Here is a 72,089-nt window from a genome sequence, read left to right on the forward strand (position 1 = left end):
CCAATTGTAAATCTTTATATTAAATTAACGAACTATCATTCAATTAAACAAATATAAAGCCCATTAATAGCCCATAGTCTAATTTCCACAAGTGTCGGTCTTTTGTCCAAACCCCAATTATGGTACAAAGCCCAATTACCCCGTCTTTAATATTTTAGCCCAACATCATGATTACTTCAATTTAAATAAGCATAATAATAACTTAGCTACGAGACATTAATTTAAAAAGGTTGAACATAACTTACAATGATTAATAATAGCGTAGCGTTACACGGACAGAATTTCGACTTACACACTTACAACATTCGCTAACATACCCTTATTATTATTAATCTTAAATTAAAATTAAAATTAATATATAAATATAATTATATATCGTAAGAGAGGATAGAATTAGGTGTAAAACATTCGTCCGAAAATGCTGAAATTTATAGATGTGACCAGGTATCTGCTGCCATGCGATCGCATGGCATTTGTGCCTTATGGCCATGCGATCGCATGGCCTGGGAATCCAGCTCACAAATGTTTGTTTGCTAGTTTGCCGACGGTTTTATATATAATATAATATATATATAATTTTAAGAATTAATTATATATTATATTATATTCATGTGCATAGTTGACTTGTAATTTTTAGTCCGTTGCGTCGAGCGTTGAGAGTTGACTCTGGTCCCAGTTCCGGATTTTCGAACGTCCTTTCGTACTATTTAATATCTTGTACTTTGCGTTTTGCGGCTCGTACTCTTGTAATTTATAGACGTTTCTCATCAATAATTTTAACCACTTTGATTGTACTTTGTACTTTTGAGCTTTTTGGTCGTTTGCATCTTCAATTCGTCGAATCTGTCTTTTGTCTTCACCTTTTATTATTTAAACGAATATCACTTGTAAATAGAACATTTGCAACTAAAAGCTTGTCTTTCTTGAGGGATAATGCTATGAAATATATGTTCATTTTTAGCATTATCAAATATTCCCACACTTGAGCATTGCTTGTCCTCAAGCAATATAGTCTTGAAATAAAAATACTAGAATCACTTCTTTATTCTTCACACTTTGTACATCAGTGATTTTTATACAGCGGTATAAACAATGATAGTAACGTTGTGGTTTACAGTCCCACATGACTATGAAAATTTAGATCCTTAAGGAAATTGGATCTTTATGAAAACATTTGATCTTTTGAAAATTTAATCTAGCTTTTACCCTAGATGAGTTTTCCAGAATAACCCTTCACCGGTGTTTTCAAAATGTTTTTGTGGGTTTTGTGGGTTTCAGATTTGAAAATTTTAGCTCAAAACTTGCGGTTTTGTGTCACCCACTTGCTAACCTTGTATTAGGAAAGCAACACTTCCAGTTTACTTGCTCCGTATATTACCTTTCGGTAAACTACCGTCTGGTTGTGTGAACAAGCAACTGTTAAGGCAATGTCCCGTGACATGCTTTTAATTATGGTCTATATCGTGTCGGATGCAATTACTATCCATTGTAGGAGCAATAGTAAAGATCACCCTATAGTTTTTCGGTCTGGCATAAGGTCCTGTCTTCGACCATGCTATGCAACCACCGTTCTTACGGTTGACACCCGATTTGGTTCAGGTGACCTAATGAATTCCAGGTGAATTTTTAGGATTTTACGTTCAATGGTAATGAACGCATTAAAAATGGGTTTTCAGAAAACAAATCGGTTTGTAATTTTGATCAAAATATTTTCTCGTTCAAGCTCGAGTTTAGATATCATCGAATTCCATGAGTTTGTAATTCTCAATCTTTAAAATCAATCTCTAGGATTGAATAATATCAGTCTTAAAAGTTGATTTTTGATCTTTAATGAGATTATCCTTTCTGGAGATCTGATTCATTAGTCTTATAAGCTAATTTGCACGGTGCCCCCCATTGTACGAGACAGATCCTCTCATCGTTAGGATAAGTCTGACCACTTGGCGACCCTGTTTGATGCTGAGGTCCGTGGATTTCCAGCTGATTTTCGAGAAAACTTTTTAAGGTTTTTCGTAGACTCTACAACTGGTCTGGACGACAACTTCCTGACCTAAATCAAGAAGCGCGTTTCTTTTTCTCTCGGAAGACTTTACTTCCTTTTAAATTACAATAAACTGGGTAAAACTGATTAATATCGTCCAAAACAAAAGTATTTTCAATTATTTGTACAAAAATATGTGACATATGTTCTAAATAACTTGGTAAAATTTTCCCACATTTGACTTTTATTTTCCTTTCTTTGCCTTTTTATTGTCCTCTATTCCATTTTAAATGAATTCTAACATTTTGGATTGTTTCTCAATTTATTTCCTTTCCGAGGTAACAATAATTTCGGTGTTAACACCTAGTTTTATCGTTCATAAATATGTATAAATATGATTTTGAATTCATTTATTTGAAAATTTTAAAATTTTTTACTAGAATTGGGTGGTCAGTATATAAGACTAGGGCTGTTCTTTATTATCAGAGAGCACTAAATTCTAATACAACTACTGCGTTACTAGTATTTTTAATGGCAATCAAGTGTTTAAATTAAATTTTTTTTAAAATCCAAAAGAATTTAACCCCTTCCTACACTTAAGATCTTGCAATACCCTCATTTGCAAGAAATCAGTAATAATTTAAATTATTGAGGGTGATTAGCGTAGAAAAATGATTAAATTTTACCAAAGTTTCCAAACATATTGGCGTTTGTTTGTTGAATGATAAATGGTGCACATCATTTGTTCATTCCGTCTTGTTGTTACATAACATTTGTTTTTTGTTTTGTCGTCAAAATTAGTTGCTTTTGCTGAACTTAATACTAGTCTTTGAAAATTCGCTGTTTTACCCTGTTGTGTACAATTGATAATATACATACATACAAATAATAACATGCATGGTAATTTGAAATGGGACTTAACATCCCACTTTCAAATCAAATATGAAATATTAGTACAACATAATAAAAATGTTAAAACTTACATAAAAGTATCACAATATTATATGTTTAAACACAATTAAATAAAAATAATAAAAAGATAAAAATCATAAAAATCACCAACGGAACTATATCAATCTGGATAGGGCTTCCAGTTCATGTCGTTGGGCGGGTTCCATGGTTGGTTATAGGTGTACTGATAGGCCTGGTTAGGGTCGTCGAGAGTAAATGGTGGTCGCATATCGGGCTGGTATGGAGGATAGTAAGCAGGTCAGGTCGGTACGTAGTTATTTGGTACCTGAGGTGATAGCTGGCTCATGATCTGATGCTGATGATAGTGCCATCTATCATGTTGTCTTTCCTGGAATGCTCGTACACATTCTCGGCTTGCCACTGCTCGAACCGACTATGTCTATCCTGGTTTGTCATTTCTACCTCATATATACGCTGGTAGACGTCAGTCATAGCTTCCCTAATGACATCCCTAATGTCATCCGCTTCCTCTATTTCCTCATCTGAACCTCTCTCTACCTGAGGATGACTACCATCATATGGTACTGCCTGATTGCATCTGCTCTTTAATACCTTAGCACCCTGATAGACCTTCAATCCTAAAGTGTCAACCTGTTCCCTACACACCATTAGTGGACCCCCTTGATCCCTATCTACACCCAAATACTCTCCAATGAGAGTAACAAAAATACCTCCTCCTATTACTCCCCCGTCCTGTATTCCTGCCACCATTTTGGACAGATAAAAACCGACACAGTAGGGGATATTAACGAAGCTTCTCGTGTTTCGAATACACTTAAGGTAAAATAAGTCGTGTAAGGTCATCTTCTCCTTGTTTTTACCTCTTTGTGTAATCGAATTAGCTAAAAATCTATGTATAATACGTAGCTCTGCTTTGTTAATATCTAAATAGGAGTGTCTTCCTCCCAGCGTAAAAACATTATAATTTGACATACGCCTCCAGATGGCGTCCGCGTCAAAATTCCTATCTACCCTTTCACCATGATAAATCAAATTCATACAATCAGGTAGTAGTAAGTCACCAAGAGTGTAAATATGTAAAGCCCTGGCCATGTCCATCATGGACATCCTATACATCCTACGGCCAAGTATAAATCTAAGAAAACTTCTATCATCTAACCTAACTACATCCGCATTAAGTAAAATAGTACTCATAAGCTCAACACACCATTCCTTATATACAGGCCTACGAATGGTGAATAAACGTTACTAATCGGGAAAAGAAGAGCTGCCATACATTTGGATCAGATGCTGTCTAACTGAGTTAACTAGTTGGACCCTTTCCAAAGGTTCCCAATCGATTACCCTCGGTACTTCTACATTTTTCGTTACCAGTTTGAATTTGTTACTTTGGTATGTCGGGTAATCTCTCCAACTTCGATCAAATCTCAAATTGGGATGCAACTGTTCTTCATGAATCGTTGGGTGTTCTATTATCGGATGAATCGGAAATTGTACGTAGGCATTAACATATTCTAGTTGAAGATCATAATATGGTACGTGTTGATCAGGTTGTTGTTGTTGTTGTTCCTGTTGTTGCTCCGGTTCATATTGCATTTCTGGTTCAGGTTCTGGAGCAGGTTGCCTAGATGATGATGATGATGCACCATCAGTATCGGTATTTTTCTGCAAAACACATTAAACACAAAATTTGTGCATCCAAATATGCATTAGTGTTAGCAAAATAACAACTTGAAACAATTACAATAACATGTTTAATCAAAATTAAACTTGTACACATTTTCACAATTTTAACAATTCTACACTTTTTCAAATAAGCATTTATGAAAATGTTTACACCGTTCATAAGCATTCAACTCAAATAACATGTTAAAATAACCATTACTAGCAATTAAACAAGTTTCAAATGGCATTTACATCAATTTAATCAAGTTCATGAATTTTAGACCTAAAAAGTCTACTTTAATTATCAAAAATCATGTTTATGATCAAAGTTTGGATCATTTAGCTACCTAAACATGTTACACTACTTAATTTAGCAATAATTCATGACAAAAATCGGCCATAACCTGTTTATATCAAAAAGTCCCAAATTGTTCAAGAACACAAACCCTAGTTTCCTAAAAATTTTGAAGTTTTTGGCTTCAAATCATATTAAATAGCATCAATCTAGGTTATACATGCATAATATACTAACAATTTAACTCTAACTACACTAGAAATTAACAAAATCAAATTAGGTAAAATATTGGTAATTATCACAAAAACTAGGAAATTTAAGAGTTTAGGGGTGTAATTTTTACCTTCTTGATAAAAAATCCAAACCTAGGCATGATTGTAGCGAAGTTTGTGAAAAATTTGGAGTAATTTGGTGAAAAATGAGAATTTTTGGTGAGGATTTGAGAGTATGCTCGTGTGTATGTGTGTGTTGGAGTGGAGACAGAGACAGACTCGCTGGAACTTATCATTCTGACCTGTTTTCGGTCCCCATGCGACCGCATGGAAATGAAGGGGAAATCCCATGCGGCCGCATGGGGTCTGTCATTTTTTTTTTATTTTTTTTTTATAAAAACCTTCAACTAAGAAAACATAAATTAATAAATTTTAAAAATTTGTTTCTTTTAGAATGAGGGCGTTTCGGATCGTTGTCCTAGTCTGTCCCTCGACAAAAGTTTAAAATTTGTTACTTTTTAAGCGTCGTTTTTTAAAAGCAAAGATTTTTGGATTTTTTTTAATGTTTTTGGCATACTTTAATTCAATAAGATTAAAAATAATGATAGTAAAATTTCTTGTCCCTCCCTTGGGTAAAGCAATTTCGGTTCAACGACCTAGTTTTCAACTCACGACGAATTTTTATCAAATTTTTAACTTAATGAAATAAAGTACATTTTGTTTTTAAATTCACACCAAACTTAAATTTAAAATGCATAAAATTAAAAATTCATATCATTAATATTTTTATACATACAAACTTATATTAAAAATATTAATTTTTCAAATATTTACAAACTTAAATATATTGATTTTAAAAAGTTTACAATATTAATTTAATATTTATATATTAATTTTAAAAACAAGGTAAAAATTAAAATTAAAAATCTTTTTGGTCTTTTATCCCAATTTAATTAATCAAATATTATCAAAAATATACGCCCCTCTTTTCGGTAAAGTAATTTCGGTTCCATAACCTAGTTTTACTCCTGACGAATTTCTGAAATATTTTGAGTTGATTGATTAAAGATATTTATACCTTAAGAATAAACGGTAAATTTCGCAGTGATGTAATAAATTTTTGTATGATATCAATAATTTCGGTTACGCATACCTAATTTTATTAAATACCAATTTAATACTTTATAGCGAACGATTTAGCGTTTATTATCAAAAGGTTAAAAGCAATAAAAATAAAAATAAAAACTGTACATACTTACATGTGAGATAGAATTCTCAGAGACCTGCTTTAGCCGACTCATAGAAGAGTCGTGTGATTTGGTTCTCCATAGTTACGTAAGCGTAACCTCGATTCTTCAATATCTTTTCTTCTAAACATATAAACGGTCCTTCTCTGCATAGAGTAACAAATTCGGTATTTGAATACGTTTGATTATTTGAACATTTACCTTCGTGTGACCATTTTCCGCATTTATAACATCTTTCAAGGTGTCGTGCTCTTCTTTTTGTTGCGGATTTTGATTTGTCTTTACCAAAATGTATCTTATGATGATCTTTCCTGAGTTCTTTTCTTACTCCGTCCATTTTGCCTCTTATGAATGATACCAATTCACTCGGAAGGGTGTCATTATTACGTTTAGTAATCATAGCATGTAGCATTAGACCATGGTTAAGATCAAAGGAATTCTTCATCTCGTAAAACCTAAAAAAAATAAAAATTCAGAATGGGGGGAGAAGACTAGTTCTTTAGGGTCTGCTAGGGAAATACCATTCGAATTCCATTCTCGGAAACTACACGAAAATAGAATATCTAACTCTAATAGAAATATATATTACCCTAAAAAGATTCGAACCTTCCCACACTTAGTTAGCTGTGGTGTCGAAATTGTGATTAACTTCATCTTTAACTTCCATTGGATTATCTATGTAATGTTTAACTCTGTGACCATTAAATTTAAATTCAACTCCATTTGAATTTATTAACTCTATTGTTTCGTACGGGAAAACTCTTTTGACTATGAATGGTCCAGACCATCTTGATTTCAATTTTCCAGGAAATAGCTTGAATCGTGAATTGAAAAGAAGAACTCTGTCTCCTTCTTTAAATTCTTTTGAACTTCTGATTCTTTTATCATGCCATTTCTTCGTTCTTTCTTTATAGATTAACGAATTTTCATATGCTTCATGTCTTAATTCTTCTAATTCATTTAGTTGACTTAACCGTAGACGTCCGGCTTCATGTAAATCAAGATTACATGTCTTCAAAGCCCAAAATTCTTTGTGTTCAATTTCTACTGGAAGATGACATGCTTTTCCGTAAACGAGTTTGAAAGGTGTGGTTCCAATTGGAGTTTTGTAGGCTGTTTTAAAAGCCCAGAGTGCATCCTCCAATTTCATGGACCATTCCTTTGGATTTGATCCTACGGTTTTCTCTAGAATACGTTTTAATGCTCGGTTGGTATTTTCAACTTGTCCACTTGTTTGTGGATGATAAGCGGCTGAGATTTTATGAGTTACTCCATATCTTTTGAGAACTTTCTCATGTTGATTATTACAAAAATGAGTACCCCGATCACTTATTAAAGCTTTCGGTGTTCCGAACCTTGCAAAAAGACATTTTAAAAAGTTGACTACAACTCGTGCATCGTTAGTTGGGAGAGCTTGTGCTTCCGCCCATTTAGATACATAATCAATGGCAACGAGAATGTAGAGATTATTATGAGATTTTGGAAATGGACCCATAAAGTCAATACCCCAAATGTCAAATACTTCACATACTTGAATGACATTTTGTGGCATTTCATCACGTTGACTTATTTTTCTGGCCCTTTGACAAGCATCACAGGATTTGCAAAGAAGGTGCGTCTTTGAAAATTGTAGGCCAATAGAATCCAGCATCGTAAACTTTTCTTGCTGTAAGTTGAGGCCCATAATGCCCTCCTGTTGGTCCTGTGTGACAATGGTTTAATATTTGACTGGCTTCATCCCCGAATACGCATCGGCGTATTATTCCATTGGGACAACTTTTAAACAAATGTGGATCTTCCCAGAAATAGTGTTTTATATCACTAAAGAATTTCTTTCGTTTTTGGTACGACAACCCTTTTTCAAGGAATCCACATACTAAGTAGTTTGCATAGTCTGCAAACCACGAAATTTCATTATAATCTATCTTCAATAGATATTCATCAGGAAAGTTATCTTGTATGGCCGATTCATTTAGAACTTCTAATTCGGGATTTTCAAAACGAGAAAGATGATCAGCGGCGAGATTTTCTGCTCCCTTTTTGTCTCGGATTTCAATATCGAACTCTTGTAAGAGTAAGATCTAACAGATTAATTATGGTTTGGCATCTTGTTTCGAAAATAGGTATCTAAGAGCAGAATGGTCGGTATAGACCACCGTTTTAGCTAGAACGAGATATGAACGAAATTTGTCAAAAGCAAAGACAATAGCAAGGAGTTCTTTTTCAGTAGTTGTGTAATTCGTTTGTGCTCCTTGTAATGTCTTACTAGCATATTAAATAGGTTGAAATCATTTTTCAATCCTTTGTCCTAAAACGGCTCCCATTGCAAAATCACTTGCATCGCACATGAGTTCAAATGGTAGATTCCAATTTGGAGTTATCATGATCGGTGTATTAGTGAGTTTTTCTTTAAGAATATTAAAAGATTTGATGCATTCATCCGAAAAGATGAATGGAGCATCCTTTTCTAGGAGTATATTCATAGGAGTGGCAATTTTAGAAAAATCTTTTATGAAACGTCATTAAAAACCGGCATGCCCTAGAAAACTCCTAACTCCTCTAACATTGGTGGGATGTAGAAGTTTAGTAATTACCCCTACTTTAGCTCTATCCACTTCAATTCCTTCCTTTGAAATTTTATGACCAAGAACAATGCCTTCTTTAACCATGAAATGACATTTCTCCCAATTAAGAACTAGATTTGATTGTTTGCATCTAATTAGCATTCGTTCAAGATTAACTAGACATGATTCAAATGTATCACTGAAGACTGAAAAGTCATCCATGAAAACTTCCATGCATTCTTCTATCATGTCATGAAAAATCGCCATCATGCACCTTTGAAAGGTTGCAGGGGCGTTGCAAAGTCCAAATGGCATGCGTTTAAAAGCAAAAGTACCATAAGGGTACGTGAATGTGGTTTTCTCTTGGTCCTCGGGTGCTATTGGAATTTGAAAATATCCGGAGAAACCATCAAGAAAACAATAGTAACTGTTATCGGCTAATCTTTCCAACATTTAATCAATAAAAGGTAAGGAAAAGTGATCTTTTCTGGTGGCGTCATTTAATTTTCTATAATCAATACAAACACGCCATCCTGTTACAGTCCTAGTAGGAATAAGCTCATTTTTTTTCATTTGTGATGACAGTCATGCCTCCTTTCTTAGGTACGCATTGAACTGGGCTTACTCATGGACTATCAGAGATTGGATAAATTAAACCTGCATCAAGCAGTTTAATAATTTCTTTCTTAACAACATCTTGCATATTAGGATTTAGTCTTCGTTGGCGTTGCACATACGTTTTATGACCTTCTTCCATAAGAATTTTATGTGTGCAGTATGAAGGACTTATTCCTTTAATATCATAAATTTTCCATGCAATAGCTGGTTTATGAGCTTTTAACACAGAAATGAGTTGAGATTTTTCATTTTCAGTAAGAGAAGACGATATTATTACAGGTAATTCAGATTCACCATGTAAATAAGCATATTCTAAATGGTTTGGAAGTGGCTTTAACTCTAATGTCGGTGGTTCTTCTATCGATGATTTGTATTGATATTTGTCTTCTTCTTTTAGCATTTGAATTTCTTCTGTTGTTGGTTCATATCCATTAGCCATGAGTGCGGCTAACATTTCAGCTTCATCAATTGGTTCAGTTCCTTCTCCTAAAGAACATTCTCCTGTTCCTTATAATTCTGGAAATTCTTCTAACAATTCTGCATGTGAATCTATAGTTTGAATATAATAACATGTATCATCTGCAGATTGCGGTTGTTGCATGGCTCTATCAACAGAAAAGGTAAGACTCTTGTCCTCTATACTTAGGGTCAGTTTCTTACCGAACACGTCTATTATTGCTTTAGCCGTGTTTAAGAATGGTCTTCCTAATATGAGAGGAACTCGAGAATCTTCTTCCATGTCCAGAATAACAAAATCTACTGGAAATACTAAAGTACCAACTTTAACTAGCATGTTCTCCATTATCCCTCTAGGATATTTTACTGATCGATCTGCTAGTTGTATACTTATTCTTGTTGGTTTCAATTCTCCAAGGTCTAGTTTAGCGTATAGTGAATACGGCATTAGATTTATACTAGCACCTAAGTCTGCTAATGCTTCTATTGAACTAAGACTACCCAGAAAACATGGAATCGTGAAACTTCCTGTATCTGAAAGTTTTTCTGGTATCTTATTCAACAGCACTGCAGAATAATTAGCATTTATTGTAACAGCCGAGAGTTCTTCCATTTTCTTTCTATTTGTGATTAGATCTTTCAGAAATTTAGCATATCTAGGCATTCCTGAGATCACATCAATGAAAGGAAGATTAACATTTATTTGTTTAAACATATCTAAAAATTTGGATTGCTCGGCTTCAAGTCTTTCTTTTCTCATTTTACTCGGGTAAGGAAGTGGTGGTTGGTATGGTTTAACATAAGGTTTAGCCTTAACTGTGTTATCTTCATTAACCTTTTCAACCAGTGTTGTAAAAAACGGAAAAAACGGGGGTGTAGACGGATTTTGGAGTGCCCCATCCCGTTTATACATAAAACCTTTGAAAAAATGGAAATCGGCCAAAAAACGGTCAAAAGACGGTCAAACACGGTCCGAGACGGGAAAAAACGGGTTTTTCTGATTTTTTTCAAGTTTTTTTTTTTTTTTTTTAATATTAAACGTTGTGCTATTACTTAGGGTTTCTTTTTTTATGTTTGAAATGTTGAAGTATTTAAACATGTGTGAAATGCTTATGTTTGGAATAATGTAATGTACAATATATATATAATATATAACATTTTTATTTAAAAGTCAACGTTAGTCAACATCCGTCTAGACCTCCGTCTCGACCGTCTCGACCCTTTTAGGACCCGACTGTCTCGACCCCGTCTCGCGTCTTTTGCAACCTTGTTTTCAACTACCGGTTATGTTTCCTTATTTTGTTCAGGTTGTTGTTCTTGTGGAGTAGGAATAGCGTCATCAGAAATTACATGAATTTCAGGTGGTTTAAGTGTAATACCACTTCTCGTGATAATAGCTTTAGCTGTTTCATTCCGGGGGTTAGCATTTGTATCACTAGGTAAACTCCCCAGTTTTCTTTCACCTATCAACCTTGCTAGGTTACTTACTTCTTGTTCCAAATTTTGAATAGAAGCTTGTTGATTTCTAAACGCTTGAGCATTTTGTTCATTGGTTTGTTTCTGAGATGTGAAAAACTGCGTTTGAGATTCAACTAGCTTTGACATCATATCTTCTAAATTTGGCTTTTTATCATCGGTTTGTGGTGGTTTGTTTTGAAAAATAGGTCTTTGCTGATTGTAAGTATTGTTAGATACTTGTTGATTGTTAGGACCTTGTTGGTTGTTGTATGGAATATTTTGGTTATAATTCTGGTTTTGATTGTAGATTGGTCTTGGTAGTTGATAATTATTCTGATAATTATTTTCAGACCTTTGGTTCATGTATGAAACATTCTCTCTTTGTTTCATTGTTTGTTCAATACTGAGACAATCTTTTATTAAATGTGGTCCTCCACACTGCTCACAACTAATTCGAATTGAGTGAATATCTTTAGTCATCTTTTCCATTCGTCTCTCGACAGCATCTATCTTTGCGGAAATGGAATCAAAGTCATGTCTAGAATCGGCTCTAGCTGCTTTAGATGATATAACGATATCTTTTTCTTAATGCCACTCATGTGAGTGGGAAGCAGTGTTATCAATAATTTTATAAGCTTCAGTTGCGGTTTTCTTCATAATGGAACCACCAGCTGCTATATCGATGTCTTTTCGTGTAGTGATGTCGCATCCTTGGTAGAATATTTGTACTATTTGATAAGTGTCTAAACCATGTTGCGGACATCCTCTTAACAACTTTCCAAATCTTGTCCACGCTTCATATAGAGTTTTATTTGGCTTTTGTGTGAACGTAACAATTTCTCCTTGAAGTCTCACGGCTTTAGATGCCGGAAAGAATTATTTAAGAAATTTTTCAACTAAAACGTCTCATGTATCAATCGCCCCTTCAGGTAACGATTCTAACCAATCTTTGGCTTCTCCCTTTAAAGTCCAGGGAAATAACATGAGATATATCTGTTCATCCTCCACTTCTCGGATTTTAAATAGAGTACAGATCCTATTAAAAGTACGAAGATGTTCGTTTGGATCTTCCTTCGGCGCACCACTAAATTGGAATTGATTAGTCACCATGTGTAGGATTTGTCCTTTAATTTCATAATCTGACGCATTAATGTCTGGTTGAGTAATTGCGTGACCTTGGCCAGTGCGTTTAGCTCTCATTCGGTCTTCCATACTTAGAGGTTCCAGATTTTCCATGATTGAATTTATTGAATCTGAATCACTAGAGGATTCTGATTTAATGGTTTGTTCCTCGACAATCTCTGGATGAGTGATTTGTGGTTCAGGAGGAATGATTAGTGGTTCAGGTTCTCTGAATTGTCCCCGAATATCCTCCGGATTCTCAATTGTGAGGTCTGGTTCAAAAAATGGATTATCGAAAATTTGAATTGGAGTACTTGGTCGACTAGATGACGATTCTAAAGAAAAATCAACAGCGACAATATTAGCTAGATGTCTTGATCTGGTTACAGGTGGTGAATGTATGAAAGGTGGTGAACGTTTTGCTCGGTGCATTCACTGAATATCCTATTAGTTATAAAAGATAAAAATTATATAAGTTATCAAATTAATAGACTTTTCTGATTTTGCCCACGTTTCGAATAGCCAATAGATGCAGCAGGTAGCCAGGACCCTTTAAATCGGAAGCCCACAACTCGCCACTAACAAATCAACTATTACTACGAACCAGAAAATTTTGGATGTCTATCAATTTAACCGCTTAAAATAATTTTTCGTCTAAATTTAAAGAAATTTTAGAGAAGAAATAGAAAATTCTATGTCCTAAAAATTAGAGCGTCGAGAAATAAGAAAGAAAAAGAGTGCGTCGAAAAATGTCGAAAAATAAAAGGTCGAATAATAATAAAAAGAACGTAGCGCGTCGAAACTTAAAAGTCTAAAAATTAAGAATTAAAAGTTGCGTCTAAAGGTATTAAAGCTTAAAGGAATTCTAAATCCAAAACGTCAATAACTTAAAAAGTACTAAAATCTTAAAACGGCGTCGCAAAATTCTAAAGCACCTATATCTTAGTCTAAAGAAAAAGCACTTAAGGGATTTTATGGCAAAGCCTAAAAATCTAGAAATAAAAATAACTATGGCAAAAACTATATCTTAAAACTAGTTACGAGCGATAAAAATACAAATTACGTACAAAATAATAAAAATATACAATTTATAAAAAGAGACAAAAAAAATGATAAAATTACTAATTTTTATAAAAATATTATTTTTATATTATTTATTTTATAAAAGTATTAATTTATATAATTAATAAAACTAATTAAAACTTAAATTACAAATTAAAACCAAAAACTAAACTAATTAATTAAATAATTAACCCTAATTAGGGTTTATAATAATAATAATAATTAATACTCCGTAATTAATGCAGAACTAGGTCAAATATGGCGTGTCAGACAAGGCCATGCGATCGCATGGATATCGCGTTATATTTTCATACGGTCGCATGGGTTAGGGTTCCAGGCCAGAATATGGGCTGCTACAGTACCAGGCCCGAAAATCTTTAATTTTTTAATTTTTCGGTTTTTATAAAATATTTATATAAACAAATAAAAACTTATATTTTAGAAACTAAAATAAAAATAAAGAAACTTTATAATTATATATATATATATATATATATATATATATATATATATATATATATATATATATATATATATATATATATATTTAACAATCTCTTAAAAATATATATATTTTGTTTTTCTTTTTATATTTTTGTATTTTTAAAACGTATTTTTACAAAAGTAAATTAAAAATCTTTTTTTATATATATATAGCGTTTCGCTTCCGGCGTTTAAGCAGTCCCCGGCAGCGGCGCCAAAAATAGTTGATGTGCGTAGAGGTGTATACGAAATAGCTTATATTTTACTAGGAAATACAATTAAAAACGATACAATTTTACACAAGTTATTTATTTATTTATAAAGTGGATATAACTAAACCTTGCTACAACACTTATAGGCAGTGTACCTAATCGTACAGTAGTGTAGTTTTTAGTAAGTCCGGTTCGTTCCACATGGAGCTAGCCAAGCTTAACGCTATATTTTTAAAACTATATTTGTATATATATATATATATATATATATATATATATAAGTAGTATTATTATTATAAAAGGGGGTTTTTACCGTTTTATGACCGGTTTGTCGATTTTAAAACTTTAGTCGCAGTTAAAACCTAATGTAAAATATTAAAAATAAAAATAACTTAATTTAAAGCGTAAAGTAAATGACAATAATTAAAGTGCGATAAATTAAAATGCGATAAATAAAATGACAATAAATAAAATTGCGATAATTAAAAAGTACGATAATTAAAAGTGCAATTAAATAAAAAGGCAGTAAATAAAAATGCGATGAAATATGAAATAAAGGAATTATGCTTATTTAAACTTCCATAATCATGATGTTCGACGTATTGATTTTAGTTTATTACCATGGGTTAATTGTCTTTTGTCCTGGATTATTCAATATGTCCATCTGGTTTTTGTCCATAACAGTCCATCAGTCATAAATATAAAGTGCAAGTGTCCTCGTCAAATTATCCTTATATCTGAAGTCAAAGATTCCAACTAATTGGGGACTTAAACTATAATTATACCAATTTTTCTTGTATGTAATTCACCCCTGTTTTAATAAGTCCATTGACTATTAATCCATTCCCGTGTCCGGTTAAATGAACGATTATTAGTACTTATAAATATCCCGCCCATCGTGTCCGATCGAGTGTATATGGTTATTTATAGGTACATTCAATTGTAAATATTTATATTAAATTAACGAACTATCATTTAATTAAATAAATATAAAGCCCATTAATAGCCCATAGTCTAATTTCCACAAGTGTCGGTCTTTTGTCCAAACCCCAATTATGGTACAAAGCCCAATTACCTCGTCTTTAATATTTTAGCCCAACATCATGATTACTTCAATTTAAATAAGCATAATAATAACTTAGCTACGAGACATTAATTTAAAAAGGTTGAACATAACTTACAATGATTAATAATAGCGTAGCGTTACACGGACAGAATTTCAACTTACACACTTACAACATTCGCTAACATACCCTTATTATTATTAATCTTAAATTAAAATTAAAATTAAAATATAAATATAATTATATATCGTGAGAGAGAGGATAGAATTAGATGTAAAACATTTGTCCGAAAATGCTGAAATTTATAGATGTGGCCAGGTATCTGCTGCCATGCGATCGCATGGCATTTGTGCCTTCTGGCCATGCGATCGCATGGCCTGGGAATCCAGCTCACAAATGTTTGTTTGCTAGTTTGCCGATGGTTTTATATATAATATAATATATATATAATTTTAAGAATTAATTATATATTATATTATATTCATGTGCATAGTTGACTTGTAATTTTTAGTCCATTGCGTCTAGCGTTGAGAGTTGACTCTGGTCCCGATTTCGGATTTTCGAACATCCTTTCGTACTATTTAATATCTTGTACTTTGCGTTTTGCGGCTCGTACTCTTGTAATTTATAGACGTTTCTGATCAATAATTTTAACCACTTTGATTGTACTTTGTACTTTTGAGCTTTTTGGTCGTTTGCGTCTTCAATTCGTCGAATCTGTCTTTTGTCTTCACCTTTTATTATTTAAACGAATATCACTTGTAAATAGAACATTTGCAACTAAAAGCTTGTCTTTCTTGAGGGATAATGCTATGAAATATATGTTCGTTTTTAGCATTATCAAATATTCCCACACTTGAGCGTTGCTTGTCCTCAAGCAATATAGTCTTGAAATAAAAATACTAGAATCACTTCTTTATTCTTCACACTTTGTACATCAGTGATTTTGATTTGGCGTATGAACAATGATAGTAACGTTGTGGTTTACAGTCCCACATGACTATGAAAATTTAGATCCTTTAGGAAATTGGATCTTTTATGAAAACAATTGATCTTTTGAAAATTCAATCTAGCTTTTACCCTAGATAAGTTTTCCAGAATAACCCTTTACCGGTGTTTGCTACAAATGTGATGTAACTAAAAGCTACTAATTTTGATGTTACCTAACAACTAAAAGTTACTAATTTTAACGACAAAACGAAAAACAAATGTGATGTAACAACAAGACGGAATGAACAAATGATGTGCACCATTTATCATTCAACAAACAAACGCCAATATGTTTGAAAACTTTGGTAAAATTTAATCATTTTTCTACGCTATTCACCCTCAATAATTTAAATAGCTACTGATTTCTTGCAAATGAGGACATTGCAAGATCTTAAGTGTGGGAAGGGGTTAAATTCTTTCGAATTATTAATTCTTTCAGATTTTTAAAATTTTAAATTTAAACACTTGGTTACCATTAAAAATACTAGTAACGCAGTAGTTGTAAATCTAGTGCTCTCTGATATTAAAGAACAGCCTTAGTCTTATATACTGACTACCCAATTCTAGTAAAATTTTTCAAAATTTTCAATTAAATGAACTCAAAATCATGTTTATACAAATTTATGAACGATAAAACTAAGTGTTAACACCGAAATTATTGTTACCTCGGAAAGGACATAAATTGAGAAACAACCCAAAATGTTAGAATTCATTTAAAATGGAATAGAGAAAAATAAAAAGGCAAAGAAAAGGAAAATAAAAGCCAAGTGTGGGAAACATTTATCAAGTTATTTAGAACATATGTCACATATTTTTGTATAAATAATTGAAGATACTTTTGTTTTGGAAAAAATTAACTGATTTACCCGGAAAATTGTAATATAAAAGGAAGTAAAGTCTTCCGAGAGAAAAATACACGCGCTTATTGATTTAGGTCAGGAATTTGTCGTCCAGACCAGTTGTAGAGTCTACGAAAAACCTTGAAAAGTTTTCTCGAAAATCAGCTGGAAATCCACGGACCTCAGCATCAAACAGGGTCGCCAAGTGGTCAGACTTATCCTAACCATAAGAGGATCTGTCTCGTACAATGGGGGCACCATGCAAATTAGCTTATAAGACTAATGAATCAGATCTCCAAAAAGGATAATCTTCTTAAAGATCAAAAATCAGCTTTTAAGCCTGATATTACTCAATCCTTAATATTGACCTTAAAGATTGAGAATTCAGACTCATGGAATTCAATGATATCTAAACTCGAGCTTGAACGAGAAAATATTTTGATCAAAATTACAAACCGATTTGTTTTCTGAAAACCATATTTTCAATGCGTTCATTACCATTGAACTTAAAATCCTAGGAATTCACCTGGAATTCATTAGATCACCTGAACCAAATCAGGTGTCAAAAGAACGGTGGTTGCATAGCATGGTCAAAGACAGGACCTTGTGCCAGACAGAAAAACTATAGGGTGATCTTTACTATTGCTCCTACCAAGGATAGTAATTGCATCCGACACGTTATAGACCATAATCAAAAGCATGTCACGGGACATTGCCTCAACAGTTGCTTGTTCAACGCTTTCCTTTACAACCGGACGGTAGTTTACCGAAAGGTAATATACGGAGCAAGTAAACTGGACGTGTTGCTTTCCCAATACAAGGTTAGAAAGTGGGTTGTGATGACCCAGGAATTTCCGACTAAATTTAAACTTAATCTTTATATGATTTCGACACGATAAGCAAAGTCTGTAATGTTGAGTCTCGAAAACTTTGGAACAAATACATGAATGCATTTGCCCTTATGACATATGTCCGACGATTCACGAACAATTGTGTGTAATTAAACATGTAAAATAATAATAATAATTTAGTAATATTAAAATGATTATATATATATATATATATATATATATATATATATATATATATATATATATATATATATATATATATATATATATATATATATATATATATATATATGAAACTATATATGTATGATTCTTATCAATAATTATTATTATATGGTAATATATATAAAAAAAAGTATGAATATTAAATATTTAATATATAATATCATATAAAATTTATAATTAAATGTAAATTACAAGTTAAAAATATATTTGTTATAATTGCTTTTATATTAAATATCAATATCTGTAGTATTAATATATAAATGGAAATATGTAAATTGTTATATCTTAAATATAAGTTGTATTATTATTAGACATTACTATTACGTTATCATTAACAAGTATTATTATTATATATATAGATATAAAGAATTAAAACATGTAACTTGATATTATTAATATTATTATTAAGTATCATCATTAAAAATTGTTATTGGTTGAATATTATTATCATTATTATTAGTAAGTTGTAGTATTATTATTATTACTAGTAATACTACCATTAGGTATTATGAATATTATTAATACTACATATACAAGTTAATACATGTAATTTAGGATATTAATGTTGTTATTATTTTTTTTAAAGAATTATTATTATTATAGTTATTATTATCTTTGTTGTTAAAATTGTGTTTATTAATTATTAATAAAACTATTATTAGTATTAATATTATTAGTAATATATTTATTTATTTTCTTTAACTAGTTATATATGGTATATAAAATCCAATATATAAAAACAAAGTCTATTGTACCCCAATGTCAAAAGTTTGATTTCCTGTCTGTTTGAGAATATTTCTGTCAATTTCAGATGCCATTACAACATAGAAGTGTCCAACAATCTGTTATACATACTTGTCTTATATTTTTTTATTTTATTTTTTCCCTTCTAAATGGATATCTGTGGGAGATTGATGTCGACACACATTTTCTATATACATGAGTCAGTTTCCTCGAATTAGTGAAGGGTTATTCTAGTATCCATTATCAGTATCAATCACAAATACTAGTAATCAATTTGAGTCGTGAGATTTAAACAGAAAACAATGAAAATAACGTCGACCCTGTTCTTCATATCTTTATACCCAAAACTCGAATTCGAAAGAAACTTCAAAAAGTAATAGTGCCATTGTGTTAGGTTTCTTCTACTCAATCTTCCTGAAAAAATTTCAAATCCCAATTCTTTAAAACGAGTTCGAATTATCGAGTCAAAGTTTATTTTCAAAAAAGTCAAAGTTTATGTTCATCGCGAAATTCGTAACCGTTTCGATGTTTTCAGTTAAATTGAAGATTCCAATAGATTATAGAAGTGATTTGAAACTAATTTCATGTTATAACAATTGTCCAAATGTTTACAAAATTTGAGATTAAAATTTTTTTTTAAAAAAAAAAAAACCTAGCGACGAACAGGTACTGTCTTGATAATTTTTTTTTTCGTTTCGTTTTTAATTAACTCAAGGGTTATTATAGATTGCTTCTATATTGTTTGAAAAGTCCTAAATCTATTTAAGTAATTTGTTGAAAAATGGAACCTGGGCTCTGGTTGTTACGATCTTGAAGGAGAAGAAAGGTTAAACAGAAAACTAGATAAATAAATAAAGGATTCTTATAAAGTCAGATAAATGAGTTAGATTAGATGGTTTGGTGTTGTGTTGGTGAACTAGAGGTCTCGGGTTCGAGTCCCTCATGGAGCGTTATATTTTTTTAAGCCCTTCTCACACAAGGTAGTTTTCATTTTTTTTTAAATTATTGTTAGTATTATCATTCTCATTATTATTAGTATTGTTATTATTATTATTATTAATATTGTTATTGTTTTTATTATTATTATTATTATTATTATTATTATTATTATTATTATTATCATTATTATTATTGTTATGTAGGTATTAAGTATTAGTATTATTATTATTATTGTTAGTATTAATATTTATTATGACTATTATGATTATTATTATTACCTTTATTAAAAATTATTGATATTATTATTAGTATTATAATTATTACCAAAGTTATAAGTAATATGACTATTATTATTATTATTATTATTATCATTTTGTGATTACAAGTATTAGTAGTAATATTAAAATAAGAATTATTATTAATATTTATATTATTAACAATATCATTATTATTATGAGTATCATTTAATGAATAACTACTAGAATTATTATCTTTAGTAACAAAATGGTTATTTTTATAGTTATTATTAATATCAGTATTTTTACCGTTATCATTAATATTAGAGGTAATCATTATTATTAACATTATAAGTATCATTATTATAATTTTATTAAAAACTAAGTAGTATCATTATCATTAACATTATAAAGATTATTAAACTTATCATATTATATAAAATTTGCATTATTATTATTATTATTATTAGTATTATTATTATTAAATCTAATAGTACTATTACCCATGTCTTAATATTTTCATTAAATTAACTACGTAGTAACAAATAATATGCATATAACAATATATTTAATACACAAAAGTAAACTATATTAATATCTTAGTTATTAAAATAAATAAAATGAATATAATGAAATATATAGGTTATTAATATTAAAACTTATATTACTAATAATATGCATAGTTGTTCAATTACAATTATATGTATTAATGAATATACAAATGATATAGGTTCGTGAATCCAAGGCCAACCCTGCATTGTTCAATATAGTCATATGTATTTTTACTACAAAATACATTAGGTGAGTTTCATTATTCCCTTTTTAAATGCTTTTGCAATATATATTTTTGGGACTGAGAATACATGCGCTGCTTTTATAAATGCTTTACGAAATAGACACAAGTGATCGAAACTACATTCTATGGTTGGATTATTAAATCGAATATGCCCCTTATTAGTCTGGTAATCTAAGAATTAGGGAACAGACATCCTAATTGACGCGAACTCTAAAGATAGATCTATCGGGCCCAACAAGCCCCATCCAAAGTACCGGATGCTTTAGTACTTCGAAATTTATATCATGTCCGATGGAGGATCCCGGAATGATGGAGATATTCTTATATGTATATTGTGAATGTCGGTTACCAGGTGTTCAATCCATATGAATGATATTTTTGTCTCTATGCATGGGACGTATGTTTATGAGAAATGGAAATATGAAATCTTGTGGTCTATTAAAATTATGAAATGATTATTTATGTTAAACTAATAAACTCACCAACCTTTTGGTTGACACTTGAAAGCATGTTTATTCTCAGGTACGAAAGAAATCTTCCGCTGTGCATTTGCTCATTTTATAGATATTACTTGGATTCATTCATGGCATATTTCAAAAGACGTTGCATTCGAGTCGTTGAGTTCATCAAGATTATTATTAAGTCAATTATAGTTGGATATATTATGAAATGGTATGCATGCTGTCAACTTTCGATGTAATGAAAGATTGTCTTTTCAAAAACGAATGCAATGTTTGTAAAATGTATCATATAGAGGTCAAGTACCTCGCGATGTAATCATCTGTTGTGAATCGTTTATAATCGATATGGACTTCGTCCGGATGGATTAGGAAGGGTCTCTACATGGGTGACACAAAACCATAAGTTTTGAGCTAAAATTTTCAAATCTGAAACCCACAAAACCCACAAAAACAATTTTGCAAACACCGGTAAAGGGTTATTCCAGAAAACTTATCTAGGGTAAAAGCTAGATTGAATTTTCAAAAGATCAATTGTTTTCATAAAAGATCCAATTTCCTAAAGGATCTAAATTTTCATAGTCATGTGGGACTGTAAACCACAACGTTACTATCATTGTTCATACCGCCAAATCGAAATCACTGATGTACAAAGTGTGAAGAATAAAGAAGTGATTCTAGTATTTTTATTTCAAGACTATATTGCTTGAGGACAAGCAACGCTCAAGTGTGAGAATATTTGATAATGCTAAAAATGAACATATATTTCATAGCATATCCCTCAAGAAAGACAAGCTTTTAGTTGCAAATGTTCTATTTACAAGTGATATTCGTTTAAATAATAAAAGGTGAAGACAAAAGACAGATTCGACGAATTGAAGACGCAAACGACCAAAAAGCTCAAAAGTACAAAGTACAATCCAAGTGGTTAAAATTATTGATGAGAAACGTCTAGAAATTACAAGAGTACAAGCCACGAAATGCAAAGTACAAGATATTAAATTGTACGCAAGGACGTTCGAAAATCCGAAACCGGGACCAGAGTCAACTCTCAACGCTCTACGCAACGGACTAAAAATTACAAGTCAACTATACACATGAATATAATATAATATATAATTAATTCTTAAAATTATATATATTATATTATTTATTAAAACCGTCGGGAAACTAGCAAACAAACATTTGTGAGCTGGATTCCCAGGCCATGCGATCGCATGGCCAGAAGGCACAAATGCCATGCGATCGCATGACCCCAAAAGTTGGGTCAGGTCCTATAAATTTCGCGTGTTTTGGCCGAATTTCTTACATCTTTTTCTATCCTCTCTATCTCTCTGATATATATATATATAATATTTTAATTTTAATTTTAATTTAAGATTAATAATAATAAGGGTATGTTAGCGAATGTTGTAAGTGTGTAAGTTGAAATTCTGTCCGTGTAAAGCTACGCTATTATTAATCATTGTAAGTTATGTTCAACCTTTTTAAATTAATGTCTCGTAGCTAAGTTATTATTATGCTTATTTAAATCGAAGTAATCATGATGTTGGGCTAAAATATTAAAGACGGGGTAATTGGACTTTGTACCATAATTGGGGTTTGAACAAAAGAACGACACTTGTGAAAATTAGATTATGGGCTATTAATGGGCTTTATATTTGTTTAATTGAATGATAGTTCGTTAATTTAATATAAAGATTTACAATTGGATGTAATTATAAATAACCACATACACTCGATCGGACACGATGGGCGGGATATTTATAAGTACTAATAATCGTTCATTTGACCGGATACGGGAATGGATTAATAGTTAATGGACTCATTAAAACAGGGGTGGATTACATGCAAGGACACTTGGTGTAATTGATAATAAAGTATTAAAACCTTATTACAGTTTAAGTCCCCAATTAGTTGGAATATTTGACTTCGGATATAAGGATAATTTGACGAGGACACTCGCACTTTATATTTATGACTGATGGACTGTTATGGACAAAAACCAGATGGACATATTGAATAATCCAGGACAAAGGACAATTAACCCATGGTAATAAACTAAAATCAACACGTCAAACATCATGATTACGGAAGTTTAAATAAGCATAATTCCTTTATTTCATATTTCATCGCACTTTTATTTACTGTCATTTTATTTAATTGCACTTTTAATTATCGTACTTTTTAATTATCGCAATTTTATTTATTGTCATTTTATTTATCGCATTTTAATTTATCGCACTTTAATTATTGTCATTTACTTTACTCTTTAAATTAAGTTATATTTATTTTTAATATTTTACATTAGGTTTTAACTGCGACTAAAGTTTTAAAATCGACAAACCGGTCATTAAACGGTAAAAACCCCCTTTTATAATAATAATAATACTACTTATATTTATATATATATTTATACAAATATAGTTTTTAAAAATATTGCGTTAAACTTGGCTAGTTCCCTGTGGACGAACCGGACTTACTAAAAACTACACTACTGTACGATTATGTACACTGCCTACAAGTGTTGTAGCAAGGTTTAGGTATTTCCACTCTATAAATAAATAAATAACTTGTGTAAAATTGTATAGTATTTCATAGTATTTCATAATAAATATATAACTATTTCGTATACACCTCTGCACACATCAGATGCCATAGCCATGATTCTTCAACTTGAACTTTCATGGCTGTGTCTTAGATATACTGCCAACGAAGCGGAAAGTTGCGGCTCTCCATTGGCACTTCGGCTATTAATTTATAGTTATTTTTCTTGTCACGAATAACGCATGATTTGTCTTCGAAGAGTAAAGAGTATCTGTGCTCCATCATTTGTCCAACACTTAGCAAGTTACTTGCAAGGCTTGGTACTAAAAGAACGTCATTAACAGATCGAGTGACGTTATTAGTTTGTACAGTTATCGTACCTTTTCCTTTAGTTTCAACAAGCGCTCCATTCCCTAGTTTGACGCGGGACTTTACGGAGGTGTTGATACTATCAAATAACTTTTCATCTCCTATCATGTGGTTGCTGCACCCACTGTCAATCAACCAAGTATCGTCCCTCTATTTATTTGCGACATGGCAGGCATAGAATAGCTGATTTTTATTCTCCGGTATATCTTCACTTTCTTCCGTGAAGTTCGCTAGATGATTTTGTTTTAAACGGCAATCTTTTTCGAGATGTCCAAATCTTCTGCAATTATTGCACCGTGGCTTGCCTTTATGAAAGCAATCTTTCTCCAAGTGATTTGTCTTTTTGCAAATACCACATGGAGGATAGCTTTTTCTTGATTGATCGAACCCGGTTCTGGGTTTTTCTCCTCCTCTCGATGTTTCTTCAAAAATTCCTTTCCCCTCATTTTTAGATTTTTGAGACCTTAATTTGAGTTTAGACTGAAAGGCACTTTCAAGTGAGTTTTCACTACGCCGACTCAGTATAGCCTCATATGCTTCAAGAGAGCCAATTAATTCCGTTACTGACAGAGTCTCGATGTCTTTTGACTCTTCAATAGCGGTAATGACATGATCGTATTTTTCTGTCATACTGATGAGTATTTTTTTCTACGATCCTTTTATCAGTTATATTATCTCCATAGGCTCTCATTTGATTTACAATTTCTTTTATTCTAGAATAGTAGTCTTTAACGGTCTCGGTGTCTTTCATATTTAAATTTTCAAAATCTCGTCTTAGAGTTAGTAGTTTAACAGATCTCACCTTGACATTTCCTTGAAATTCTTCTTGAAGGATCTTTCACGCCTCTTTGGCTGTCGTAGCTCCCATGATTCGTGGAAAGATAGACGGTGTCAAGGCTTGTTGAATATAGCCTAGCGCAGCAGCATTTCTTACAACATTTTTGTTGTATTTTTCTTGTTCTTCCGCGGGCAGAGTTTCGACTTCTTTTGGAGTTGTAAACCCGACTTCGACAATATCCCACAAGCTTTGTGCTTGGAAATATGTCTTCATTCGGATACTCCAAAAATCATAGTTGTCGCCATCAAAGATGGGGACGGAAATATTGTATGCACCAACGCTAGTCATGGTGTACTTGAATGAACGCCCAAACACGGCTCTTGATACCACTTGATAGAATTGTTATGTTTTTAGATTAATTGATTAGTTTTAATTTAGATGTTATATAATAGTGATGGATGTTGATTTAAATGTTATGATGGGATTTTTATAGAAGAAATGGTGAAGACTAGTTTTTAGAAAGAAATTCTTTATTGCTATTGAATTGTGTTTGTGTTTGTGTTTGTGTACATCAACTTTGCAAACATCTTAGCCTATTTATAGGCCTCCTAAGTTGGCTAGAATCATCTAGCAATTGCTAATCTAGATTATTCTAATTAAATATCTACTAGTTAATATCTAATACTACTACATAATTCTAGATTAATCTTTTTATTCCTAAATACATGTAGATGAGTCTAGAAATACATTACTATATTTCAACAGGGACTAATACTCGTATTATTTTCATCCACCACTTTTAACGAGTAATTAAAACTGGTTCATACATTCACCACCAATCGTCTCGATTTCACTAATCATTTGCAACCAGGTCGAATTCATGACATAACCTCCTAACTGCGTCTTCATCAACTAATCCAAAGTATCTTCTTTTTTGTTTAATTGCAACCGGCGCAGGTGGAGCTGACTCGATTTCACTCCCTTTCTTATCATTTGCAACCAGGTCGAACTCATCACATAACTTCCTGACCACTTCACTTTCATCGTCTTCATCAACTAATCCAAAATATCTTCTTTTTCGTCTAATCGCAAACGGTGCAGGTGGTAGCGACTCGATTTCACTTGCAATTAGGTCGAATTCATCACATAACTTCCTAACAACGTCTACATCAGCTAATCCGACGCATTGTCTTTTTCTTTTAATCGCAATCGGCGCATCATTTCCTTGAATATGACCTTGAAGACGATGACCATGAAAGGATAAATCGTCCATTGACCAGTGAGTTTCTTCTGCCCACGACATTAACGGATCAAAAACTGGAGCAGGAGAATTGTATTTGATGTCGGTGTGGATTAGGTCGTATGAATTTTCGGGACTTAATGATAAAACCATTCCCGTTATCGTTGAGCGGATGTTGAAGGGAAAGAAAATACTTAAATAGGAAGTATTAACAATTGGAGAATTATATAGACACATCCCTGTCGCATATATGGAAATAATAGTATGAATATCCTTACTATTTATAAATTACTTTTGCTACAAGATTACTTTTACCATAAAAGCATATCCGTGGAGGATTTGGTTCATGTGATTCATAGTTTCATTCGGCTTAAATTGTCCACGTTTAGAATCAAGAATTCCAAAGGTGTCAATAGAGTAGCAGATGTATGGAATTTAGTTGTTATCGGTGATAGGTTTTATATTAAACCTTGAGTTCAGGCTGTGATAGCCTTTTGTTGTTTTAGGCTTGGTTGTATTTGATTTTCTGTTGGGCTTAGGCGATCTCCGACCCTTGTATGTTTTCTCAAAATTAATATATGTTCACTTTGCCGGAAAAAAAAAAAAAGATTGCTTTCTACGCACATTTAAATTTAAATTTTGATATCATATTGTAATTTAATTTAATGGGGGGTTTTAGTAGTACGTTTTTGAACGTTAATTAAGGTTTTGGGTATATTTCGTTTTATGGGGAAAAGAAGACCTTCTCTCAATTTGCAACTTTAATCCCCTAACTAATTTATTATATTCACTTATAACCTTATAAATTTTAAAATGTGTCTAATAATAGTCAATTTCGGATATGTAAATATACACACTGTATAATTTATTTGGAATGGTGAAAATACGTTATTCATTTTTGCGAAATAACACAAAATTTTCCATGAATTTTAATAATCGATCAAAAAAAGTTTACGTGGGGAAAGATAAATTTTTATCGATGATGTAGTGATTATAGAGAGTAAAATTTGTAAAAGTTTGTAGCAAATAATTTTTACTGAGTTGAAAACGTATAAAAAGTTAGCTATTCAAACTAAATAATCCAGGACGATCAATCTTTTTTGTTGTTAGCCCGGAGTCATTACGGGTAAACTATAGTGGCAAAAAAAAACTTGTATCTTTTTACTTCTAGAATCCAAATTTCGAATCTACAAGTATTTTCAGAGGCGGAACCACTTGTCACAAGTGAGTGCACGTGATCCAGTTCTATTTATCAAACATTTAAAACTACTTACAAAGTGTCTATATATACTTGGTTTTTATTGTCCATTTTCTTTACATATTAATCGTAAAGATATGCTGAAATTTAGGCAATGTAGAGTTCAGCTTTGCCATCAATGAAAAGGCTCATGAACTCTTCTCCATCGATCGTCTCTTTCTCGATAAGTAATTGAGCAACCTTATGCAAAATATCAATTTGAGACGTAATTATTGTTGTCGCCCTCTCGTATGCCCTTTCAACAAGCTCCCTCACTTCAGCATCCACAATATCCGCGGTAGCCATGGAATAATCTTTCTGGGACGACATCTGCAAATTACTTCAATATTTAGAAGACGGAATATTACCTAAATATAAGGATAGCCTATGAAGTATATATATGCATGATTTTTTTTCTTTTCTTTTTTTGATTACCGATTGCCCTAAGAACGGATTTCCACCACCACCACCACCAATTGCTACCTGACCAATCTTTTTGCTGAACCCAAACCTCTCAACCATTTGCCGTGCCACACGAGAGACTTGCATGAAGTCGTTTGATGCTCCTGTTGTAACATTGTCTTTTCCAAAAATAACTTCTTCAGCAACCCTGTTTAGAACAAATTCATGCATTTTTTTCATGTTATAATTATGGAATGAATCAATGAGATAAGATTTCAACTAACAAAAACTAAAATTGCTAGGCGTGTTCACTGGTTCCGTTTTCGGTTTATTCGGTTCATTTTGTTCAATTTGTTCGGTTTCCTTTAGTAAAGATTGAGGAATAAGTGTTGTACCTTCCACCGAGAGCAACTGCCATTTGGTTTTCAAGGTAGCTTCGGCTGTATAAACCAGACTCGAGCCGTTCTTCACTAGGGGCGAAAAAGGTAAGACCACCTGCTTGACCACGAGGAATAATAGATATCTTTGCTACAGGGTCGTATTCGGGCATGAGGGCGCCGACTAGTGCATGCCCAGCCTCTGCAAATTCAAAACAATGTTTTTAATTCTTAGACAAAAATCTAAAATACCCTTATGGTCAAGCATTAATAACATCAAGAATTCAATAGTCACACCATACAACGAGGACAGCCAAGTATTACTCCGTATTAGCTAACAAAATCTCCAAAAACTGAAATGTTGCATCCGGCAATGCACAATGTTAAAAAAGACGCGAGACGAAGACGAGTCGGTCAGGACCTTGAAAGGTCGAATCGGTCGATACGGTGTCAAGACATACATTGACTAACGTCGACTTTTAAATTATATAGGTTTTTTACAATCTTTTTATGATTATAGTGTTTTTATTGATTTAGCTTTAAGGGATACTAGGTAGGTCGGTGTTTTTCCCAACTACTTTTTATAGATTTTCATTTACACTAAAACAAGGCCGGACAAAAAGTCAACTTTTGACCGACGGTGACTGACTTTTCTTGACTTTGACCTAACTTTTAGCGTAAACCGACTAATAAGACGGTTTTAGGTGAAACAGGACAGGCTAGTCACCCAAACGCCGCAACAGCCGCCACAACTGTCATTTGCAACCATGGCGATGCACAACTAGACGGTTTTAGCTTAACAAAAATTTAATAGCAAACATAACAAATTCTCACGAGACCAAAGAGGTTCAAAAAGAAAAGCACCAATTAGCATATATCAGTCATCGAATATTGTTTGAATATTCTTTCATGGAAATGGAAAAGTAGAAAGATGATGAGTAAGTAGTTACCATGATATGCAACAAGTTTCTTTTTTTCTTCAGAGACAACAGCATTTTTCTTCTCGGGCCCAGCAATGATTCTTTCGAGAGCATCTGCTATTTCATCTTTGCTTATTTCCTTTAGCTCACGCCTGGCTGCAAGAATTGCGGCTTCATTCATCAGGTTCTGTAAATCAGCTCCGGTGAAACCCGGGGTTCTCCTAGCAATCTTATCAAAGTCAACATCTTTTGCAAGTGCCTTCCCCCTCGAATGCACCTGTCACCACATACAAAAAACTTACACATAGTTTGATACAAAATATTTGACATATCAAGAAGGAACAAGTTTGAGGAGATGTTTGGATGTGTGTTTTTGATGTGATTTTCACTGTTTATGACAACCCGCATACTTATTCAGACCCTAAATAATCAGAAACTCTTAATTCTAGCTAAACAATCAAAAGTAACTATTGTTGTATTTAAACGCGCATCCATACATACAATCACTAAAGAACCCCTCATCTGCTTTCCACTTGTCCCTTAGTCCTAAAGCATATGCATAAAGGTGGCAAATTTAACTTATTCACTAGAGAAAGAGTCGAGTTTGGTTATGTTTAATCTCTAACTGGTCATATGAGCCAGACCAAAATATAAAGCATATGCATACAGCTTATGTAGTTATGTTACTAAAGCAATCGAGTCGTAAATCTTCCTCAGTATACCTTTTAGTGCATCGAATCTCCTAAATATCGCTAGAAGCCAAATAACAAAAGCTTACATGTTAAAAGAAAAATTAACAATATAGGGCCAAAAGTATTTAGAGTAAAGGGGACACAACCCGCACTAAAAGTGACCCATTTTGACACGTTACCCAACTCGCCTCACCGGCGAACCTATTTTACCACCTCCACATCTACATAATCAGTTTCATTTATGCTAACGAAATTCAGCTAACTATAATCAACACAAATATGATTTGTTGCCCAAGGCTAATCAATTCAAGTAATTGCATTTATACATCAGTATTCAGTAGTTAGTGATAAACTGGAATGCAGGATGATCAAACATTCAAACCTGAAGAATCTTGACTCTGCCAGCAACATCAGGCCTATCAACAGTCACCTGCCTATCAAATCTCCCTGGTCTCAACAAAGCCGAATCAAGAACGTCAGGTCTATTAGTAGCAGCCAAAACAATAACACCCGAATTACCCGAAAAACCATCCATTTCAGTCAACAACTGATTAATCGTTTGTTCCCTTTCATCATTCCCACCTCCTAAACCTGCCCCTCTTTGCCTTCCTACTGCATCTATTTCATCAATAAACACAATGCAAGGTGCCTTTGATTTCGCCTTTTCAAACAAATCCCTAACCCTAGATGCACCAACACCCACAAATAACTCAACGAATTCAGAAGCCGCACATGAGAAAAACGGCACACCAGCTTCCCCTGCAACCGCTCTAGCCAAAAGGGTCTTTCCGGTTCCTGGTGGTCCCACCAACAAACACCCTTTTGGAATTTTAGCTCCTAAAGCTGTATACTTATCAGGGTTTTTCAAAAAATCCACAACTTCCTGTAATTCCAACTTAGCCTGATCGGCTCCTGCCACGTCAGCAAACGAAACTCCGGTTTCAGGAACTTCCTGAAACTTGGATTTCGACCTGCCGAAATCCATTGGTCCGCCGAGCCCACCTGGCCCACCAGGGCCACCTTGGGATCGGCGGAACAGAAAAAACAAACCACCAAATGCCAACAATGGAAACAACAAATTCCCAATAAAACCAAACAACCCATTACTTGATTCCCCTTCTGAAACCGATATATCGACACCATTCATCGCCAATATATCAATAAGATCGGGGTCATTTGGGACAACCACTGAAGCTCTACGGCCATCAATGGCGGTAAGCTGCAAAACACCACCATCTTTATTAAACCTAACCCTTTCAACTTTCCCCTTTTTAACAGCATTCAAGAATTCACTATATCTCCATTGACTACCTTCAGGTAGGTCAGGGTTAGCTTTGGGTTTTGGGGCGGTAAGAACATTAGATTGTGAAAAAGGTGATGAATTTGTTGGTTGGTTTTGTTTAATTAGCTCAACTTGAAGTGGGGTTTCTGGTGGAGGTGATAAATTAGTGTCAGCTAGGGCTTGTTGTGCTGTAATTGAAGAAAACAAGATAGCAGCTAAAGTAGCCTTTGATTGAAGATTTAATGCTTTTGTTGAATTGGGGTTTTGGTTAAGAATTGATTGGGGAATAACAAATTTAATTCTTGATGATGATTTATGGGTTTTGGGTGTTGGGGTTGAAAGCAAGACATTGGATCCAAAGAAATTGGACGCCATTGATGAAGTTATTTGGGTTGTGATGTTTTAAAATATTGATCAATTAATTACTAATTAAGTGTTTATATAAAGGTGGGAAAAGATTGAATAAAACTTGAATTTTATGTGAAGGGTGTAAGGGTTTCATGCAGGAATGAAAGCCATAGGTTTATGAGTGATGGAATGGGGTTTTGATCAACGTGTTCATTTTATCACCCTGTTATCTAAACTTGTTTTATTATGCTTTTCAAGTGAGATTTTGTTTCTTCAACCTCTAACAAAATACATCTTCGACTTGGTTGACTTTAGTGAAATTTGACTATTCTAGTTAATTTTCGATTCAGCGAATAATCACTGGAGCGGTATTGGAGTTTCAACTCTCGAAGATATTTTTCTATCATCTCTACAAGTTTCGAAGATGAGACAAATTCTTCGAGGCAAATGTTTAAAATTGTATTGTAGGAGTGCTCTTATCGGTACGTCCTTGGTTCCGCTCTTCGACCCGTGCTTCAACGGCGACGATATTAGCAACCCGCCGTTGCTACCGCCCTTGGACCCCATACTCAAGATTTTCGTTGCATGACATTTTCTTTCACGGATCATATTACTATTTCATATTACTATTTTTTGAACGTTAATGTGCTGAACAATAATAAATTTGAATCCATACTTTGATTCTATATATACAAGTATATGAATTGAAACATACTACACTCTTCAAAAATATATAAACACACACACTGCAATCAAACATAAACACACACTGCAATCGTTCGAGTTTAACTGTTTCGATGACGCATTTAACTTGTTCGATGGATATATGGTACGCGGGACAACTAAGCGAAAACTGGAAGATGTACTTGGACGGACAGTGTAAATCGTTCGAGTCACTTGATATCACCTACTGAGACACGGGGCGTTTGTTCGACTACATACGCGAAAATGTTGACTTCGAGACCTCGGATTTTGCTTACTGTGATAAAGAAACTGATGAGTTCGAGTTTATTACAACCGAAAAAGAATTGTATGAAATTGTCGGGAGAGCCAAACTCAAATGCCAACGAACCGAGTTGTATTGTATTGGTATTTGGACCCGACAATTCTGCGTTCGACCCCATCCTCACTACCCGCACAACAGTAGCGATTCGGGACACGTGAGTGACGACATGATCGGGTCGAATTGAATTTTTTTTGTTACTTTTAGGAATTTGTAATGTTTTTATTTTTAGGAATCGGTAATGTTTTTATTTTTAGGTATCGGTAATGTTTTTTTATTCTTAGGAATTTGTAATGTTTTTTTTTTTTGTATTATTAGGAATTTGTAATTTATTTTTTTTATTTTTAGGAATTTGTAATGTTTTTTTTATTAATAAAATATTTATTTTTAGGATTTTAAATGTTATATATAAGTTAATAATATATAAGTTAAATATAAAAAAATAGAGGTGGGACCAAATGATGGGTACGTCATGGATGTTAGCAGTTTAGTGGTTGGTTAGTGACGGGAAAAAGGTGCTGCTGTGACGCTGATGTGGCAGTAAGTGATACCATGACAGTATGTCATGGTTAAGAGTGCTCTAAATGTATGATAAGTATCTATTTGTCAATTGATTTTCAGATTATCTACCATTCTAAATGAACTCGTTTACTAAGAAACTAGTGAAATGACCCGTGGAAACACGGAGTTGTTTAAACGAAATTGTTTAATGATATGTTTTAGGTATTAAGTGAATGTTAATGTTGAAGTCATTTAGTTTATTGTCCCGTGGAACCACGGATTCCGACTAAGAAACTTGTCGTTGATTTTAAAAACATAAAGTTCGCTCAAGTTGAATATTTATATTTATATTTTTAATAATAATAATTAATAATAATAATAATAAATGCCTTTTAATTTTTTTTTTGGAAAAATAAAATTACAATTTAGGAGAGATTAATATTTCCTTTTATAAAAGATTTTGTATTATTTTTCTAATTATATTAATATATAATTATGAGATCATCATTATAAAAAGTAAAGGTAATTTAGCTTAATATTTTAGAGGTTTAATAGACTATATAGATAGATAGATATAGATATAGATGACTCAAACTGGTTCCTGATCCCGAATATATTTGTGATATTGTTAAGAAACGTATGTATCCATGTTAGCACGTGTTCTATGTGAGTAAACAATGAAACAAATACTCGACTTGCACGGAAGTTTAAAAAAATAAATATATAAAAAATAAAACTCTACCACATAGTTGGCGCCTCTCAGGGGCGGAGCCAGGATTTCAAGTTAGGGGATGCTTACTCGATAATTAAATATTAACAATATAAATTTCTATCTTCATAGCATATTAGCAAGAATGATTCAATTATTTCATCCATAATATCAATCGTATAAACCTTCAATTCAAATTTAAATCTAGATGATTAAACACATTACACATAGCTCATAATGTTATCATCTCTGAATTGCGAACTAATGATTGTAACTAAAATTCCTTTAAAGTTTATGTATTGTCTTATTTTAGTTCAGCCGTAAAGAAATAAAGAATCCACCATAATATTATCATTATCCCCTTATGATTGTACTTTACTAAGAACATCTTCTATTACATTATATTCTTTTTATTATAATTGATCATCATTTTTTTTAATCAAAAATTCAATAATTATTTTTTGAGACCTGTAGTTTTTCCACCCATGATTCAATCTTAGATCGTAAACTCAAATCAGTTGATGCTATTATTTATTCGAATATAAAATAGTAACTTAACAAAATACGACAATAAATGACTATATTCATGATAGAATAAATGAGTAATAAAATTTAAGATATTCATAAATAAACAAAAAGATTATATAATTTAATTATAAGTTATTTTTTATGTAAGTTATTATATATTATATAGAAAAAATATAAGACAAAACACACTGAGAGATTAGAACGGATCAACATATCATAATGATTTTCTTATTTCCTAAATAGTAAAAGAGAGTACGTGATGTTCTACAGGTTTAGTAAAGTTAATTTTGTATGGGTAATTAATTATCTTTTGGGCTTGAAGTAAAATTCATTGAGCAATTAGTCAGAATATATCACAAACATAAAAGAAGAGTCTACATAAAATTAATTGAGCTTATGTAAACTCAACAATGTTGGGCTAGTTGGGGGTGGCTTAGCACCCACAAGCTACCCCATTGGCTCCGCCATTGGCGACTCTAGGATTGAACTTGGGTTCTCAAAAAACTTTTCAAAAAGCTAATTATATTTTATGAATTTTAATAGTGGTTGATAACCTTTAAAAATCCATAAATTTTTTAAAATATATAAAGTTCAATAGTTAAATTTAATGGTGTAATATATACAATTTGAAAAATATATTGTACTAAATTATTTTTAAAATAGTGGGGTTTTAGACCCCATAACTATAAGACTAGAATCGCCTATGCTCTCACACATCTTAAAAGACCTCGACATTCAGTTCACCGGAGGTTTTGAGGGCGCCCCAAAGGTCAAACCTTCTCATTTTTAGTAATTTTAATCAATAAACGTAAATGAACGGTATGACAACAAAAGCCAATACTTGTAATTGCTCTTTACAAGTTTCTTCATTCTGTATTGCATGCTACCACTATTTTCATTTGTGACCTCCATGTTGCTAGCAAAAATAAAGTTTTCCTTCAATATTTTTTAATTATATTTAAGTAAAAGAACCAAAGAAAACCGCCTCTTAAACCAAGAATCAAAAACGCCTAACCAAGATTGATACCATTTAATAAAAGCTAATTGCTAAAATGATGAATAAAATGCAGAGTTAAAGTGTATGTAATAAATTATCAATCAAGGTACAAATGAAAGTTACGAATAACTCTTTAAAAAACAACCTACCACTAAATCGATACTACCATTAGCCAATACCCCACTACTTTATTAATCTTTCCGTTCTAAAATAAATGATCAACTTACTATTTAAATATGTCCAAAAATAATTGTCCGCATGCAAAAAAGTAATTAATAAATATAATTAAACTTTCAATTTTACCCCATTAATTAATCATAACCATTCATTTTATAATTAAATTCGGTCAATTTTTTCTTGAATATATAGACAAAATTGACATTCATCCGATCTATTTTAATCCTAACAAAAATTTCTAAAGGACATTAAAAGGGACATATTGATTAATACCCTAAACCACTAATAAAGACAAGGAATTAAAACAAAACCACTAACTATTGCCCATGACTCACTAATAATCCTAAGAATACGAAAATAAAATGGTTGTTAAATTGATTAGGTGGTGACAACTTCACAACTACAAAGTGGATCTCGCAACCTAGGAAATCAGCTCTTTACTTTCAAACTCAATTTTTGTAAACATCTAACAGTTCCAAAATAAAAAATGAACGAAATTGAGAAATACCATTTCAAGACAAACAAAACAGTAATCAATTTTAACTTTAGTATATTTAGATGATAATAATTCCTTGACCCTCTCAACCGCGAGATTATTTCCCACCTGCGAAGGTAACCTCCCAACCGCGAGATTATTTCCCACCTGCGAGATCATAGTATGGAACATTTGAGTTTTGCATTGATGTTTAACACAATGTACAGTTCGCAAAAATGTTCGGTAGATTTAGGATGCGTATCATTACATGCCAAAACAGAATAACTAAAACTAATTAATCATCTTTCATAATTCATAAGAACACTATAATTGAAAAATTAAGTTGTACTTATGGATTACAACAGCATCAAACAGCCTAGTTGTGTTTATAATGTTACTTGGATACGATTGTGCCTATAATAGGCGAATTAACTCTCACCTGCACTCTCTCCCATAGCAGATGATGTATTCATTACATTTTTTATTTAATCTTTTAAGGTTATTTATAACTGATCTAAACAGGTCAACCGGCTGAAAATGACTATATATAAAACTTCAAATCATGTTGTATTGTTGTATGATAAGTTTAAAAATGGTTGTAATGAGCATATAGAATTATAGATACAGTTTTATTAGCATATTAGTAGTAGATTATATTAGTATATTGTAAATTCAAAGAATAAAGACACCGGTGCATTCCTCCTATATATCTGTCTCGAATAATTCCTCACATGCAAATGCTCATGGACACATGCCCTCGTGCAACAAATTTATCATTGCCATATCTCACTCACAATTCATGTATTTCAAGGAGACAAACTAATTAGTGAATCTATTCTAGCTGTTGTCAATTTGTCATCAACGTACATATCAATAACTACACTTTCCAATCCCTTTCCTTTCATATCTACGATCAGATCTTGCATAATAATAAAATTATGAGGTCCTTATATTTTCAACTCCTATATACGTGCTTATGAAAATTAAGGATCCATATCCATATACACTCAAATTAATGTCCTCAAAATCCAACATGTCAACCTTAAACTTCTACTCTTTGAGAAACTTGCACGATTCAGTAAATGACTTGCTCGGTTTGCCTAACCTCAAATGAACCATCTCAAATCACAAACAAGACCAAACCGCCATTCAAAGGGTCTCTGAATCGTCATTAAAGATGTTAGATTCGTGTGGAAGAACCAAAGACATACTAATTCTTGTTAAAACTCACATCCAAGAACTACAATCCACGTTTCACCGAATCACACTAGGTGTTCAAACATCTTCATCCGAAAAGAAATTGTCAGCATATCATCTCCATAGAAAAGATTTGAGGAAACAAATGCTAAAACGACTAAAATCCCTCAAGATAACTAAAAACAGCACAACTGCAAACAACGACAGTGATGATGATAACCTAACGGTTGTATCTCATGTGTTGGATGATGTTAGGGAAACGATAACTTCGCTTGTGGAGTCACTTATGTTACTCATGTCTATGCCTAGTCCAAATCCTAAGGCTAGAAGATCGATAAATTTTAATGGGATAGTTGCAGCGAAAGCGAAGTTTATGAGGGTGAATAGTTTGAGCCGGTGGGATAAGTGTGACGTGCAAGCGGTTCGACAAGCGATAGAGAGATTAGAAGCTGTGGAGAGTGCTGTTGAAGATTTGGAAGTTGAATTGGAATGTATTTTCAGAAGATTAATAAGAACTAGAGTTTTGTTATTGAACAAACTCTCAAATTAAGATCTATATCATTGTCACATATTATATATTCATTAATTCATTTCTATTGATAAAATAGATCTGAGGACTGAGCATGTGTCTAATTGTTCTGAACTTTGGTATGACGACTTAGAGATCAGGAGTTCTTAAACTTGCTAGTTACTACTACGTATTAAAATAGTTTTCAGCGAGGTATTATGCACCCATAATTCCATATCTCTAATGTTACTACGACTGAGAAAATAAACCGAAACTCTTCATAATCCCATCTTAAACGAATATTTAGTGGTCGTCACGGATGGGTTGAAAACAACCACAGAGTAATCATGCTAAACTGCGTACATTATAATGTAGGGTCGGAATACTGGCCCTCCCGATTAGCCCGAATGAAAAACCTTGTACCTTTTTATTCTACCCTTTATACTCTTTAATTCTACTCAAAGTAACGGGCCAATTTTATATTTCCCCCTTTGAATTCGGAAATTACATATATCTCCAAATATGCTTTAAAATTTTTGTATATTATGTATTGGAAAGTTGAATCTTCTATAAGTTTTATTAAAATTCTAAAATGATGATGCAATAATTATCTTTTTTTTTTCTTCTATAGAAAAAATCAAAAAAGAATATAAAAAAATTGTGAGGGGATATAGGTAATGCCATAAATAAAATTATTTTCAATTAAATTAAATCTACTTATATATTAAATTAATTTTTTTTCAACAAAAAAAAGAATAATAATAAAAACAACTACATAGCAAATTTTTAAGTCTGTACATTTAAAATAGGACTTTGAGACTCACAAAATTACATAGCACGCTTGCTTCTAGGTTTTTTCACTGCTTCTTCCATTACATTTAACCTATTTTCATCTACCTTCATTACTCATCTTCTCCAATTAATCATTTCACCTTCCTGCTCAAATTCTTCAATTCTACATTACAAAGGTAAAAACAATTTAATGTTTGAATCAGTCAAAGACAGGATTGTGAAGTATAGGGGAAGAGAATTTTCAGAAACCCTCTACAATCTTGATCATGCATATTTTTACCATAGAGTTTAACATGTCTGCTCAATGCGTTACTGGGGTTTAAGGATCTTAGAACAAGGCTCTCCGGTCCGGCTACCGTGAATAACCCTGGTCGACATGATGATGTCGGCGGGGTGGCCAAGTGATTAAGTCCACCTTTGATAGCGATCGCTGATCAGAAGGCCCCAAATAAGGTTGTAGGTGCTAGTTTAATGAAGAACTAACCTGTTAACCTTGAAAAGACGAAGAATGATGCTTAATTGCGTAAGGCGTGTGGCTGATGATAGTTACGTAATGTGATGATGCTTAGAATGATAGATAGGGTTTGTATATATAGACAAACCCTAATTCTAGAACCATCCGAGATATTGGCAATCCTTTCCATAAAAAACTCCCCCGAATCACGGATGTAATTATGGAAAAGATATTTACTTGTTAGCCAAGTAATCGCTGTACCGAGAACAAAGGCATCAGATACGAATCCGCATACCGCATAACGCACACAAACACACTCATACGCACACTAGTAAGCGCCCGCATACATATGAGGTGCGCATGCGGGTTGCGGTATCATTATGTCCCCCCAGTTTGATGTTATATGACGCAAGACATATGACATCAAACTATTAAGCAGAAAAAACAAGAAAACCGCTAGCATTCAATGTTCCGCGTGCGTTTCGAGGTCATTTAATGCATGTCACTGTCGAAGAAGACCATTCGGCTGACAAGACATAAAGTGGCAGTTGGCAGGCGCGTGTCAGCCACGCGCTCATAGGTAACCATACCCAACTGACATCCACGTGCGCACTTAAAATGCCACCCGTTGATCGCGTAACACGTGTACAGCCAGGATGAGACCTTTTCACCCCAAGACTTCCAATCCACACTATAAATAGACGCCCTTCACCTTCATTTCTACTCTCCTGCCATTTGCTTCTCCAATACGCTGCCTTTTTCAATTCCGATCAAATCTCGAATACTCCGGCCCACTCCCGAAGGTTAGTAATTCTCCAAACACTCTATAGAAAATGACTAAGGCTAGCGAGACGTATGTAGATAGTGTAGAGTCCATTATAGAGCAGAGGCACATTGATTCATTAGTGAAACAATACCCGCCGCTAGCACAGTAAAATCCGGTGCCACCCTTGTCTAACCAACGTGCTCATTCACCACCAGAAAAGAAGGTAGCCATATACGAGCATGCGTTTAAGCATGGTAATTTTAGGGTGCCCCCGTCGGATTTCTTTCTAGGCGTTTTAGATCACTTCGGCGTAGGATTAGGGCAACTACACCCTTATGCGATAGGAAAGATTGTGCTGTTTGAAATGTGGTGCGCTGCACTCAACAAGGTTCCCTTAGTGAAGGTCTTCTGCCATTTATACCATCTAGCCAACCACCACAAATCGTGGTTTACCTTCTTCGCCCGTCAAAATTTCACAAAAACCCCCAAATCGAATGCGGGTCAATGGAAAGAAACTTTCTTTTTCATTGACCAAACTGTTGTTGCGGCCAGTTTTCCTCAAACTCTTATCTGGTGCGAAAATATGGCAAAGGATGTGAACAAAACCCCCACCCTTGACGATGAGGAAAGAAAGCTGTTGGCGGAGTGCACCAACGCACAACTGGTGCACCGTTCGTATGGAAATGTGATGCTGCGGTTAGGAAACATATCCGCGCATTGGCCATGGAAGAACCTGCGTCCGGCCATAGTCGCACTGAATGGCAAGGGTAGAAATAGTACAAATGCATATAAATATAAAACCACTAGCGCATTCGTACAGGTTCTAATATTGCGTACATGTTTGCAGAGATGAAGATGAAGAAAGTGCTCACCGCGGAGGACATTGCGGCCATTTCATTCCTCAAGAAAAATGTCAATGAGCCGCTTGAGCAAGAAAAGACTGGTGAGAATGAGGAGCCAACACCTGCCACCTCGGGCAACAAACGGAAAGCTGCCGACACTACCCAAGCCAAGCAGAAAAAGAAGAAGCTTACTCCCAAACAGGCGGAGGACATGCGGAACAACAACTTTGTCTCCGTCGACCCTGCATCCGCAGATCTCCCTCCTCCTATCACCGGTAAGCATCTCCTTCCTTGCGCAACATCTTATGATTTACCTCATGTGCTAACTAGTTACTGATTTGCAGAGCATATTGAGGAGACGCATCACACCCCACCGCAAGTCAATCCGGAGCTCGAAGCTACCGCTGAGTCAAAAGACAAGACGATACACCTGGACTCTGAGTCTACACCAACCCCGCCACACGGTAGCTTCCGTTTGGCAAACTTGGCACAGCTCACCCAGTCATCAGCGGAAAACGCCGCAGAGCAATCCGCCTTCCTTCAACAAATCTTCCCGGCTGAGTTCCGCAACCAACTAGCCGCACTGCCCTTTAATCAAGCGCACAACGCTTTCATCCAAAACGGCCTCGTCTTTTTTGGCATGTTTGCGGATCAAGCCCGCCGGTCCACTAACTTATATCAAGTGGCCGTGCGTAAAGAAACAGAGCTAGGACTGCTGCAAGCGGGCATCAACCAGGTCAAAAAAGACAGGGATGCCGCAGAGGAGGCGCGCAAAACGGCGGAGGTGACTGCGGCAGAAACCAAAACTGCCCTGATTGAGGAGAGGAAGAAAAACCGCGAGCTGGTTGGTGCGGTTGACCAAGCTAAGGGGAGACTGAGCGTCTGCGGATAGAGCTGGAAAGGGTGAATAGGGATGTAACGACCCGTCAAAATCGCTATTGACGCGACACGTTAATCATTGATTCCACAGTGAGGTTTTGACCTCTATATGATACGTTTTGATAAAATATTGCATTCATTAAAATAAGTGACTTTCTAAACATAGAAAGTTATAAACATGTGGGCGAGTGCTTAGGTATAAGCAAAACCCCAAAATACATAAGTCTTTAATTTACAGGTTGACATCACAGTCCAATTATTTATTACACAACGCAGTTTTATTTTGAATGCAATAAACTTTGTACAAAGCATGAGAGACTCCATGCAGGCAACAAGCACATCACAGCGAAAGCAGTCTAAGGACCTGAGAATAAAACATGCTAAAAAGTCAACACGAATGTTGGTGAGTTATAGGTTTAATTGCTCGAGTCATAAACATATATAAAGATAGACCACAAGATTTCATCAAAAGTTTATCAATAGATTCTACGTAACAGAGCACCCTGGTAACTAAACTTAACGCTATAGTGATAATTACCCCATTCGTTTTAATACACGCAAACCAACGTGTCTTAAACTCAAATAACATACGTCCGTTAAAAGGCTAGCGCTCTAGCTCGGACGGGGATGTCAAGCCCTATGGATCCATATACAATTATTCGCGCCCACCAGTCCATATCCTATGTACTGGCAGCTACTAGTTACCAAAGCTAAGGGATTTTCGGTTTAACTCAGTGTAGAATTTAGCATGTACTTGTGTCTTATTGTGTTTAAAATATATTGCATGTATTCTCAGCCCAAAAATATTTAAAGTATTTAAAAAGGGATCTATAAACTCACATTTCAATATTGAGACTCAATATTGTAGGCAAATTGCGTAGACGTAATGATGGTAGACGACTGTATGGTTGGCCTTGGATTCAAGAACAATACCCCGAACAATACCCAATACTTCCTTAGCTTAAAGCGGTTTGAAACCCGAATTAAAAACACCCTTGTATATACCTTATTATTATTAAACTTAAACTTAAATTTAAAATTATAATTATAATATAAATATAAATATTGATTAAAGAAAAAAAGTGTAAATAATACGTCGAGTAAACTGGCCTTTTATAGGCATGTTTCCTGATTTTGGTCTCCATGCGATCGCATGGGTTTTCAGTGCTTTTGCCATGCGATCGCATGGCGTTTTGTTTGCTAGTTCGTCGACATAATATTTACTGTAGCAAATAGTGTTTTTGGTCCCCATACGATCGCATGGGTTTTCAGTGCTTTTGCCATGCGATCGCATGGCTAGGCTGGACAGCTCATTTCTGCTTGTTTTCTAGTTCGTCGACATCAAATAGTGTACTGTAGCAAATAGTGTACTGTAGCAAACAGTGTGTTACTGTAGCAAATAGTGTTTACTGTAGCAATAGTGTTTCACTGTAGCAAATAGTGTTACTGTAGCAATTCACTGTAGCACTATAGCAAATAGTGTTTTACTGTAGCAAATAGTGTTTTACTGTAGCAAAGTCATTTTTACTTTAGCAAATAGTGTTTTACTGTAGGAAAGTCGTTTTTACTTGTACATATATATTTATATACATACATATAATTGTTCATGAATCGTCGAGAGTAATCAAAGGTAATTGTATATATGAAACAGTTCTAAAATTTTGAGACTCAATCTAACAGACTTTGTTTAACGTGTTAAAATAATAAATCGTATAGAGAATTGGTTTAAATAAGTCAAAAATTTTGGGTCATCACAGTACCTCCCCGTTAAAGAAAATTTTGTCCCGAAATTTTGAATAGTACATGTTTCATGAGCGATATCAGTGAACAAATGTGGATACTTTTGCTTCATTTGATCTTCTCGTTCCCAAGTAAACTCGGGTCCTCGTCTTGCTCGGGTCCTCGTCTTGCGTTCCAACGAACCCTAACTATCGGTATTTTACTTTGTTTTAATTGTTTGACCTCAAGGTCCATGATTTCAACAGGTTCTTCGACAAAATGGAGTTTATCATTAATTCGTATTTCGTCAAGAGAAATTACGACATCCTCTTCAGCTAAACATTTCTTCAAATTTGACACGTGAAATGTGTCGTGAGCACTACTAAGTTCTTGCGGTAGCTTTAATCGATAAGCAACTGCTCCAATTCTTTCGGTGATTTCAAAGGGTCCTACGTACCTAGGACTTAGCTTTCCTCGTTTACCGAATCGTACAACACCTTTCCAGGGTGACACTTTCAACATGACTTTGTCGCCCACTTGAAATTCTAGCGGTTTTCTTCTTACATCAGCATAACTCTTTTGGCGACTCATGGCCGTTTTCAATCGCTGTTGTATTTGAATGATCTTTTCGGTGGTTTCGTGAATAATTTCTGTCCAGTAAGTTGTCTTTCTCCTACTTCACTCCAACAGATAGGAGATCTGCACTTTCTACCGTAAAGTGCTTCAAATGGCGCTGCGTTGATGCTCGTATGATAGCTGTTATTATATGAAAATTCTGCCAACGGTAAGTGTCGATCCCAACTGGTTCCAAAGTCAATCACGCATGCCCGTAACATGTCTTCCAATGTTTGTATTATTCTTTCACTTTGACCATCTGTCTGTGGGTGATAAGCGGTGCTCATATCTAATCGAGTTCCCAATGCTTTTTGTAATGACTGCCAGAAACGTGATGTGAATCGGGTGTCGCGATCAGATATGATGGAGATAGGTACACCATGCCTGGAAACTACTTCCTTCAAATATAGGCGTGCTAATTTCTCCATACTATCTGTCTCCTTTATTGGTAGAAAGTGAGCTGATTTAGTTAGACGATCAACTATCACCCAAATAGTATCATGACTACTTGTGGTCCTTGGCAATTTCGTAATGAAATCCATGGTTATTCTTTCCCATTTCCACTGCGGAATTTCCGGTTGTTGCAGTAATCCTGACGGCTTTTGGTGCTCAGCTTTGACCTTTGCACATGTCAAACATTTGCTTACATAAGTAGCAATTTCTGTCTTCATATTAGGCCACAAATAAAACTTCTTGAGATCGTGGTACATTTTCCCGTTTTCTGGGTGAATTGAGTACCTCGTTTTGTGTGCTTCATCCAGTACTAGTTGCCTTAGGTTACCATGTTTTGGTACCCATATCCTACCATCAAAATACAGGGTTCCATCGGCTTTTACTTCAAGTTGTTTTTCTAACCCTTTGCTCATTTCACCTTTTTCGTTTTCTTCTTTTAAAGCTTCTAACTGTGCTGCTTGAATTTGCTTTGTGAGATCAGTACGAATTGTAATATTCAAAGCTCGGACCCTAAGAGGTTTTACTCTTTCTTTTCGACTTAGGGCATCAGCTACAACATTAGCCTTTCCTGGGTGGTAACGGATTTCACAATCGTAATCGTTTAACAACTCTACCCAACGACGTTGCCTCATATTGAGTTGTTTTTGATCAAAAATATGCTGAAGACTCTTATGGTCAGTGTATACTGTATACTTGGTGCCATATAGATAGTGTCTCCATATTTTGAGTGCAAAAACTACTGCTCCAAGTTCTAAATCATGCGTCGTATAGTTCTTTTCATGAATTTTTAGTTGTCGTGAGGCATATGCGATAACTTTTGTGCGTTGCATTAATACACATCCTAACCTTGGCGCGAAGCGTCACAATAGATCACGAAATCATCATTTCCTCCTGGTAATGACAAAATGGGTGTAGACGATAACTTCTTCTTTAATAACTGGAATGAGGATTCCTGTTCCGTGGACCAATCATACTTCTTTCCCTTTTAAGTCAATGCAGTTAAGGGTTTGGCGATTCTAGAGAAATCTTGAATGAATCTTCGGTAGTAACCAGCAAGACCTAAGAATTGGCGGATTTGTGTTGGAGTCTTCGGTGTTTCCCATTTACTAATGGCTTCGATCTTGGCAGGGTCAACTTTAATTCCATGTTTACTGACAACATGGCCCAAAAACTGTACTTCTTGTAACCAAAAATCACACTTTGAAAATTTTGCGTACAGTTCTTCTTTCTTGAGTATCTCCAGTACCAGTCTTAAGTGTTGTTCATGTTCTTCCTTGTTCTTCGAGTAAATCAATATGTCGTCGATAAAAACAATGACAAATTTGTCTAAATACGGTCTACAGATGCGATTCATTAGATCCATGAATACTGCTGGAGCATTAGTCAATCCAAAAGGCATGACTAAAAATTCATAGTGACCGTAACGGGTTCTGAACGCGGTTTTAGGAATATCTTCTTCCTTCACTCTCAGCTGATGATATCCGGAGCGTAGATCAATCTTAGAATAAACACTTGATCCTTGCAATTGATCAAACAAATCATCAATCCTCGGTAATGGCTACCGATTCTTGATCGTTAATTTGTTTAATTCTCGGTAATCTATGCACATTCTCATAGATCCATCCTTCTTCTTGACGAACAGAATAGGAGCACCCCAAGGTGAAAAACTAGGACGAATAAATCCACGGTCCGATAATTCTTGCAACTGGTCTTGTAATTCTTGCATTTCTGAAGGTGCAAGTCTATATGGAGATCGGGCTACAGGTGCAGCTCCTGGTATGAGATCAATCTGGAATTCTACACATCTGTGTGGAGGTAGCCCCGGTAATTCTTCTGGAAATACTCCGGGATATTCTCTTACAACCGGCATGTCATTAATGCTTCTTTCTTCAGTATCGATCTTCCTTATGTGTGCCAGAATAGCATAACAACCTTTTCTTATAAGTTTCTGGGCCTTCATACAGCTGATAAAGTTCAGCTTTGAGTTGCTCTTCTCCCCATAAATCATTAATGATGTTTCATCCTTACGAGGGATGCGGATTGCTTTCTCAGCGCAAACAACTTCCGCTCTTGTTTTGGACATCCAGTCCATGCCAACGATTACGTCAAAACTTCCTAATTCTACGGGTATCAAATCGATTTTGAAGGTTTCACCAGCGAGATTTATTTCGCAACCATGGCAAATTTTATCGGCTTTTATCAGTTTACCATTAGCTAATTCAATAGTATATTTATCGTCTAGAGGTAATGATGCACATTTTAGTTTAGAACTAAAGTCTTTACACATATAACTTCTATCAGCACCCGTATCAAACATAATAGAAGCTAGTTGATTATTAATGGTAAACGTACCTGTGACAAGATTAGGATCCTCACGTGCTTCACTGGTACTAACATTAAATGCCCTCCCACGTGCGGGTTCTTTGTTTTTCTCCTTATCAGGGCATTGATTTATAAAGTGACCAGGCTTCCCGCATCGAAAACATTTCTTGACATCGGTCGGCTTTGTCTTTACTTCAGAAATGGTGGCATAACAATCTTTCGCCACATGTCCTTTCTTGTTGCACTTATCACAGACCACTTGGCAATAACCTGCATGATGTGTGTAACATCTTTTGCAGAACAGATGGGGTCCCTTATATTTTGGACTTGCAGTTGCCCCATCTTGTTTACCTTTAAAAGTTTCTTGTTTCTTCAGTTGAGTACTTTTGCCCTTATAGTCTTCCCATTTCCTCTTTCCTTCAGTTGTCTTGACTTCGGTAATTGGTGCCTTAATCGAACTCTCTGTGATCTGGTCCATGAGTTGGTGTGCCATTGTCATGGCTTCCTGCATCGTATTCGGTTTGGACGATGTAACATTTCCTTTGATATTGATCGATAAACCGTCAATATACATTTCTATCTTTCGTTTCTCGTTTGGCACCAATTCAGGACACAATAAGGCTAGTTCTATGAAATGCTTTTCATAGTTATTGAGATTCGCGCCGATAATCTTCAGATTACGTAACTCAGATTCCATTTTTCTGATCTCGTTTCGAGGACAGTACTCCTCGATTAGCATCTTTTTCAGTTCTTCCCAAGAGATATCATATGCCGTATCTATTCCTTCTGCTTTAGCATAATTGTTTCACCAAGTAAGTGCACCGTCTTGCAACGTGCACGAAGCATACTTTGACTTGTCTCCGTTTGCACAATTACTGATTTTGAAAATGGACTCCATCTTTTCAAACCATCGGGTTAGACCGACTGGTCCCTCGGTTCCACTAAACGTCTGTGGTTTGCATCCTTGAAAAGTTTTGTATGAGCATCCGTTTCGTGAGTTTGTGTTTACGGCTGCTGCTTTGGCTGCTGCTTCGGCTGTTGCTTTTGCTGCCTCAGCTGTAGCAATTCTTTCATTCACACGTTTCTCGACTAGTTCCTCAAACTCAGCATCCGACATTTGAGACATGTTTCTTCAATAAATACAACAGAGATAATTTAATCATATAGAATATTATAGGTAAAATGAGTTGTCAATAGTTAATCGTAGCATATTAATAATATGAACCAATTATTATAAAAAGCCTTTTCTTCTTATTAGCATTTTATAATTATTTCTAGGGTATTACCTACCCGTTAAGTTCATACATAATAGCTAGTACAAGGAATTAACTACTAAAATCCTAATAATATTCCACTATGAAAAATTATAGCGAGTTACTACGTTATTATGTAATAATAATAATAAGAAGTAGTAATAATACAAATAATCATTCCATGCATTTATTATTAATAAACCAAAATAATATAATACCATACAATACCGATATTTTACATATGCATATTTTACATAACAAGATAGAGTAGCACACATAAACAATAAAATAGCGCATGGAAGATTTATGATTGCGAGGTCGTTTATTCAGAACTATCAGAAACTTATTCCCATTTGGTTCTCTCTGCCAATTTTTTGTGTGCACATGGTCCGATAGACATTCTGGCAGTGTATTTAAGTTTTGGTTGGGGTTTTGAGGTACTCGTTGCCTCAGTGGGTTTAATATAATAAGGGTGGTTACGGATCGAATGATCCTGTTCCTTTTTAATAATTAAGGACTTTTTATTTTTGTGGTTGTTTTTATTATCTATAGCAAGTTGGAATTTCTCCTTAGTGACTTCTTTTATTTCATTAGTGAAATCCTCCTCGTCACTGATCTCGTCTGATGACGAACTATCTGAGTCATGTGTAGGAGAATATGATAACGAACTGTCTGCATCATGTGTACGAGAATATGTACCGGTGGTCATGAACCGAAATCTGCCAGGCAATATATTCACAACCCGCCCGTCGGCGGTGTATCTGGCCCAATGTCTATGTTCATTTAGAAATGGACGATCTTCGTTTACTCCAGGGATCATGGGTCCATGCCAACGATACCGTGGCTCCGGAAAACTAGAACTGGGTGGAGCTGGAACCTCCTCTGGGTTTACCTGGAGTTGAGATTCTCCGGCTAACACAATTTCTTCTTTAATAGGTATTGGAACGCCCTTTTCAGTTGTGGATATAGTAGATTCAGTGTCCGATTCCGAGTCGTACAAAATGATAGGATTAGAAGAAGTCATCTATCACATAATTGAAACAACAATTACGTTAGCATATAAATATATCACATATAATGTTTTTGACCAAATGATAAGCAAAAATAAGTAAAAACAGATATGGTCATAGTCCAGACTCACTAATGCATCCTAACAATTACCAGTTAAACACACTAATGTAATTTCTGGTTCCCTATGACCTCAAGCTCGGATACCAACTGTAACAACCCGTCAAAATCGCTATTGACGCGGCACGTTAATCATTAATTCCACAGTGAGGTTTTGACCTCTATATGATACGTTTTGATAAAATATTGCATTCATTAAAATAAGTGACTTTCTAAACATAGAAAGTTATAAACATGTGGGCGAGTGCTTAGGTATAAGCAAAACCCCAAAATACATAAGTCTTTAATTTACAGGTTGACATCACAGTCCAATTATCTATTACACAACGCAGTTTTATTTTGAATGCAATAAACTTTGTACAAAGCATGAGAGACTCCATGCAGGCAACAAGCACATCACAGCGAAAGCAGTCTAAGGACCTGAGAATAAAACATGCTAAAAAGTCAACACGAATGTTGGTGAGTTATAGGTTTAATTGCTCGAGTCATAAACATATATAAAGATAGACCACAAGATTTCATCAAAAGTTTATCAATAGATTCTACGTAACAGAGCACCCTGGTAACTAAACTTAACGCTATAGTGATAATTACCCCATTCGTTTTAATACACGCAAACCAACGTGTCTTAAACTCAAATAACATACGTCCGTTAAAAGGCTAGCGCTCTAGCTCGGACGGGGATGTCAAGCCATATGGATCCATATACAATTATTCGAGCCCACCAGTCCATATCCTATGTACTGGCAGCTACTAGTTACCAAAGCTAAGGGATTTTCGGTTTAACTCAGTGTAGAATTTAGCATGTACTTGTGTCTTATTGTGTTTAAAATAAATTGCATGTATTCTCAGCCCAAAAATATTTAAAGTATTTAAAAAGGGATCTATAAACTCACAGTTCAATATTGAGACTCAATATTGTAGGCAAATTGCGTAGACGTAATGATGGTAGACGACTGTATGGTTGGCCTTGGATTCAAGAACAATACCCCGAACAATACCCAATACTTCCTTAGCTTAAAGCGGTTTGAAACCCGAATTAAAAACACCCTTGTATATACCTTATTATTATTAAACTTAAATTTAAAATTATAATTATAATATAAATATAAATATTGATTAAAGAAAAAAAGTGTAAATAATACGTCGAGTAAACTGTCCTTTTATAGGCATGTTTCCTGATTTTGGTCCCCATGCGATCGCATGGGTTTTCAGTGCTTTTGTCATGCGATCGCATGGCGTTTTGTTTGCTAGTTCGTCGATATAATATTTACTGTAGCAAATAGTGTTTTTGGTCCCCATGCGATCGCATGGGTTTTCAGTGCTTTTGCCATGCAATCGCATGGCTAGGCTGGACAGCTCATTTCTGCTTGTTTTCTAGTTCGTCGATATCAAATAGTGTACTATAGCAAATAGTGTTTACTGTAGCAATTCACTGTAGTACTGTAGCATAATACGGTTCAATGTAGCAAATAGTGTTTTACTGTAGCAAAGTCATTTTTACTGTAGCAAATAGTGTTTTGCTGTAGGAAAGTCATTTTTACTTGTACATATATATATATATATATATATATATATATATATATATATATATATATATATATATATACATACATATAATTGTTCATGATTCGTCGAGAGTAATCAAAAGTAATTGTATATATGAAACAGTTCTAAAATTTTGAGACTCAATCTAACAGACTTTGTTTAACGTGTTAAAATAATAAATCGTATAGAGAATTGGTTTAAATAAGTCAAAAATTTTCGGGTCATCACAGTACCTCCCCGTTAAAGAAAATTTCGTCCCGAAATTTTGAGTAGTACCTGTTTCATGAGCGATATCAGTGAACAAATGTGGATACTTTTGCTTTATTTGATCTTCTCGTTCTCAAGTAAACTCGGGTCCTCGTCTTGAATTCCAACGAACCCTAACTATCGGTATTTTACTTTCTTTTAATTGTTTGACTTCACGGTCCATGATTTCAACAGGTTCTTCGACAAAATGGAGTTTATCATTAATTTGTATTTCGTCAAGAGGAATTACGACATCCTCTTCAGCTAAACATTTCTTCAAATTTGACACGTGAAATGTGTCGTGAACACTACTAAGTTCTTGCGGTAGCTTTAATCGATAAGCAACTGCTCCAATTCTTTCGGTGATTTCAAAGGGTCCTACGTACCTAGGACTTAGCTTTCCTCGTTTACCGAATCGTACAACACCTTTCCAGGGTGACACTTTCAACATGACTTTGTCGCCCACTTGAAATTCTAGCGGTTTTCTTCTTACATCAGCATAACTCTTTTGGCGACTCATGGCTGTTTTCAATCGCTGTTGTATTTGAATGATCTTTTCGGTGGTTTCGTGAATAATTTCTGGTCCAGTAAGTTGTCTTTCTCCTACTTCACTCCTGTGATGACCCGAAGATTTCCGACCAAATTTAAACTTAATCTTTATATTTTTCCGGCACGATAAGCAAAGTCTGTAATATTGAGTCTCAAGAATTTTGAACGATTGTTATACATTCAATTACCCTTCGACTATTCCCAACGATTCACGAACAATTAATTATAAATGGATATGCATATATTTAAATATAAATATATATATATATATATATATATATATATATATATATATATAATATGAAATATTATATATTGTAATTGATAGAATTAATTATGTAAAATAATAATAATAATATATAATAAATATTATTTAAAAAAATATTTATATATATGAATAAAGTATATTGAATATATATATATGAATTCGAATTTATTTAGTAAACGATAATAACACTCATTTATCATTCGATCGTCATTAAATAAGTTTAATATGAAATTTTGAGATTTGTTTTCGGTGTACTTTTATTCCCTACTAATTAACAACAGAGCACGATTTAACAGTCGTACTAAAACCATTAGTATAAGATTTCATGAATGAGATTGCGTTACTATTTTTAAAGTTTCATTTCATTCTCCACGTTTCTATGATTTACATTCATGGTATTATTATAATCATATGGTATATAATCTTGATGTTAATTGATTTAACATCCGTGAATGAAGGCAATTGGGTTTACTGCACATATTTTGGATTACATCCTTTCATTTACTAATATATAAATACACATAAGGCATGATGCATGTGAATATGCTTAAACACGTTGCAAGAATCCAATTTCTCTGATGGCTTCACTGTTGGATATTGTTTGTACAGTGTTTTCTATTATGATACAATATTATTAGATTTATATTATAGTAAATTGATAGGATAGAGGTATTGATATACATTTCACATATGCACACACATATGCTCGATCATTATGAGCAACCACCACCTTAGCTAATTATTGTTACTAATTCGCTTATGTTGAAATCATAAACCAAATCGACACCTTCATATCTTTTCTCTTCTTGATCATCAACCACCATAATCTCTACCATCTCAAACCCAAAAACAATCCCTGCAACTTCCTTGCTGCTGTCCATCGAAACCATTACAACACCACCCTTTACTTCCACCATCTCTATATCTCTCTCTAAAATTTCTTTTCATAAACCTTGAAAACTACCAACAAACCTACATCAATTCCATGTTAATGAATACGGCTGCTACAATATTATTGGTCATCGGTTTCTAGTCCAATATTACATAACCAACACAACTTAGTGCAGGTTAGCCATCTGTTTTCTGTTTCTTATTGTAACCAGCAAAATCACCACGAACCCCTTTATTAACGGATTACTGCTTGAATGTTTTTTTTACTACAATTCCCTTTTCTATTTCTGGTTTCTATTTGAACGAGACCAAAACCAAACCAGACTATAAACTACTGCTATCGTTATCATTATGTTCAACCTGCAACATCAACTGAAACCATCTGCTAATTATACTTCTATTTTCTTGATTTCTAATTCCAACGATCACCAAACAAAAACCACTCCCACTGCTACTGACGTATGATTCTGTTGCTATTTCTTGTTTTTCTGTTTCTTTTTCCTTTTCCTTCATAACAGTCAAAACAGCCACCATGTAACACCATGTGTGTGGTGGTTTTATCTTTCGAAAACTATTGTTATCACTTATTATATCGTGACCCTCTCCACCTTTTAATCATCATCCCAAACACTCTTCAAATATCCCTGCTATTTACGATTTAATAACCGAGAACCCACCTTAAAACAAAACCCACGAACTAACTTTGATTTCCTGTTTGCTGCTTCAAACGAAAACATAACCCAATTATTAAACTAGGAAACAAATTTGGTGAATGAAAATAATGATAATGGTGATGTGCTGTGAGGATAATGATAACATATACATATATTATAAATAGACAATCAAGTTTAGTGGCAGACAAGGGGAATAGGTTTAGGAGACTGTAGGGTCGATGACATACAAGTCATTAGGTCAGATTATATATATATATATATATATATATATATATATATATATATATATATATATATATATATATATATATATATATATAATAAATAAATAAAGAAAACCGAATTCTTTATGAAAACTGGTCGCTTATACTGTGACTAATATTGGAACGTGATTTGTTGGCTATGTTCTAAAGTATTTTTGGGCCGTGGACCCCTATGGGCTGCTATGTTTTCTTGGGCCGAAATATTTATGCAAATGGTAGTGTCATAAGAGTTTAGCAAGCAAGGATCCGCTATATTGAAAAGAAGAGGTTGGGTGGGGACGTTGGTGTTGAATTTGAAGACGTTTCGTGTTCTTGATCGTATAAAATATGAATGCTTTAATAATGCTTATGATTAGGTTAGGGTTAGAATATGATAAAAATATTGATAATGGTACATAAAGGTGGTGATAATGGTTTATACGATTAAGATTAAGATTAGATTAAGTTATTGATTAGGTTGTTGGGCTTGTGTAATTATTTTTGGGCCGAAGGAAGGTTAGTCCGAGAATCAACATATATTTGATGTTGGGACGAAATGGTTGTTGGGCCGTAATTGATGATGGGCCGTATAAAAAAAATAATGATCGTGAATGATGTTTGAAGTTCCAAAATTTTGAAGTTGCTGTATTTGAAAAAGACAATAAAGAGTAAAAGGATAAAGGAGATTAATTATCTAGTTAATACAGAAAAGTAGCGAGTAGAAATGATTTAATGGTATGTTTCGGGTTAGCGGGACGTCGCAGGTTCAGACCCGGACTTGGGCATTATTTTTTAAGGACTACTCCTTTGAGGTACTACTACTACTACTACTACTACTACTACTGCTGCTGCTGCTGCTGCTTACCACCTCTACTACCACCTCTACTACCTCCACCTCCACCACCACCACCACCACCTCCACCACCACCACCACCACCACCACCACCACCACCACTACTACTACTACTACTACTACTACTACTACTACTACTACTACTACTACTAAATTGGTATTATTATTAACATTATTATCATAATTATTATAATCTTTACAAACTAAGAGACATTTATATAAAAATATATTTTTACATCTATACTAATATTAGGTACTATTTTGTTATAATAAAATGTTATTATAATTATGTTACAAATAATATATAAATATATTTTTAAGTTAAATCATATATATAAATATTAATTCTAGTACATTTTAAGCATTTATATATAATGAAATATATTATATCCAAATTAAAATACTTTAATAGAAATCTGTTATATATAAATATTAATTACTAATTTATTTACCAAAATAACATATAAATTATGAATATAAGAAGTATATTAATAATATTAATATAAACTTGTTATTTGTATTAGGTGTTAATATATATACAAATGATATAGGTTCGTGAATCCAAGGCCAACCCTACAATTGTTCAATGTCGTTATATGTATTTTTACTACAAAATACATTAGGTGAGTTTCATTTGCTCCCTTTTTACTTATTACATTTTTGGGCTGAGAATACATGCAAATGCTTTATTAACTGATTTACAATATTTATATGTGTGAGTTTCATTTGATTCCCTTTTACTCTTTATATTTTTGGGACTGAGAATACATGCGCTGTTTTTACAACTGCTTTATTAAATGCTTTTGAAATATATTTTGAACTGCGAATACATGAAATGTTTTTATAAATGTTTGACGAGATAGACACAAGCAAAACATTCCTCGAATGAATTATTATGCAGACAGAAGTTCTGCGGATTATTGTTGAATTATGTGGACATGATAATTGCCACCATTGAATTATGTGGACATGATAATTGCCACCATTGAATTATGTGGACATGATAATTGCCACCAAGTGAAGTGAATGTTATATATCGAGAGAATGATTTTATACACAGATTATGTGTATGATATTTTGTACACGAGATATGTGTACGGTTACAAAGATTTGTTAAAATGGTTTCGTACACGAGAAAGGTGTACTGTATTTAAAAGATATCGCATGTACATTACAGGTGGGTATAGGATTCGGGCCCATTTGTACCATGCAGGATTTAAATCTTGTGGTCTATCAAAATGATGAATTTTATTGTTTTACGATAAACCTATGAACTCACCAACCTTTTGGTTGACAATTTAAAGCATGTTTATTCTCAGGTATGAAAGAAACCTTCCGCTGTGCATTTGCTCATTTTAAAGATATTACATGGAGTCGCTCATGGCATATAGAAGTCATTTCATCGTGATGGTACCAGATGTTATCGTATTCGTTCAGAAGAATTTGGACGGGGTATGACAACTCCAACAGATAGGAGATCTGCACTTTCTACCGTAAAGTTCTTCAAATGGCGCTGCGTTGATGCTCGTATGATAGCTGTTATTGTATGAAAATTATGCCAACGGTAAGTGTTTATCCCAACTGGTTCCAAAGTCAATCACGCATGCCCGTAACATGTCTTCCAATGTTTGTATTGTTCTTTCACTTTGACCATCTGTCTGTGGGTGATAAGCGGTGCTCATATCTAATCGAGTTCCCAATGCTTTTTGTAATGACTGCCAGAAACGTGATGTGAATCGGATGTCGCGATCAGATATGATGGAGATAGGTACACCATGCCTGGAAACTACTTCCTTCAAATATAGGCGTGCTAATTTCTCCATACTGTCTGTCTCCTTTATTGGTAGAAAGTGAGCTGATTTAGTTAGACGATCAACTATCACCCAAATAGTATCATGACTACTTGTGGTCCTTGGCAATTTCGTAATAAAATCCATGGTTATTCTTTCCCATTTCCACTGCGGAATTTCCGGTTGTTGCAGTAATCCTGACGGCTTTTGGTGCTCAGCTTTGACCTTTGCACACGTCAAACATTTGCTTACATAAGTAGCAATTTCTGTCTTCATATTAGGCCACCAATAAAACTTCTTGAGATCGTGGTACATTTTCCCGTTTCCTGGGTGAACTGAGTACCTCGTTTTGTGTGCTTCATCCAGTACTAGTTACCTTAGGTTACCATATTTTGGTACCCATATCCTACCAGCAAAATACAGGGTTCCATCGGCTTTTACTTCAAGTTGTTTTTCTAACCCTTTGTGTAACAACCCAACATTGATTTACCAAAAACACGACACAAAAAAAAATTTCTGTGACTGCCCATCTGGACGGCGTCCAGAAATCGGGACGACGTCCAGCCTTTACAACTGGGACGGCGTCCAAGGATTTGGGACGACGTCCCAATGAACTAAAAAGTACTGATCAGTTTTTGTTTACACGCGAGCGAAAAACCCGCTCCCCGACACTTTTCAACGAAACCATTTTCACAATATGACATATTAAGTAAAACTAAGATATTGCCACCATAAAAACAAGTTTTACAACCCCGGGCTCACAATGACCCATTTTACAAATAAAGTAGCAGTTTCGACCCATTTATCTCTTTAGACGGATTAGAACTCTACAACCCAACCCGATACCAAGGGCATAATCCCGGGGACTACCAAAACCCCCATCCGCGTCCAATTATCCGAAAGCTACCCCATCAAGCCCAACCGCTCCTGCACGTCTAGTCTAACAACTAGCTAGCATCAATAACACAATACCTGTAAAAAGGTAAACAACGAGAGGGGTAAGCCGAGGCTTAGTGAATGCAATAATTATACACATACATATATAATATACCTACTTGCAAACACTTACTCACATACCGCATACATGCTAGCAACGCAATTAGCTTATCATCACAATTACAAGCTATAACCTCCAATAATCAAGCTAGCATAACAAAAGCATATATAATATGAACAAATATAATATGCTTACGCTACAACACAAATAACCATGGTTAACCAATAGTACAAGGGAACAGCGCTCGCGAAAACGCCATCGGTGTTCATAATGTAGTGACCCGAACTTTTCCATGTTTATATATATTAATTGAGATTGATATTTACATGATTAAATGTTTCCAACATGTTAAGCAATCAAACTTGTTAAGACTTGATTAATTGAAATGTGTCTCATATAGACAATTGACCACCCAAGTTGACCGGTGATTCACGAACGTTAAAACTTGTAAAAACTATATGATGACATATATATGGTTATATATATAGTTAACATGTTTTTATTATAAGTATGTATCTCATTAGGTATTTTAACAATGAGTTATATACATAAAAATGAGACTATTAATTTAAGAAACTCGAAAACGATATATATAACGATTATCGTTATAACAACGTCTTACTAGGTACATATGAATCATATTAAGATATTGATACACTTGGTTAATTATGTTAAATTATAAGTAAATATATTATTAAGTGTATTAACAATGAAATACATATGTAAAAATAAGACTACTAACTTAATGATTTCGAAACGAGACATATATGTAACGATTATTGTTGTAACGACATTTAACTGTATATACATCATACTGAGATATATTATATATCATAATATCATGATAATATAACAATTTAACATCTCATTTGTTATAATAAACAATGGGTTAACAACATTCAACAAGATCATTAACCTAAAGGTTTCAAAACAACATTTACATGTAACGACTAACGATGACTTAACGACTCAGTTAAAATGTATATACATGTAGTGTTTTAATATGTATTCATACACTTTTGAAAGACTTCAAGACACTTATCAAAATACTTCTACTTAACAAAAATGCTTACAATTACATCCTCGTTCAGTTTCATCAACAATTCTACTCGTATGCACCCGTATTCGTACTCGTACAATACACAGCTTTTAGATGTATGTACTATTGGTATATACACTCCAATGATCAGCTCTTAGCAGCCCATGTGAGTCACCTAACACATGTGGGAACCATCATTTGGCAACTAGCATGAAATATCTCATAAAATTACAAAAATATGAGTAATCATTCATGACTTATTTACATGAAAACAAAATTACATATCCTTTATATCTAATCCATACACCAACGACCAAAAACACCTACAAACACTTTCATTCTTCAATTTTCTTCATCTAATTGATCTCTCTCAAGTTCTATCTTCAAGTTCTAAGTGTTCTTCATAAATTCCAAAAGTTCTAGTTTCATAAAATCAAGAATACTTTCAAGTTTGCTAGCTCACTTCCAATCTTGTAAGGTGATCATCCAACCTCAACAAATCTTTATTTCTTACAGTAGGTTATCATTCTAATATAAGGTAATAATCATATTCAAACTTTGGTTCAATTTCTATAACTATAACAATCTTATTTCAAGTGATGATCTTACTTGAACTTGTTTTCGTGTCATGATTCTGCTTCAAGAACTTCGAGCCATCCAAGGATCCATTGAAGCTAGATCCATTTTTCTCTTTTCCAGTAGGTTTATCCAAGGAAATTAAGGTAGTAATAATGTTCATAACATCATTCGATTCATACATATAAAGCTATCTTATTCGAAGGTTTAAACTTGTAATCACTAGAACATAGTTTAGTTAATTCTAAACTTGTTCGCAAATAAAAGTTAATCCTTCTAACTTGACTTTTAAAATCAACTAAACACATGTTATATATCTATATGATATGCTAACTTAATGATTTAAAACCTGGAAACACGAAAAACACCGTAAAACCGGATTTACGCCGTCGTAGTAACACCGCGGGCTGTTTTGGGTTAGTTAATTAAAAACTATGATAAACTTTGATTTAAAAGTTGTTATTCTGAGAAAATGATTTTTATTATGAACATGAAACTATATCCAAAAATTATGGTTAAACTCAAAGTGGAAGTATGTTTTCTAAAATGGTCATCTAGACGTCGTTCTTTCGACTGAAATGACTACCTTTACAAAAACGACTTGTAACTTATTTTTCTGACTATAAACCTATACTTTTTCTGTTTAGATTCATAAAATAGAGTTCAATATGAAACCATAGCAATTTGATTCACTCAAAACGGATTTAAAATGAAGAAGTTATGGGTAAAACAAGATTGGATAATTTTTCTCATTTTTGCTACGTGAAAATTGGTAACAAATCTATTCCAACCATAACTTAATCAACTTGTATTGTATATTATGTAATCTTGAGATACCATAGACACGTATACAACGTTTCGACCTATCATGTCGACACATCTATATATATTTCGGAACAACCATAGACACTCTATATGTGAATGTTGGAGTTAGCTATACAGGGTTGAGGTTGATTCCAAAATATATATAGTTTGAGTTGTGATCAATACTGAGATACGTATACACTGGGTCGTGGATTGATTCAAGATAATATTTATCGATTTATTTCTGTACATCTAACTGTGGACAACTAGTTGTAGGTTACTAACGAGGACAGCTGACTTAATAAACTTAAAACATCAAAATATATTAAAAGTGTTGTAAATATATTTTAAACATACTTTGATATATATGTATATATTGTTATAGGTTCGTGAATCAACCAGTGGCCAAGTCTTACTTCCCGACGAAGTAAAAATCTGTGAAAGTGAGTTATAGTCCCACTTTTAAAATCTAATATTTTTGGGATGAGAATACATGCAGGTTTTATAAATGATTTACAAAATAGACACAAGTACGTGAAACTACATTCTATGGTTGAATTATCGAAATCGAATATGCCCCTTTTTATTAAGTCTGGTAATCTAAGAATTAGGGAACAGACACCCTAATTGACGCGAATCCTAAAGATAGATCTGTTGGGCCTAACAAACCCCATCCAAAGTACCGGATGCTTTAGTACTTCGAAATTTATATCATATCCGAAGGGTGTCCCGGAATGATGGGGATATTCTTATATATGCATCTTGTTATTGTCGGTTACCAGGTGTTCACCATATGAATGATTTTTATCTCTATGTATGGGATGTGTATTGAAATATGAAATCTTGTGGTCTATTGTTACGATTTGATATATATAGGTTAAACCTATAACTCACCAACATTTTTGTTGACGTTTAAAGCATGTTTATTCTCAGGTGAATACTAAGAGCTTCCGCTGTTGCATACTAAAATAAGGACAAGATTTGGAGTCCATGTTTGTATGATATTGTGTAAAAACTGCATTCAAGAAACTGATTTCGATGTAACATATTTGTATTGTAAACCATTATGTAATGGTCGTGTGTAAACAGGATATTTTAGATTATCATTATTTGATAATCTACGTAAAGCTTTTTAAACCTTTATTTATGAAATAAAGGTTATGGTTTGTTTTAAAAATGAATGCAGTCTTTGAAAAACGTCTCATATAGAGGTCAAAACCTCGCAACGAAATCAATTAATATGGAACGTTTTTAATCAATAAGAACGGGACATTTCAGTTGGTATCCGAGCGTTGGTCTTAGAGAACCAGAAAATTTGCATTAGTGTGTCTTATCGAGTTTGTTAGGATGCATTAGTGATTCTGGACTTCGACCGTGTTTTCTTTAAAAATGATTGCTTAACATTTTTGTTGGAAACTATATATTTTTAACATATGAATATTATGTGATATATTAATCTCTTAAAGTGTTTGATATTATGTGATAGATGTCTACCTCTAGAACAAGTCCCATTGACTCACCTAATAATAATGAAGAGTCAAATGTAAATTGGAATGATTCGTGGACTGATTCACAAGTTCCCGAAGAGGAACCGGAAGAAGAGTCGGAACCGGAAGAAGAATCGGAACCGGAAGAAGAATCGGAACCGGAAGAAGAATCGGAACCGGTGGGGGAAATAATAAAACGGTTAAGTAAAAGAGAATCCTCAACCAACCGACCAAGGTTAATTATGGTCAATGGTGTTTCCACCAAGGAAGCAAAATATTGGGAGGATTACCAATTCTCCGATGAATCGGATTCCGACGAGAATTCCGATGATGTTATAGAAATTACCCCAACTGAATTTAAAAAGGCAAAAGAAAATAATAAGGGAAAGGGCATAAAAATAGAGAAATCTAATTCCAACCCCGATGAACTTTATATGTATCGTCAACCCCCGAAGTCCTTAAGTTGTAACAATGACCCGGGAACCTCTAAACCACCAGGTTTTTCTAAACCAATGTGGACAACGACGGCTCGTATTAGGGGAACATCATATATCCCTAGAAACTTGGCAAAACGAACCAAAACCGAAGAAGAAGAAACGAGCGAGTCGGAATAAGATAGTTGTATTCGTGTGGTGTAATATATGTAATATAGTGTTCTTATGCTTTATGATATATGTAAAAATTGCTTGTATTAATAAGTATTTTTTTTTATGAATCTAACTCTTGTCTATTTTACAGTTTAAAAACACAAAATGGATAGACAACCCAATATTTTAAGAGACCTACCCGGAGACATGATTGATGAAATCTTGTCTAGAGTCGGCCAGAATTCCTCGGCACAACTATTTAAGGCGAGATCAGTTTGTAAGACATTCGAAGAACGTTCCAAGAATGTCTTGGTTTATAAGAGACTTTCGTTCGGAAGATGGGGGATATCACATTGGGAAATCCATAAGTTACGATGTGTTTACTTTGACGCATCTATTGCGGGGAACCCAAATGCTATTTTACGCAACGGGTTAAGAAATTATTTTGACTCAGTATATCCGAATATAGGACTTCGTGATTTAGAAAAAGCGGCTAACATGCAACATAAAGAAGCATGTTATGCTTACGGGTTAGTAATGTTCGCTTCTCACCAAAGTGAGAACAAGAACATCGGGCTACAACTATTAAACAAAACGTTCCCACAAGTAACGGAGTCGGTAATTGGGATAAGAAATGAGGTTTTTAGGTTATTACGAGACTGTTGGTCATTACGTAACCCTCGTCCCTTTGACGACGTTACAACATGCTGTCTTATCAACGGCCATAACGGTTATGTTCCACAAGACCAAGGATGGGAAGTAGTCCTAGTAAAACCAGAATGCATGACTTGTTTCTGGACGTATGAATTACGTGTCTTTATTGCCTTTGCTGAACGACTTGTGTACTAGCTAGAATTATCTTCACAACTATCTTGTATCAAAGTTATTGTGAGCTATATTTCATGCTTTATGTAAAATAAGCGGTATTGTAAGTTTGTAAAATATTGTATAAAAGTTTGAACGTGAAATATTATTACAATCAGTTTTTCATATAGAATTGTAGTAGTTGAATTGTATATTAGCTACTAAGTATGAACTTAACGGGTAGGTACTACCCGAATTTAAACTTATAAAATGCTAATATGAAGAAAAAGCTTTTATAAATGAGTTCATATTATGCTACGAAATACTATTAACTACTCTTAATATTCTGTATGATTAACTTGTTCCATTTGACTATTTTGAAGGAAATGGCACCGACTACTCGACACACCGTGAATATGAATGAAGAGGAATTCCGTACTTTTCTAGCTTCAAACATAGCCGCGGTGCAGGCTGCGCTACATACCAACAATAACCTTGGATCTGGCAGTACAGGAAATCGTGTAGGATGCACCTACAAAGAATTCACTGCCTGCAAACCTTTGGAATTTGATGGAACCGAAGGACCGATCGGATTGAAACGGTGGACCGAGAAGGTCGAATCGGTGTTTGCCATAAGTAAGTGTACTGAAGAGGACAAAGTGAAGTACGCTACGCATACCTTCACAGGTTCTGCATTAACATGGTGGAATACCTATCTAGAGCAAGTGGGACAAGACGATGCGTACGCACTACCGTGGTCAGCATTCAAGCACTTGATGAACGAGAAGTACCGTCCCAGAACCGAGGTCAATAAGCTCAAGACAGAACTTAGAGGGTTACGAACCCAAGGATTTGATATTACCACGTACGAAAGACGATTCACAGAATTGTGCCTATTGTGTCCGGGAGCATTCGAAGATGAGGAAGAGAAGATCGACGCGTTTGTGAAAGGATTACCGGAAAGAATCCAAGAAGATATAAGTTCACACGAGCCCGCCTCCATACAACAGGCATGTAGAATGGCTCACAAACTAGTGAACCAGATTGAAGAAAGAATTAAAGAACAGACTGCTGAAGAGACCAATGTGAAGCAAGTCAAAAGAAAGTGGGAGGAAAACGGTGATAAGAATCACCAATACAACAACAACAGCAATTACAACAATAATCGCAACAATTATCCCAACAATCGCAATATCAATCGCAACTATAAAAAACGGCCCAACAACAACAACAACAACAACAGCAACAGCAACTACAACAATCATCCCAACAACAATAATAACCGCAACAACAACAACAACCAGAAGCAGCTATGCCAAAGGTGTGAAAAGTATCACTCGGGGTTCTGCACCAAATTTTGCAACAAGTGTAAAAGAAATGGTCATAGCGCGGCGAAGTGTGAGGTCTACGGACCAGGGGTTAATAGAACGAAAGGAACAAATGGTGTCGGAACGAGTAATGGTGGAGCAAGTAGTGTCGGAGCAAGTTATGCCAATGTAGTTTGTTATAAATGTGGAAAACCGGGCCACATTATTAGAAATTGCCCGAACCAGGAGAACACGAATGGACAAGGCCGCGGAAGAGTTTTCAATATTAATGCGGCAGAGGCACAGGAAGACCCGGAGCTTGTTACGGGTACGTTTCTTATTGACAATAAATCTGCTTACGTTTTATTTGATTCGGGTGCGGATAGAAGCTATATGAGTAGAGATTTTTGTGCTAAATTAAGTTGTCCATTGACGCCTTTGGATAGTAAATTTTTACTCGAATTAGCAAATGGTAAATTAATTTCAGCAGATAATATATGTCGGAATCGAGAAATTAAACTGGTTAGCGAAACATTTAAGATTGATTTGATACCAGTAGAGTTAGGGAGTTTTGATGTGATAATCGGTATGGACTGGTTGAAAGAAGTGAAAGCAGAGATCGTTTGTTACAAAAATGCAATTCGCATTATACGAGAAAAAAGAAAACCCTTAATGGTGTACGGAGAAAAGGGCAACACGAAGCTACATCTTATTAGTAATTTGAAGGCACAAAAACTAATAAGAAAAGGTTGCTATGCTGTTCTAGCACACGTCGAGAAAGTACAAACTGAAGAAAAGAGCATCAATGATGTTCCCATTGCAAAAGAATTTCCCGATGTATTTCCGAAAGAATTACCGGGATTACCCCCACATCGATCCGTTGAATTTCAAATAGATCTTGTACCAGGAGCTGCACCAATAGCTCGTGCTCCTTACAGACTCGCACCCAGCAAGATGAAAGAACTGCAAAGCCAATTACAAGAACTTTTAGAGCGTGGTTTCATTCGACCAAGCACATCACCGTGGGGAGCTCCTGTTTTGTTTGTCAAGAAGAAAGATGGTACATTCAGGTTGTGTATCGACTACCGAGAGTTGAACAAACTTACCATCAAGAACCGCTACCCACTACCGAGAATCGACGACTTATTTGATCAACTACAAGGCTCGTCTGTTTATTCAAAGATTGACTTACGTTCCGGGTATCATCAAATGCGGGTGAAAGAAGATGATATTCCAAAGACTGCTTTCAGAACACGTTACGGTCATTACGAGTTTATGGTCATGCCGTTTGGTTTAACTAATGCACCAGCTATGTTCATGGACCTTATGAACCGAGTGTGTGGACCATACCTTGACAAGTTTGTCATTGTTTTCATTGATGACATACTTATTTACTCAAAGAATGACCAAGAACACGGTGAACATTTGAGAAAGGTGTTAGAAGTATTGAGGAAGGAAGAATTGTACGCTAAGTTTTCAAAGTGTGCATTTTGGTTGGAAGAAGTTCAATTCCTCGGTCACATAGTGAACAAAGAAGGTATTAAGGTGGATCCGGCAAAGATAGAAACTGTTGAAAAGTGGGAAACCCCGAAAACTCCGAAACACATACGCCAGTTTTTAGGACTAGCTGGTTACTACAGAAGGTTCATCCAAGACTTTTCCAGAATAGCAAAACCCTTGACTGCATTAACGCATAAAGGGAAGAAATTTGAATGGAATGATGAACAAGAGAAAGCGTTTCAGTTATTAAAGAAAAAGCTAACTACGGCACCTATATTGTCATTGCCTGAAGGGAATGATGATTTTGTGATTTATTGTGACGCATCAAAGCAAGGTCTCGGTTGTGTATTAATGCAACGAACGAAGGTGATTGCTTATGCGTCTAGACAATTGAAGATTCACGAACAAAATTATACGACGCATGATTTGGAATTAGGCGCGGTTGTTTTTGCATTAAAGACTTGGAGGCACTACTTATATGGGGTCAAAAGTATTATATATACCGACCACAAAAGTCTTCAACACATATTTAATCAGAAACAACTGAATATGAGGCAGCGTAGGTGGATTGAATTATTGAATGATTACGACTTTGAGATTCGTTACCACCCGGGGAAGGCAAATGTGGTAGCCGATGCCTTGAGCAGGAAGGACAGAGAACCCATTCGAGTAAAATCTATGAATATAATGATTCATAATAACCTTACTACTCAAATAAAGGAGGCGCAACAAGGAGTTTTAAAAGTGGGAAATTTAAAGGATGAAATACCCAAAGGATCGGAGAAGCATCTTAATATTCGGGAAGACGGAACCCGGTATAGGGCTGAAAGGATTTGGGTACCAAAATTTGGAGATATGAGAGAAATGGTACTTAGAGAAGCTCATAAAACTAGATACTCAATACATCCTGGAACGGGGAAGATGTACAAGGATCTCAAGAAACATTTTTGGTGGCCGGGTATGAAAGCCGATGTTGCTAAATACGTGGGAGAATGTTTGACGTGTTCTAAGGTCAAAGCTGAGCATCAGAAACCATCAGGTCTACTTCAACAACCCGAAATCCCGGAATGGAAATGGGAAAACATTACCATGGATTTCATCACTAAATTGCCAAGGACTGCAAGTGGTTTTGATACTATTTGGGTAATAGTTGATCGTCTCACCAAATCAGCACACTTCCTGCCAATAAGAGAAGAAGACAAGATGGAGAAGTTAGCACGACTGTATTTGAAGGAAGTCGTCTCCAGACATGGAATACCAATCTCTATTATCTCTGATAGGGATGGCAGATTTATTTCAAGATTCTGGCAGACATTACAGGAAGCATTAGGAACTCGTCTAGACATGAGTACTTCCTATCATCCACAAACTGATGGGCAGAGTGAAAGGACAATACAAACGCTTGAAGACATGCTACGAGCATGTGTTGTTGATTTCGGAAACAGTTGGGATCGACATCTACCGTTAGCAGAATTTTCCTACAACAACAGCTACCATTCAAGCATTGAGATGGCGCCGTTTGAAGCACTTTATGGTAGAAAGTGCAGGTCTCTGATTTGTTGGAGTGAAGTGGGGGATAGACAGATTACGGGTCCGGAGATTATACAAGAAACTACCGAGAAGATCATCCAAATTCAACAACGGTTGAAAACCGCCCAAAGTCGACAAAAGAGCTACGCTGACATTAAAAGAAAAGATATAGAATTTGAAATTGGAGAGATGGTCATGCTTAAAGTTGCACCTTGGAAAGGCGTTGTTCGATTTGGTAAACGAGGGAAATTAAATCCAAGGTATATTGGACCATTCAAGATTATTGATCGTGTCGGACCAGTAGCTTACCGACTTGAGTTACCTCAACAACTCGCGGCTGTACATAACACTTTCCACGTCTCAAATTTGAAGAATGGTTTTCCTAAAGAAGATCTCACTATTCCGTTAGATGAAATCCAAATCAACGAAAAACTCCAATTCATCGAAGAACCCGTCGAAATAATGGATCGTGAGGTTAAAAGACTTAAGCAAAACAAGATACCAATTGTTAAGGTTCGATGGAATGCTCGTAGAGGACCCGAGTTCACCTGGGAGCGTGAAGATCAGATGAAGAAGAAATACCCGCATCTATTTCCAGAAGATTCGTCAACACCTTCAACAGCTTAAAATTTCGGGACGAAATTTATTTAACGGGTAGGTACTGTAGTGACCCGAACTTTTCCATGTTTATATATATTAATTGAGATTGATATTTACATGATTAAATGTTTCCAACATGTTAAGCAATCAAACTTGTTAAGACTTGATTAATTGAAATGTGTCTCATATAGACAATTGACCACCCAAGTTGACCGGTGATTCACGAACGTTAAAACTTGTAAAAACTATATGATGACATATATATGGTTATATATATAGTTAACATGTTTTTATTATAAGTATGTATCTCATTAGGTATTTTAACAATGAGTTATATACATAAAAATGAGACTATTAATTTAAGAAACTCGAAAACGATATATATAACGATTATCGTTATAACAACGTCTTACTAGGTACATATGAATCATATTAAGATATTGATACACTTGGTTAATTATGTTAAATGATAAGTAAATATATTATTAAGTGTATTAACAATGAAATACATATGTAAAAATAAGACTACTAACTTAATGATTTCGAAACGAGACATATATGTAACGATTATCGTTGTAACGACATTTAACTGTATATACATCATACTGAGATATATTATATATCATAATATCATGATAATATAACAATTTAACATCTCATTTGTTATAATAAACAATGGGTTAACAACATTCAACAAGATCATTAACCTAAAGGTTTCAAAACAACATTTACATGTAACGACTAACGATGACTTAACGACTCAGTTAAAATGTATATACATGTAGTGTTTTAATATGTATTCATACACTTTTGAAAGACTTCAAGACACTTATCAAAATACTTCTACTTAACAAAAATGCTTACAATTACATCCTCGTTCAGTTTCATCAACAATTCTACTCGTATGCACCCGTATTCGTACTCGTACAATACACAGCTTTTAGATGTATGTACTATTGGTATATACACTCCAATGATCAGCTCTTAGCAGCCCATGTGAGTCACCTAACACATGTGGGAACCATCATTTGGCAACTAGCATGAAATATCTCATAAAATTACAAAAATATGAGTAATCATTCATGACTTATTTACATGAAAACAAAATTACATATCCTTTATATCTAATCCATACACCAATGACCAAAAACACCTACAAACACTTTCATTCTTCAATTTTCTTCATCTAATTGATCTCTCTCAAGTTCTATCTTCAAGTTCTAAGTGTTCTTCATAAATTCCAAAAGTTCTAGTTTCATAAAATCAAGAATACTTTCAAGTTTGCTAGCTCACTTCCAATCTTGTAAGGTGATCATCCAACCTCAACAAATCTTTGTTTCTTACAGTAGGTTATCATTCTAATACAAGGTAATAATCATATTCAAACTTTGGTTCAATTTCTATAACTATAACAATCTTATTTCAAGTGATGATCTTACTTGAACTTGTTTTCGTGTCATGATTCTGCTTCAAGAACTTCGAGCCATCCAAGGATCCATTGAAGCTAGATCCATTTTTCCCTTTTCTAGTAGGTTTATCCAAGGAAATTAAGGTAGTAATGATGTTCATAACATCATTCGATTCATACATATAAAGCTATCTTATTCGAAGGTTTAAACTTGTAATCACTAGAACATAGTTTAGTTAATTCTAAACTTGTTCGCAAATAAAAGTTAATCCTTCTAACTTGACTTTTAAAATCAACTAAACACATGTTCTATATCTATATGATATGCTAACTTAATGATTTAAAACCTGGAAACACGAAAAACACCGTAATACCGGATTTACGCCGTCGTAGTAACACCGCAGGCTGTTTTGGGTTAGTTAATTAAAAACTATGATAAACTTTGATTTAAAAGTTGTTATTCTGAGAAAATTATTTTTATTATGAACATGAAACTATATCCAAAAATTATGGTTAAACTCAAAGTGGAAGTATGTTTTCTAAAATGGTCATCTAGACGTCGTTCTTTCGACTGAAATGACTACCTTTACAAAAACGACTTGTAACTTATTTTTCCGACTATAAACCTATACTTTTTCTGTATAGATTCATAAAATAGAGTTCAATATGAAACCATAGCAATTTGATTCACTCAAAACGGATTTAAAATGAAGAAGTTATGGGTAAAACAAGATTGGATAATTTTTCTCATTTTAGCTACGTGAAAATTGGTAACAAATCTATTCCAACCATAACTTAATCAACTTGTATTGTATATTATGTAATCTTGAGATACCATAGACACGTATACAACGTTTCGACCTATCATGTCGACACATCTATATATATTTCGGAACAACCATAGACACTCTATATGTGAATGTTGGAGTTAGCTATACAGGGTTGAGGTTGATTCCAAAATATATATAGTTTGAGTTGTGATCAATACTGAGATACATATACACTGGGTCGTGGATTGATTCAAGATAATATTTATCGATTTATTTCTGTACATCTAACTGTGGACAACTAGTTGTAGGTTACTAACGAGGACAGCTGACTTAATAAACTTAAAACATCAAAATATATTAAAAGTGTTGTAAATATATTTTAAACATACTTTGATATATATGTATATATTGTTATAGGTTCGTGAATCAACCAGTGGTCAAGTCTTACTTCCCGACGAAGTAAAAATCTGTGAAAGTGAGTTATAGTCCCACTTTTAAAATCTAATATTTTTGGGATGAGAATACATGCAGGTTTTATAAATGATTTACAAAATAGACACAAGTACGTGAAACTACATTCTATGGTTGAATTATCGAAATCGAATATGCCCCTTTTTATTAAGTCTGGTAATCTAAGAATTAGGGAACAGACACCCTAATTGACGCGAATCCTAAAGATAGATCTATTAGGCCTAACAAACCCCATCCAAAGTACCGGATGCTTTAGTACTTCGAAATTTATATCAAATCCGAAGGGTGTCCCGGAATGATGGGGATATTCTTATATATGCATCTTGTTATTGTCGGTTACCAGGTGTTCACCATATGAATGATTTTTATCTCTATGTATGGGATGTGTATTGAAATATGAAATCTTGTGGTCTATTGTTACGATTTGATATATATAGGTTAAACCTATAACTCACCAACATTTTTGTTGACGTTTAAAGCATGTTTATTCTCAGGTGAATACTAAGAGCTTCCGCTGTTGCATACTAAAATAAGGACAAGATTTGGAGTCCATGTTTGTATGATATTGTGTAAAAACTGCATTCAAGAAACTGATTTCGATGTAACATATTTGTATTGTAAACCATTATGTAATGGTCGTGTGTAAACAGGATATTTTAGATTATCATTATTTGATAATCTACGTAAAGCTTTTTAAACCTTTATTTATGAAATAAAGGTTATGGTTTGTTTTAAAAATGAATGCAGTCTTTGAAAAACGTCTCATATAGAGGTCAAAACCTCGCAACGAAATCAATTAATATGGAACGTTTTTAATCAATAAGAACGGGACATTTCACATAACATCCGTTAGGGCACTTAACACCTCGCACCACTAACCCCTAGGGTGGCACCTTAACACCTCGGCACATCACCCCGAGTGGCATCTTAACACCTCGATGCAACACTCATTATTTTACGGAGTGGTGTCTTAACACCTCGACACTACACTCCTAGGTGGCATCTTAACACCTCGATGCTACACCCGAGTGGCATCTTAACACCTCGATGCTACACTCTTCACGTGAAACATGGTGTCTTAGCACCTCGACACTACACATTTCACGCTACAACAAATAGATACATTATATACCTACACATATAATTATTCCACTCACCTCGAATTGCCCGCACAAGTCATAAACGTAAATCGCCTCCAAAAGCAACCGAGCAAACCTTTTACCTATAATACGCATATAGATATACAAACAATCAACATACATTCTCTACGAGAGAATTCGACTTCAACACCCTTAACCAAGGGTTTACACCTATCACCACAAACCGCCCATTTAGACACATAAAGTGGACTTCACCAATTACCACTACGGGTGGTAATTCCGACCCATCCAACAAGTACAATTTAACCAAAATTATATTTGACACCATTTAAACCAATCTAGGTCTTAACCAAAATTGCTTATCATCCAATTAATCCAAAATTAAAGTCATTACCAAATTTGACCCATCTAAGTCAACCCATTTTGACATAAGTCCCAAAAACATCTTTAATCACTAACGGCTAGTGACTAACTTTCCAAAATACCCATTCGACCCATTTTGACCTAGATTAGGGTTTACACCCAAAAATCAAGTCAATATAAGTGTTCTAAGGTTTAACTAACACATGCAAGGTCCAAACTAACAATTCCATCAATTGAAACCCTAAGTCACCAATTCGGGTTTACATACATGAATCTTCCCCAAAAACCCTCAAACAATAATCTTAACAAAGAAATTCGGATTTGGAGCTTACCAACACTACCACCACGTAGCCGTGAACGAGGTGAACAACTTTAACTCTTGAGACCCGACCCGAATCACACTTCTTCTTCTCCAAATCCCCAACTCTCTCTCGCTAGAACCTCTCTCTCTCACTAGGGTTTGATGAGAGTGTTTGAGGAGGTGAAATGAGGATAAGAATGAGAGTGGATCAGTTTTAATGGCTCAAAACCGACCCCCAAGTGAAAAGACTCAAATACCCTCTTTTAAAACCTTTAAAATACAGCTGTTGGCCTGTCAGGCACTTTGAACGGCGTCCAAAATGGCCGGACGGCGTCCCACCCTTCATTCTTGGACGGCGTCCCAAAGTCTGGACGGAGTCCCAATGAACTGAGCCTGAAACTGAACTTGTTTTGGTCGTAACTTT

The 72,089-nt window shown here is 34.3% G+C and overlaps 2 protein-coding genes across 2 annotated transcripts; one reads left to right on the plus strand and one right to left on the minus strand.

Moving 5' to 3' along the window:
- Window positions 1-27,613: 27,613 nt before the first annotated feature.
- On the minus strand, window positions 27,614-31,886 carry LOC139858642 (ATP-dependent zinc metalloprotease FTSH, chloroplastic-like). Its single transcript, XM_071847475.1, has 5 exons — window positions 30,395-31,886; window positions 29,351-29,597; window positions 28,419-28,602; window positions 28,057-28,231; window positions 27,614-27,951 (listed from the first exon to the last, which is right to left on the minus strand). The coding sequence occupies exons 1-5, from the start codon at window positions 31,667-31,669 to the stop codon at window positions 27,730-27,732; spliced, it is 2,103 nt and encodes a 700-aa protein (XP_071703576.1). The 5' UTR covers window positions 31,670-31,886; the 3' UTR covers window positions 27,614-27,729.
- Window positions 31,887-37,209: 5,323 nt separating this feature from the next.
- On the plus strand, window positions 37,210-37,908 carry LOC139855397 (uncharacterized). Its single transcript, XM_071844640.1, has 2 exons — window positions 37,210-37,720; window positions 37,838-37,908. Exons 1-2 carry the CDS (start codon window positions 37,210-37,212, stop codon window positions 37,906-37,908), a joined length of 582 nt encoding a protein of 193 aa, XP_071700741.1.
- The last annotated feature ends 34,181 nt before the right edge of the window (window positions 37,909-72,089 follow it).

This window comes from Rutidosis leptorrhynchoides, chromosome 1 (genome assembly GCF_046630445.1).
Source record: "Rutidosis leptorrhynchoides isolate AG116_Rl617_1_P2 chromosome 1, CSIRO_AGI_Rlap_v1, whole genome shotgun sequence".
Lineage (NCBI taxonomy): Eukaryota > Viridiplantae > Streptophyta > Magnoliopsida > Asterales > Asteraceae > Rutidosis > Rutidosis leptorrhynchoides.

Bases quoted from the DNA above. Each gene is read 5' to 3' on its own strand.
- LOC139858642 (XM_071847475.1), bottom strand. From the start codon at position 31,669: ATGGCGTCCAATTTCTTTGGATCCAATGTCTTGCTTTCAACCCCAACA. The intron at 28,603-29,350 runs GTAACTACTTAC...TTGAATTTGCAG, and splicing joins GAAACTTGTTGCATATCATG to AGGCTGGGCATGCACTAGTC. The intron at 28,232-28,418 runs GTACAACACTTA...TGTTCTAAACAG, and splicing joins GCAGTTGCTCTCGGTGGAAG to GGTTGCTGAAGAAGTTATTT.
- LOC139855397 (XM_071844640.1), top strand. From the start codon at position 37,210: ATGTTAGATTCGTGTGGAAGAACCAAAGACATACTAATTCTTGTTAAA. The intron at 37,721-37,837 runs GTATTTTCAGAA...TTGATAAAATAG, and splicing joins TTTGGAAGTTGAATTGGAAT to ATCTGAGGACTGAGCATGTG.